Below are 70635 nucleotides of genomic sequence, written 5' to 3'. Positions count from 1 at the left end.
TGACCACAGTCACTGATGTCCCAGTTAGAGGGACAATCATGCAGGTGGTATAAGAAGCTCAACTAATAGGTTCCTTCCCAGCAGTTATTTCTTAGTAATTATCTGGGGTCGTGGGGAGGATACATCTTAGTGTTCTACCCAGCTCCATTTCAAGAAGGTAACTGCATGCCAAATTGTTTAATATTCAGTAAGGGGTGATGGAAGTTCAGCTGCAAATCTAGGCCCTACTCAAAAGGGAGGAACATGGAGCTCAAGGGGCAAGCATGAGCAAGCGACGTGTACAGATTCAAGCTGAACAGGAGGAAATCTATGGATGGAGAAGTTCTGGAGTAGCTTTGCCCTGGGAGCCTATGGAGTCCCAGGCACTGGGACCTGGGCTGTCTGGCATCCTCTTGGAGGCATCTTCCAGCCTTCCTGCTGTGATATTAAAAGCATATTTTGCACGAAACCAGATCAATGTATTGACTCTTACAAGGAAAGAGATGTAGAAAGTGCCCAGGAGGCAAGGATGTGGAATAAAGTAGCTCTGGCAAAGGGCAAAACATGACTAAGACCTGAAGCCAATGTAATTATCACTTAACTTTAACTGTTAATAGCAGATTTTTTTTTCATGCTATCAAGATAGCCAGCATTGAAATCCATTATTCTACACCGTAGCCCAAGCCATTATTGTGTGCTGCTCTGAGCTATGTTTTGCAGTCATTTTCCTCCCCCTCTCAGAAGAGATTTTCTTACCAAGTGCCATTATCCGAAGTGGAGCCAGGTGCTGCTGTACGATGCAATATGGTACTTTAGAAATGAGTTTCTCAGGTTCAGGAACAAACAGTGACTTTGCAACGTCAGACTCCTTTGCTTTCCTCCTGGACGGCAGGCAGCCCTGCAGGATGACTGATTATAATAATAAAGAAAAGCACACTGTGTGCACCAGAGAAGTAATAAAAAAAGGATTTGTGTTTCCGAGCGGGATCCACAGGGCCTGTATCCTTGTCCTAGGAAGCTGGCAATGCTCCTTCCCGGCTGCACAGCTGAGGAATATCAGCTTGTGGCTTGGCTTGTGCTGCTGGGACAGGAGCAAGTGGCACCAGGAGCACTTTGGGCAAATGCATTGAAAAAGTTAATGAGCGTGTTAAGTCATCAAGCCAGGTCTTTGCATATAATTCAGGGAAAACTTGTCAAGTCGGTGATTCATGGTTCCTCCTACTCCTCTGAGATCTTGCAGCTGTGGTGGGAACTGGTGGAATTGTTCTCTTGGATATAGATGCCATCACAGGCAGGATGAAAATGCTCTTAATCAGTTGTATAAGCTGGTGGCTGTTTGCTTAAAATCAAAACTAAATAAAATCTCAAACCTTTTGGGTATTTGGAAGCTCTTTTTCATCTCACAGGATCTGTTGGGAATCCCAGATGTGCTGGGCAGGACTTGTGTGCTGGGCTAGGTGGCAACACCGGTGCACTGCCTTAGGACCAGGCATTTGCAAACTGAAACATGCAGGATGGAAAGGTAAATTTTGAGGGCTGGAAAGTAGTATCTTGTGGTAACTATTTAATTTCTTCGCTGGAAAGTAGCAAGGCAAAATAGACCAGTTAGCAATTAGTCCTTCAAACACCAGTGCTCCTGGACAGCCAGCAGGAGCTTGCAGACAGCTGTTTGATTTATGAAACGCTGATATTTCATTTCTCTGATCTTCCTTGGCTTGATTTGACCTGATAAGAGCTAGGGCATTTTCATCAAGTTAGATCATCTGCTCGCGGTCTTGACCAAGGTGCTTCACGAGTCAGCTCCCGAGGTGAGCTGAGCTCTGCGGAGCTGGAAGTTTGTCGGGGGGCTGGATCATTCAATTTGGAGTTATTTTACTGCTTGGCTGTTGGTGCTGGGGAGGAATTTCAGCAGAGTTGAAAGATACTGAGGTTAATTGGGACTTGTGGTTCTCTTTTTCTTGCATTCAAACCGTAACTACTTGACTTTTGCCTAAATTGCCCAGTCATGGGGCTGGTTAAGCAAATTGCCTTCCCAACCTGCATGCACTGGATTTATTCTTTCTGAAACCCAGGCTTTCTATGGGAACTTTTGTTCTGCTGTGTTATTTCCTAGTTTCCTTTCCTGAAGAAATGAAGCACACGTGATCTGTGAGCTCCCCTCGTCCTCCTTGCTGCCTCTTACCCAAATGTGTTACCCAAACTCATAACCTAGATGTGATGGGGGGAGGTAGGGAGTCTCTGCAGGCTTCGTGACCATCGGTGGCTGGGTGGAGCAGAGAGACCTCTTAGTGCCCCTCAAGAGAGAGAGGCTACTGCGATGTTTCATAGAAAAAATGATAAATGGAAGCGGGAGACAAGAAATAAGAGGCATTATTAATTCCCAAGCTGGGGAAAAGTTCAGCCAGAGCTTCCTCCTGGTATCTCAGTTCCTTTCTCACTCCTCTTTAAATACCTCTTCTGTCTAATAAAGAAGCCTTGTATTTGCTTTTGCATTTGAGTTAATTTCACAGCGCATCATCCCTGCAAACACTGCATTCATTACAGGGTGAAATAATATAATTAGAGAGATAATGGCAAAGAGAGAGGTAAATTGAGAGGCACAGGAAAGGAAAGAAAATAAGTTTTCAGCCAAGTTGTGGAATGAGATGGAGAGCTAATGAGGTGGAGCTTTTCCAGACAGCGAGAGCGGGCGTTACATTTTCATTGCGAAGGACTCTCGGCAGCTGCTTTTGTACCCACCAGGCCGGGAAATATCAGCTAGCGAGGGTGTTGTGTGTTGTTGTGAGGTGCCTGTTCAAGCCGTGTGTCCACAACCCGGGCACATGAGCATTGCCAGGCTGCCCATGCCTGGCAGCCAAAGCCTGCAGTCAAAAGCCTTTCCTGCAGAACGTGAAGGGAGGGTGAAAATATCTCTGAGGGGCTAGATGACCATCCACGAGACCAACTCCTGCCGCTGCCCATGGGGATGCGGCTGCACATGTGGGGAATCACTGCTTGGGTGATGGGACAGGCAATGACAGGAGGCTTGCACCGGGCTGAGGAGCAGGACCGAGACACGCCAGGGTTTGTGGCTGTCAGCACACAATTGAGTGATGTGCTTCCCCTCCTCCTCATGCCCATCACCTCTGGCTTACCCAAGTGTGTGGTGGCATGTGGGGCACTGAGAAATGGCCTTGATGGCAGCCCAAACTGATGCCAGTGCATGTGTAGCCAGAGCCCTCCTGCCTGTGTGCTCTACCCCAGAGCATCACAGTGGACTACAGACCTGGAAATGGTCAAAACGCACTTAGCATCCTTGGGAACAGAAAAGATAGGTGCATTTTGTGGAATTGCTCTCCTCCACGAGGAGAAATCCTGTCCTGTCCTCGGCAGCTGTCCGCCGAGCAGGAGCTGGTGCCCATGAGCATGTAGCACATTTCTTAAAGTACCTGTTGCAGCTGGAGCACATGTAAAGCACAGAGAGGATGAGCTCTCCTCACTTTTTTTGGCACAGCAATCAAACCTGGCAAACTGCAGTGAAGATGGACACAGGTGGGCTGCTTAGTGTGATGGAAAATAATTAGGAGAGCATTAGTTTTAGCATGAAATAAATGGGTTGTCCAGCTGTAGTTGCTGTACAAAGGAAGTTGAATGTTAATTAGATGCCACTAGTAATTATGGTGATTATGTATTTTTTGAGTAGCTGTTGGGAATGGCTCAATTCACATCCAAAGTGCGACGTGAATGACATCCTAATAGCTTTGAGGAGGAAGAAATGTAGCCTTTTACGGCAAAAAATACAGTAAACCAAAGCTACAGTAGGATACCAAGCTGCAGCAATGGCTTGGAGTAACTGCTCAGTTGCAGGAAAAACAAATATCGGGTGAAGTCAGAAAATGCCTTGTCTGCCACAACACGTCGTCCGTCTGTGACACCAGCGGTGGCGATGGCAGCAGCCCGCGGTGAGCGGGGCTCAGCCCTGCTGCCATCCAGCATGGCCCTGCCTAAGAGCAGTGTCACAGACGAGGCAGAAGCTGGGGGTAATTATCTTTTGTTTCTAGGTTGTGAACTAATTTAACAAATGTCATTAACAGACCGTGGCAGAGATGAGACCAACACCTATTCTTCCAAGTCCTGGGGCATTTTCTTAACTGAGGCCGTCACTCTTGTTGAAAATAGCCTGAGTTTGTTTTGCTTGTTTTCGGGTCTGTTTGATGCTTTTTCCCTCTCATTATGCAGATAAACAAAGGCAATGTGAGGAAAAGAATAATGGACTCAGTGATTTTTATAGGATGCTCTTACCTGATTTACTGCAGATAGTCAATTTTAAAATTCAGACCAGAAACCTAATTCCACAGACTTGTCTCCATCCATAGAGCCACCCTGCTACAGTTGCTCCATGCATATTTATATAGGCATTTGAGGGGAAACAAGTGCTCACATGTGCATCTAGTGAGGAATAGCTAGTGTGCTCCAAATTCACTTTTTTTTTAGTAATATTTCAGTTGTAGATAAAACCTCGCTCATGCTCACCAGTTAAGAAGTGAACCCATTGCCATGCCAACCGCCGTGTGTGATAACCTAACCAACACCCTCCATCTCACTGAAACCATCTTAGGTTATCTGTGCTCTAAGCATTATTTGTCAAAATTATTTGTGGAATAAATTTGCATAAATTCCCAGCAAACATCTTGTGGGCACGCAGGGAATGTTTTGCCCTACTGGAAATGGGAGGCTGAGACCTCCTAGGCGGGAGAGCACTGCGTCCCGGTGTTGTTTTCCATGCAAACCCAATAAGTGCCCCTAGGGGTGCTGCATATCCAGAAGTGATAATAAACGCTTGAAATTTATATGTACGAGATGCCCAAAAGCTTCAGGCAACATTTCTATTAAATGCTGTCATATTAAAAATGAGAGAGTCGTCCCATGACGCTGGGGCTGTTTGCGTGGGGCCGGGTAAAGGGCAGAGCAGCGACCTGGGCTGCGTTTGGGGTGTTCTCCTCAGGCTCTGCTGCATGAGGCCCTTGGTACCTCCCTTGGGGACAGGTTGGGGTCCCCTGCCCCTGATGCTGGGAGCTGCTGGGTGCTGATGCACCAGGAGCAGCTGCCCGCAGGGCACTGCCTTTGTGTTGCTCCCAGCTCCTGGTCCAGCTCCTCACCCTCTGGTGGGACGTGGCTTTGGAAGATGTCTTGGCTTTTCATCACTGCCTTGCTCATCTTTTGGCAGTTTCCCCACCAGGGAGCAACGCTGGCACAAGGTTGGTGCCTCCAGCGAGACAGGGGCAGAGGCTTCTCCATGCTGATGTCCACCTGGGTCAGAGCCTGTCTCAGACCCCTCGGTCCTTGCAGCCCCATTGCCTTGGCAGGTGCAGCGAGCATCGCAGCAGTGTTCAATGTGCTGGTCGCCCCATGTCCTGGGCACAGTGTGGGTGGCAGGGGACTGGGGACACCGTGGGGGTGGCCCACAGCTGCTGGCACTGCAGGCAGGGGGATGTGGAGGGATGGCGAGGGAAGAGTCCACATTGGTCTTCTGCAGCCACCCCACCTTGTTCCTTTATTCGGGATGATGCTCTGCAGGCTTCCACATTAGGAGCGGTTGAAGGTGTGAGGAGCAAGTAGGAGTTGGAGCAGAGCCTCAATTCTCAAAAAAAAAAAAAAAAGAGAGAGAAAGAAAAGAGAGAGAGAGAGACAGAGAAAAGCTGGTGCTTTTTGCAGGCTCCTAATTAATGCTCAGACAGATCTTGCTCATCTCAGTGAATTTCTTTGGTGCCTGACTATGGACTTGTGGATCTAGGCATGGTTTGGTGTGTGAGATAGCAGTCCAGCACTTGGGCTTGGGAGCAGCAAGCACCCATACTTGCCCTGTCTCAGCACACATAGCAAGCGACAGCTAAACTTTCAGCAGTAAAAAAATGCTGCAGCCAAGAGGAACTGGGCTTAAAAGTGGACGTTCATGTGTGCAGCACTGAGCACCTTGCTGCAACGAGAGAGAGGGACAGATGGGCTTTATCCCATCCTGAGGCAGATGTGTGGTGCAGATGGGCACTCACCTGCTGGACACGCCACAGCAGGGACGTCTGGATGGTTGGTGGAAGGGGCAATGGGCTCTGGCCTCCCCGAACTGCAAGCCCGGGATTTGCAGAAGTGCCTTGAGAGGCAGCCGGGCAGTGAAACAGCTCCTCGCTATTTTTATCCTTGCACCAGCCTGGGGATTTCAATTGACAGGATTAGTTATGAAGGCAATATTATGAGTTTAACTATGAGTGAAATAACACAACTTCTGTGGGAAGCGGACTAAAAGAGGCAATTATACAGTAGTTTAATAACAACGTTCTGCTGGCTGGGTAGCTGAAAACTTATAGTTGACAGTAATTAGGTTTTTTTCTTTCTTCCTGTTAAATAGTTGCAAAATTTAAAATGGAAATTCATCTGATTTATTTTTATTCTATGCTGTTTCCTTCATCCAGCCCATGTCCATTTAGCCTTCAGATTACTATTATACGTGTTTTTCAGTGTCTGGTATTTAAGACAGGAGTTAAGAAAGACGTAAGCTGGAAAACAAGCATGGCAACAAGAATTAACGGCCGTAATTAATGACCTTCAATGGAGTGACAGGAGTCATTCCAGATCATTCAAGTCTACAGTAAGAATGAGCTGATGTTACAAACTGAGCACTCTTTTGCCTAATGTTTACTATATTGAACCATGCGTGACTAAACTGTCATGGGAAGGAGGGAAGATGTCCCCATCATACGATGGGTTTGAGCTGCCCTGTAGTGATGACTTTTTGGGCCCACCTTAGGGGCTGTGCTGGTCCATTCCAGAAGGTGTTTGTCAGCTGGCAAGCAGCTAGACTTGTGCTAATTTGGGTAAGAGTTTGTGCAATTTTTTCAGGTCTGTGGGGCCACTTTTCTACCAAACATCACTGCTCCCCGCAGCTCCCATGCCGCGATGCGCAGCAGCACTATGCCATCCTTGGTTGCATCCCAAGTGACGTTTAGTTGTCAGCTGCCCTCCTTTCCATCCCTATCCTTCCTTTTTCAAGTCGAGGCAGCCTGTTTTTTGTGCCATAAAAGTTTGAATTGCTTTAGTGAGGCCGTTTCCAGACTTGCAGAGTGGAACTTGATGAGCCAGCAGACGTGCGGCACCTCAGCCGCTTGTGATCCTGGCTTGAAAGCGCCGCGCGGCACGAAGGGAAGCGCGCTCGGGCCCGCGCTCAGCCTTGACAGCTCAGGAAGGCAGGGTTGGTTGGAGGCTAGAAGTGTTGTTTCCTCCTGTTCTCCTTTGTTTTACATTGCAAAAGAGACAGGTGCAATAAATGAGGGTGCTGATTTCCTGATGAAGTGGCACGGAGGACCAACCGCGAGGTCTCGCAGCTCTGCTCGTGCCTCGCAGGATCTCTGACACAGGCAGTAAATTCTCTCCGCAGCAGCAACATCCAGAGCGTGCGTTTTATTTCATGTCCTCTGCCAGGGCAGGGACCTCACAGTTGAGCTGAGCTCTTGTCTTTGAGCTTTAAAACACCCTGGAAATGCCCGGAGCCGGTAGCAGGGCAGAGGCTACCTCCAGGTATGGTGCTACAGCATTTGCTTCCGCCTGTTGACAGAAATGCACCATGCTTTTGGCAGATGCAAATGCTCCAGATGGTACTGAGAAACGTGCAAATGAGAGATCTGAGTCCTGCCCCTCTTCACTTTCATAAACCCCGTTCAGCTCTCCAGTAAATGCTTCCTTTTAAGACAGATCATTCCTCTTTCTTCCTACCCCAACTCCATACCTTGAGCTAACGACCTTTGGCTGCTCCCTGTGCAGAAGAAAGGAGTCCTGCCAGTCGTTGCAGTCCTCTGCCATCCAACACAAGTTGCCCTTGTGCTCAGACCATCATCTGAAGAGCTTGGATGGCATCCACCCATGCAGCATGTGCACCTGCCTCGGGCCGAGGGCCAGTTCTGGAGCTCGTGGTGGGGCAGATGGGCAAGGAAGCAGCGTGTGGGCTCTCGGTGCCCTGCACAAGCGGGATGCAAACCTGCAGCTGCCGGGCAGGAATCATATCCCGTTTGCTAGGGGGTTGCCTCTGGGTTTGGTCCACCCCATGGGCCACTGGGCTCACCTGAATTTGGCTTTGTGTCAGGCAGAGAGGAGCTGTCGTCTCTGCATTAGCTCTGTTCGGTGCTCCAACATCATAAGCTGTGATGATGCTTGTACAGCCTCTAAGTCACCACCCTGCATTAGCTTATTCCAACATATTTCCATATTATAAAATTAGATGCATTTGCACATTGCTGCTGCACTAGCAGCTGAATTAAAGGTTGGGCATTTTTTTTTCCACTGGAGTAAATCGGGAATAAGTCAACAGAATCAAGCCCTGAGTGCTTTCAGCAACATGCTCATTTAAATTGGATGCGAGAGGGTGTCTGTGTTTACATTTGGCCTGCCAAGAATCTCTGTTTCAGAAACTGGCTTACATAATATGTCAAAATTGGTTTACTCATTAGCATTGCAAACGGCGTGAAACAAGTCGCAGATTGATAAACTCTCGGCAATATTTGCATCCCGAGTCGAGCAGCACAGGGGGAGGGGAGGTTCATTAGGAAACGTTTCATTTCCACGAGAAACCATTTCCCATTCTGTCTCAGACCTGGTTAATTTTGTGTCTTCCCAAATTTGAATAAAGATTGAGAGGGGAAGCGTGAAAATCCCTTCTGGCAACCGGGCAGCCCTTTCTAACGCGTCCCGGGCTGCGGAGTTGTTTGTGGCTCCACGTGGATGAGTTACCTGCTCCCACGAGGCCGGTGTCCTGGAGAACCAAAGTGTTCCCAGCGGGATGCAGGCCCAGTTCCGGAGCAAGGGCATCCCTATCAGCTCTGTTGGCCATGAACCTCCTGCACGCAGGGATTAAGTCTGCTCAGGCCCTTGAGTGATGTAGCAAAGCTGGCTGGAATCCGCTGGATATGTAGGGCTTTGAGGCAGTATCTAAAGGAGTTTGCGGCCCAAATCCCACAAAGCTTTTCAGTTGGCTTTGAAACTCCCTACTTAAAAATCCCAAGTAGAAAGCTCTGATACAGTATTGAGAGGCATGTCAAAACAAAGCTGGCGATGGCATGGGCTGTTTCTATGCTTGGGGATGTTGAGTGCCATGTTCAATATTTCAGATGAGCTCTTTTTTTGCAAAGGAATCTAATAAAGCAGAAGAAAGCACCAGCTCGAAGTGCTGCCGGGCGTGCTGCTGCAGCCTGGCACAAGCATTTTGCCTCGTCACCAGCCACCAACGTGTCCACCTTAAGCAATGATAGGCCTGACCCATTCACAGGGTGTCACCAGTTTGGAAGAAATCAGACCCTGGTCTCCTCACGTGGTGGAGTCTGTGCTAGGGCATCGCTTGGAGGAGAGTGTGACAGGACGGGTCACTGCCTGCTGCAACCCGTCATGCTCTGGCTGAACCATGTCTTCCACCCCGTCCCATTTGAGTGCCAAAGCATTCACTTCTGGAGGGCTTAAAGATGATAACACCCAGGGCACATCTGCCAAATTACTTGAACGGGTGTTTTTGAAAGCTGAAATTACTGAAATATTGAATTATCAGGTGAATCCAGTCTCCCTCGCTTTGTCTCCAGGATGTTCCTTATCCGTTCCAGCTCCCATCTCACCATGCAAATCCAAAGGCATCCAAAGAAAAGCGAACGTGCTCGAATCTTGCTGTGTAGAGAACTGCTGTTATCCAGCAGGAGTTTCTGTACACCAGCATGTAACGTCTGTCTGCAAATAAGAGAGAAACTTCTGCTGAATTCACCTTGTGTTTTATCTGTTAAGTCGCAAGTATTTGCATATATTTCTTGGAGAAAAGAAGGCGAAATGCTGATAAATGGAGGGATGATAAAATAGCACACTGGGTGATTCAGTCTCTGCTATATCACGGGCTGTGGTGGGATGATGACTCTCACGCAGGTAGCAGGAGAGTCCCACAGCCTGGACCGGGAGCCAGGCTCTTTGCAGCCAGAGAAGGATCCGTGCGTTCATTTTTTTGCTCCTAATGTGCCCAAATCCTGAATGTGGGGCCTAAAACCCCTCTCGTAAAGCGGTTTTGCAGTGACAGGAGGTGACAGACTTGGGTCCTACCCAGGAGGGGCAAATGCAACTTTTTTTCCAGGGAGGCAAAAGAGTATCAAGTAATAGGAGGGACTAATTTTCTCTGTTCTGGAGAAGACCTTTCCAAAGACCTGGCATGTCTTTGCTACCTGTGTGTCATGCTCACAAGCAGATGCTGTACAGCCGTGGTAATGAGCATCTCACCCTATATGTTTTTGTCTCCCTCCTTCCAGCACATAGGTGCACAGCAAAGCTTTTGTTTTGGTAAATTGACAGAATTTACCCCTCTTTTGGCAGAGGAACCCATGGGTACCCCATAGGTTTGCTTTGATACACAGAAAGAGGAAAAAGTTAAGGTCCCAAAAATATGCTTTTGATGTCCAGCCCTGTGAGAACTTGAGTGCACATTTAAATACATGGGAAGCAAAGGCTCCTTTCCCCTCTCTGAACGGGCTCTTGGCAGTAGCTGCTGCAGAGATTTATGAGACCCAGTGAGAGGCATCCTGTGAACATCTGTCAAAATGTAATAAATACTCCAGGAAGCCCCCTAAAACCAGCCGGCGGGTAATTCTGCACCCACGACAGCTCGGAAGTACCACAGATCCAGAGCATGCTTAACCTTTGTGCAAGTTCAGCCCAGAATCGCAAAGTGCCCCTTTCCCTGTAGCACGCTCCTGTAAAACGAAGCCCTTGTGCATCAGCAGCAGGGAGGAATGGGCTGCACCTCGCAGCCCACCCTGGTGCTACCTGCAGCAGGGAGCTCCTCGCCCAGGGCAGAGCACGCGATTTCTCTCCTTAGGCGCCGTCTAATAATGTGACCATCTTGCCATTGCTCCGCAAATAAGGCTGGGGCTGCTGCCTGATTGGTATATCATCTCACTTTCTCTCGGCATTGATTTTCTTGCTCTCCTTATTTGCTTCATAAAAAGAGAGACAAGGAGCTGGTGCTCTCGCGCGCGCTCTCGCTCGCTCTCTCTCTCCCTCTCCTGTGAGAAGCTTTTGGGAGCCTTTATTTTTAGTATGAGACAAACCTTGCTTTATTTCAGGAGACACCAGTTGGATTATAAATCCTTTTGTAAATGTGTATGGTGATATTTGCTCCGGTAAGTTACATGCATATGTATTTATTTGTGTAACTGTTTTGTTTTTGGGGGGAAAGGAGGGGTTTACAGTAATCATGAAGCCCACCGAGTTGTTTTTTTCATTTTGGCTTTCTCCGTACTCTCATGCTGTGCCCAGCTGTTCCCTGTTTTTTATATACAGTGCATTATTTTTGTGTTGTATTTTGCTTTGCAGAGGGGGGTGCCTGCTTGGAAAACTTGCTTTGCGCTTCATTTCTACAGCAGCAATGTGCAGAGCAAGGATTAAGAGGGAAGGAATTCTGATTTACCAAGTTTCTTTAATCAAAGGCTCCAGAAAAAGAAAATAATGCAGCAATGTTTAGTAGCAGAAATTTCAGAAAGAGCTGGTTGATATTGATCAAACTGAAGTACGAATATCTGACTGTGTATTTACCTAAGATCAATCTGAAGGCAGGTGGGCAGGAACATGCTCCTCGGTAAAGTGCACAGGAAAATCTTTGCAGTGGGCAACAAAACAGCTTTCTTTCCAGAGTGCAGAATCGCTGGGACAGGTCAGGGACTGTTGCTTTGCCTTGGGGGCTCCGCGCAGCTCGGCAGCCGCCTTCCTTGGCATCCTTGGCTGAGTTGGAGCCTCCTGGTTACCTGGAAATAACGGTGCGATACGGTTATTTATCGCGCCCGGCGCTGCTCCTGCTCTGCTTTCCAGGCAGCGCAAGGCAGCGACGGTGAGAGGACAGCCGAGCAAAATAAGATGCCGAGCTGTAATGCTTTCAGGTGGTGTAATAAATATTTGATTTTGCAGCATTATATTTGTTTTATTGGCACCTAGGTTCTTTCGCATTTGAATTGCATCCATGGGAGTTGATTTCTCTGGTGTTTCGGAAGTCTTTAAAAACTCCAGCTGGAGTACAAGCTGGGGCTGCCGTGCGGACGTGCCTCAGTGCATAACTCCTTGGAAAATCAACATATGAGACCCAGTGTAATCTACCTACTCTCAGGATATCATGGCATGCTAATAGATATATGAAATGTACTTTAATAGGATGTTGGGAGGCTCTAACTGGGTTTATTATACCCATAAGAGCAGGTAAGGATGTGGTGTCTGGCAGACTAAGCTGAACTCTTTTTAGAGAGCAGTTTCAGAACAGCAATAACTGCTTAGTCATTTCAGACTGGTTTTGGAAGAGTTTAGTCTTTTTTTTTTTTCAAAATGCGAGAGTTACACTTTCCTTCCCATGTGCACCAAGCTCGGTGGCTTGTTGATTTTTTAATCTTCCCTAAATGCATGGGTTCAGCATGGTGTTAGGGAGCAAGATGTACCTGACAGGCACCGTCTTTTGCACAAGTCATTTAATGCCTCAGGTGTGCAGGGCATCGGTGTGTGAGCAGTGCAAATCTCACCTGCTTTCTGAGCCTCATCCTGCAGCTCAGTGTCCTCCTGCACAGCTGGTGGAAGATGCTCCAGGCACCTGTGTGGGTGACACCGGCATGGAAAGGACTGGATGGGATGTGCTGAGGACACAGCTCCTGCTCTGAGCCAAGGGGGTTTCTGTGCCACCGTAGTGGGGGGAACAGACTTCCCAGCAAACTGCACACGCTGCTGTTTGGAAGGAAGCTGCTTCAGCTCGGCTTTAAGCAGGAAAAGTGGCCAGGACTGTTTGGGTTGACTGAAGGCCAGGAGGTCCTTCAGCCCTGTGGGCACCGTCAGGTCTCCTATGGGACATCAGCATGGCTGGGAGCTGCATCCCGCAGCCCTTCTGGGGTGCATTCGCTCCAGCACTGCCCGTGCTCACATTGCTGTGTGTGATGCTCCTGCATCTCTAGCTACTCCGTGTTCACAGGTCTGAGGGCGGCTCTGCTTGATGCTACCCCAAAGCCAGCCCCACCGCTTGCCTTTTGGAGGATTTCAAAGGCATTTGAAACATTATTTTAGCAGTTCCTAGAGCTTGGAGACCTTTCCCTTTGAGATTAGTCTCGTCGGCTGTGAGGCATCCAGCAGAGCCTGGAGAAGCACAAACGGTTCCCGGAGAAATTCCTTACACTCTTGAAAGATTCATTTCCCAAATATCTGGCTCCTCCTGAATACCAGATATTCTTTTTTTAGCCAAGTCCTTGGAACACTTAATGAATCCTTTCCTCACCTCTTTTAATCCCGTTCAAATCAATAGGCACTCAACAAGGAAAATGCTATTCGTGTTGATATTGGATAGCAGCTGCCTGTCACTGCTGGTGATGGCAGGTGGTGTTTTATTTTTAATGTCCTTTTCTATTAGGAGCTCCTGTACAATTATATGACCATTTTTTTGCAGGGAATATTTCCCTGAACATAGCATGGCAGATGGCAACCTGATCTAGAGGTTGGTCTTTCCTGATTTTGCCTTTGAGCTCTTTTCCTGGGGGATCTGAACGCGAGTGGCTACAACTCACAGTGCTCCCACCCTTGGAGATGCAGAACCTCGAGATGCATGGGATGGATTGGGGCTGTGAGCCCAGCTGGCTTGAGCAGCTCCGAGGTCCCCAGGGTCACTGCCCGTGTGGGTACTGCTATGGGAGGCAGGCGTGGGGATGGGGTGAGGAGAGCCTTGGATCAGGGACTGGCAAGTGCTACGTCTCTATCTGACAAGCAGAACAGCAGAACAACCACTGCTTGACTGGAGCCAACGCGAGCAGCCTCATGGAACGGCTGCCGAGGCTCCGCACACGCCTGCATGTGAAATCCCAGCACCAGGCACCTCCGTGAGCCTCCCCTTGGCAGGGTGCAGCCGTCGGGGCTCTGCAGCGATGGAGCTGCTCTCTGCCAGCCCACCACGCGCCTGTCCATGGGCAAGAGACACCGTTTTGGGAGAGCCCGGGCAGGACCATGGGCGTGATTTACGTCCTCGTCAGGGTGCTTGGTGGAATAGCAGCAACCCCTGAGAAGTTGGAAGGGGCCCATCAGTGTGTTGGAGCTGCAGGTGGGATTCGGGCTTGGTCCACACGCACCTGCCTAGATGCGAAGGGTTATTGGAAGCAGAACTGAACTGTGGTTACTTGGTTTTTATTTGATTCTGGATCCAGTGCAGATGCAGGTTCTGGCTTCACTCATCCTTAATTTGCAAATGGGGTCACTGCTCTTTGCCCAGGGAGGGTGTTCAGCACCCTTGAATCTGTAACAGAGCTTCTCTTTGCTTTGGTAGGCAAGTATTGGGCCAAAGACCTAAGGATACTATGAAACTCTCCAGCCTTCCTCTCCTGTCACATACAACGTATTATTTTGGAAGGGAAAAAGGAAAGGAAAAAAAAAAAAAAAGGAAAATGAAAAAATATGTGCTGAGCCCTACTGTAGCAACAAGGCGAGAGACAGGTGATCAGTACAGGGTGCTTTATCTGCAGAGCAGGGCCCTTTATTTTCTTCCCAACGCACTGAGTGCCCAAGACGCCTGTCTGGCTTAGTGTCAGTTTGGGGTGATAAGGTGTGCCTTGCTGTGCACCACCGCAGACCAGTGTGCACCACCGCACACCAGTGTGCACCACTGCACATCACTGTGCACCACTGCATCACTGTGCACCACCTCACACCACTGTGCACCACCTCACGCCAGTGTGCACCACCACACACCACTGTGCACCACTGCACATCACTGTGCACCACTGCATCACTGTGCACCGCTGCATCACTGTGCACCACTGCATCACTGTGCAGTGGCTCATCCATCAGCGCACGGCCCCAGCGAAGCAAATCTGCTGCATCCGGCTCAGAAGCTGTAAACATATGGGCACTAACAACAGATTAACTGAGTGATTTAGTCTGAGGGGCTTGGTAGATTACCATAAAATATATCTTAATTAGAAAAGCAATCAAATTTGCATGGAGTCGGTGAGAATGCAATGTCCCTATGAGCAACAGGGAGAGTTTCCCGCACCAAGACAGGATGGGGATGTCGACATATACGTTAATGCCCTGTTGTTACACGTGCTCTGCTGTTGTTTGCCCTCGCCAGCCATGAGTGGAGATGCCTTAATACTGAATTATTTGTTCTTTGACCCATGAGCATCGAGGGAGCTGCTCAAAATGAGATTGATGGTTAAGTCGGTCTCCTTTAGCAGCATCGACAAACCAGAAACAGCTGAAGGTGAAAGAACAGAGCACTTGCACATTTTCCTTAAAAATGTGTGCAATTACCCAAAGATATATTTGAGTGTTTGCCATGTATAGCACAGCTAGTGCCAGTTAAAGGATTGGGGCTTCTAAGTGCTACCATAATACAAATAATTAATAAGTCTATCTTCCTTGCTGCGTCCTCTTCTTTTTAGTGAGCATGACCATAATTAGCTTTTACCTGATCCTGAATTTACAGCATGTTCTGCATGTTCATTTTTTTTTCTTTTTTTCCATTCCACTTACGCTTTCTTTGTTTCCTTATTTTATTGGGCCTGATTTTATTCCACAAGTCTGAATCTGCAGCTATAAAAGCTAGGTAATCATCTCCAGCAGTGCCGGTATAAGGATTGCAACAGCCAAGCACATATTGATGCATTATTGGTTTTAAACAAGTGCTTGCTTTCTCCTGGGCCTGGTAGGATTTGAAGTACTTTGGGAAGTGATACAGAAGATACACAACAGCTGCCGGCAGCTGAGAGAAAGAAAGGGAAGCCTGATTATTTCCGAATTGCAAGTATTTTGTAACACAAAGGAAATGGGGAGAATTCAGCCATTTTTTTTTTCCCCCCCAAGTATTTTTTTTGTTGCCTCTTTTGTGTCTCCAGAACCAGGTACAGCTGCAGGTTTCAGGAAACAGGAGTGAAAGGGTGTGAAAGGAAAAGGAGACAGGCAGGATATGTGTGGAGAAACACAGCGAGGATGAGCATGTAGAGGAAAAAGATGATTTTAATTGGTCCAATGAAGTGTGTCTAGCAAGATAAGAAATCTTCTTTTAGTTTAAGGACAGCGATATTATAATTTCCTTAATGAATGTGTTTAGGTGTTCTTTATGATGAACTGTTGGGAAGCAGAACAGTGCCAGTGCTAAGGCCAGAATATGAGAGAAGTTGAGGAAGAGGAAAGCGAGGTTTTAATTTTGAAAATGTTCCTTGCTCAAAATGCTCGCAGTGAATTCCCAAAGGTCAGCAAGGCAAACTTTCATTTATTGCCTATCATTTTAATTACTAGGAAAGTAATTGTTTTTAGCATGTGAGCTGATAGTTAGCCAGGAGCAAATTCCCTTTCAGTTCCCTGAGCTGAGCTTGCAGGTTTGAACTGGCAGGGAGTTTTCCATCCAGGTAGGTTTGAGGTGATCTGACATGTCCTGCAGTTTGGGACACCGAGGCAAAGCTCAGATCTGGCAGAATCAAGTTTTCTGGATCATTAAAGGTGCTTTAGAGAGAATGGGTAGGGACCAGGAAAGAAGTCTTGAGCTTGAGCAGGGGAGGAGGACCCTTGATACCCCTTGATCTTGCCCGTGTATAACATTCAGGAAAGCATTCAGGTGCTGTGAGGTGGCAAGAAGGAAAAAAATGGCCAGCTTTGGTGATGCTGGTCCATCATCTGCAGACAATATTGCTCCTTTGACAAGGAGGGGCTGGAGGCCTCATTGCTTAGCAATCTGGAAGCACTTTCAGATCCTCCTCATTATCAGTCCCAAGGGCTCTGCTTTGATCTCATTCCAGCTTCCTTCACAATCTAGATCATTGCCCTCTATTCCCTTAAGTCCACTTGGGAAACGGGACGGAGTTGCATGCGGACTTGAATATTTGTGAGAAGAGGGTGGGTGGAGATGACGCATTGCATAGGGACACAGCAGTCCCCAGGTCTGGGAGGAAGCTCCTAATGGCCTCGGATGAGCGCAGACGTGATACTAATGAGGTTAATACCCTTCCATTCACCCAGAGCCATCTCAGCAAAAGGATAATTCCTGGGCAATGATTAGGTCATAAATAATACAGCATGACGGAGGCACAGGAGCCTCACAAAGGTGCAAATGAGAGAACGAAGCAATTTTGGCAGTGCCCACGCGCTGCTGCGAGGGCTCAGCAGCACGGCCGGGTTCCCATGCCGGGAGGGATGCTTGGCCCCAGCCAAGTGCAGGGGGATGCACTGCTCCGTACGTGCAGCACTGGCTTTTGCAGGCTCTTCGGTGCTCTTTGGTGTGGCGGGCTCTTGATCACCATCGCAGGGACCGCGGTGGCCGGAGGCACTTCCCTTAGCCCGGAGGCACTTTCCCTTCTCAGTTGCTCTGCACACGTGGGTTCCACTCAGAGCTAACTGAGATCCCGTGTTGGTCAGAGGGAGTAAGTCCTACTTGGCAGTGCCTTGCATCAGGCGGTGCCTGCATCAGGGGATGCTGTGAGCCAGGCAGCCCCGTGGGAAGCAGCGTCTCGCCTGTCCGTCCTCACCCCCAGGACAAGCTCTGTCCTCTCCGGGTGCTGATAGGGTTTTCGGGCCCTGCACCAGCAAAGCCACAGCTGCCCCGGTGCCAATGTGCTCCATGCGGGAGATGGGGAGAGACCCCATGGATCCTTCCCGCCTCTCGCCTCTGCCCTGCTGCAGCACCAAGCCACAGGAGCTCTGTAAAGCCACTGATCAAGCAAGCAACCGAGCAACCACCCAACCTTTTTAATTTCATAATTAAATGTTTGCACTCATTACCCAATAAATCCCATATAATCAGTCCCTGGAGCCTTACCGAAACCGGTGTTTTCAAGAGGGAGTAGAAGCAGAATTAATTGCATTTATGCATGAGCCCAAAGAGTTGTCACATCACCCAACCTCTCCTGTTAAGAGCATTAGAATCAACATCACATTGTAGAAAACATCTCCTTTGCATGAATATGGCTTTGTTCCTCATTGGCCCCAATTTTTGCAGGTGACCAGCCCCAAAGGTGACATGGGCTGGGCTGGGAACAGGCAGTTGGCTGCTCTCCTGGGCTGACTTTGTGGCTTTGGGCCCCGTTCTAACATCTGTCCAAAGGAGAGATGAGAGTTTCTTTCTTTTGCTTGCAGTCTTGGATGGGGAAGGTTGTCAGGCCCAGGGAGGAAGGCATGTCTGTGCTGACGAGATGCATGTCACAACACGAGATATTCAGGGATCATAGGGACAAATCTAACTCTTACTTCCACCTCCTTAACAGAAGAGGGTGCAAATGTGGAGCAACTTCAGGCTAATCTATGCATCGAGGGAAAAAAAAGAGCCACAGCCTTTAAACACAGTAAAGCCTCCATACTGCACAGTATATCCCAAGTGAAGCAGTATATACCCGGTAATTATCTCAGCTCATCATAAATCTGTCCACAGGGGGTATTTCGTTTCGTGGAAGAATCATTGCCAGGCTGTCAAAGTCCATGTGCAGAAATCAATTTGTACAATAAGAAAAAAATCTCAGGTGCTTGTAAATGTCTTTAAGTAACTCAGACCTTTGACAAGTGGTTCACAGAGGGCTGGAGCAGCTCCGGATCTCTGCCTGGGTCCTGTGAATGTCTTTGTTCTGTGACAGCCTCTCAGTTCACTAACTCCAAGAAGATGCTCTAAATATGTCTTTATTTTCCGCACGTTAACTCTTCTTTGCATCCTGCCAGCCTTAGCCTTAGCTTTCAACTTTATGGCTGACCCATTAAATACTGGATGAAATACGTCTCATCATCTTGCATTACATTTTGAACTTAATAAATAGGGAAAGCATTACTCAGATTCTGTCTGGCCATCTGGAGGAACAATGTTCTTTACCTCAAAGAATGGCTATCTAATCCGCCCTTATACTGTTGGGTTTTATTCTATTAAAATATAATGAGAAAAGACTACCATACCATTATGTGGTGGAGCTAAATGGGTTTTTAGAATAATCAATGAAAGATGAATAAAGAAGATAAAGAATTTCTTCAAAGAAAAAGACAGAAAATTGTCTCCTTGGAATTAAAGTATTGTAGAACCAAATCATTATAACATGATCTTTACTCACTAAAAATACCCCAATTTCATTTCCATAAGTCTTTCCATTAAGAATCAAATTAAGTTTTTTTTTTTTTTCATTTTAAAACATGCAAAGCATTAAATGAAATGATGTGCTTTAAACAGATGATGTTGCAGGACTACTGCTGCCATGGAGAGCTAAAACCTTCCCTGCCGGGGTCTGGGCTTTCCAGGCCAGCAGCACCATCGAGGGCCGTTTTCTGCTGGGGAGCTGTAACGGGCAACGGGGAGGCTTGAAGCTGTGGGCAGTGGATGGGATGAGAATGTCACAGCATAGCTGCTGTTTTCCCATCCTTCCTACTGAGCTGACACCAATTTAGGGCAGAAATTGTGTTTTTGCAGGCCAGGGTCACTGCTGAGCCAGAGCCATGTGTGTCCCAGCTCAGGCTGATCTCTGATGGGCGCTGATGGACTCACTCAGTGGTCCATGTTAGACTGTAGGTCCTGTTGGGTTGGCGACTGCACAGCTGGACACCAGCCCCGGGCAGGGACTGGGTGGTCCTTCAAGCCCAGACTCCAAGATGCTCATCCTCATCCTGCACAGTGATGCTTTCCCATCCACGCTGAGTAGATCCAGGCAGGATGGCTCTTTGCAAGACTGCTCTTTACTTCTAAAGGTGCATGATAAATCCCCACAGTTAGTGGGCACTTGCTCTGTACTTTATTTCTCACAGGAGGAGGGGGTATTTCAGTGTGCCTGCATGGCTGCCATGGCCTTGGTACCCCCAGCCCCACTGCTGCCCAGCGCCCATTTATCAACCAGGCGACTCGATGTGATTAGGAACCCCAAAGTCAATAATCTGATAATCTCCCATGCGCAAAGGCTTGTGTGGAGGAGCAGTGGTTCCAGGAAGTCTGCAGCTTGGATTTGCACGGGAAAAATGCCAGGATCTAAAAAAGAAACCTGGAGGAGAGAGTGCTTCCTAATCTCTCACTGCTCACGTATTTGAGGCCGTTGGCTCGGCAGTAAATGTTTTCCCGTACAGTCATTTAGTGTTTCCAAATCTCCCTTTACAGTCTTAATAATAATGTTCAGTCACTGGTTCCGCTCTAAAAATAAATGATCTGAGTTTAACGAGGTGCTCAGTAAGGGATGTGGGCTGCAGGGTGATGTCCCCAGGGTGCTTGGAGCGCTCCCCAGCCCTGCATGCTCCTGTCCCACATGGGGTACAGTGTAAAACAATATTACATTTGGCAAACGGTTGCCGTCTCTTTTTTAGGAAGAGCTTGGAGAACGAGAGATATTTGATGCAAACTGTGCCAGAAAAATGTCTGTCTGTAAAGCATTTTGAATGTGTAAAGGAGCTAATAAAAATGATTAAATATTTCAGATGCTTCGCGTTGCTCTTTAGAAATGTCAGATGTTCCCGTTGGCTTTTGGGTATTGAGCAAGGAAGGGGGCAGAGCCTTCCTAGGAAGGTGTTCAACAGATTAATTCCAATTTGCCTCTCTCAGCCCAAAGCAGAAGTGTTGAAGGCCAACGTGCTTCCCGACCCACAGGTCCTTCACAACCTGCCTTTGCCCTGGCAGCTTGAGGCAGGATTATCAGGATGCTTCTTACGATGGAGACACATCCAAGAGCAGATGAGATGGGAGTTTGCCTTCCTGCCTGGGGACTTGGAGTGCAGGATCGATGGATTGTAAGAGGGAAACATGCTCCTGGGAAGCGCTCCTGGCTTATATAAAAGTTTCATCGATTTTAAATGACAGTGTTATCTTCCTAACAGGATGTTTTAGCTGCAACATGCTCTACATAAGCCTTTTAGCTCGGCTTGTCACAAACGGCTCTGCCTTCCACGGGTTCCTAACCTGAGCTTGTCGCGCAGAAGGCATTGAGGGGAATTGTCTGAACGCCAAGCGCATGGATGTGATAGGAAATCGTCCCATTTTTCTCTTACGTGGTGGGATGAGTGATGCCCAGGGTCGTGCGCCAAGATACTGCCAACCGTCTAATGCACAGCCGGGATTTAAACTTCTCCAGGGCTCCGCTTGCACAGGGCCCTTTTGCTGAGGAGGGTGTTAGGATTGTAAATGAAGGGACAGCCTTGGATCAGGAGCCGGGTTCCACAGGCAGCTCAAATGAAGGGAGCGTGGAGCTGATGCACGAGTGCAAATACGTGCACCTATTGCTGCGAGCCCTGTCCCTGGGTGACGAGCGGCTCCTGAGCACAGAATTAGAGGATTCACCACCTCCAAAGCTGGCATTAGAGAAGGAGCTGGGCCCCCAAGCCATCTGATATATCATACCATGGATCCTTGTCCGCCCTGAAGTGGAGCACGTGCTCAGTGGGAAATTATATTTTTTTCTCAAATTGTTATGTAGTTTATTTGATCTTTATAACATTCTAATCCTCTTCTACAGCCAACACTATTTATTATTATACCGGACCGTGGTAAATATTGTTTTTATCAGTGAAGTGATACTGCAAGACCCACCTTCACTTACAGAGATGTAGCCAAGGCTGGGAGCTCGCAGCGGGAGTAGCACCACGGCACAAGCAGGGCTGGGGTTTTGATCACTGCTCAGGAGGACACTGCTGCCTTCAGAGACACGCAGCCTCGTTAAAGACGTGTCAAATGCCTTTTGATTTATCTAAGATTTATCCATGGTGAAGGGGGAAAGCAATATGCATGCACAGTGCAGCCGGGACGAGCGCTAAGTGGAGATTTATAGGCAAGGAATAAATAGGAACATAGGGAAACGCTTTCTCTCTTTTCCATAAACTTTTCAATTTCGGAAAGGCCACATTCAATAAAATTACCTCTCAGACGGAGGTTTTATTGAATTTGGCCCATAAAGCTCCCATTATGAGGTTTACAACTGCCATTTACACAAATCCTGCTGTAATAAAATACAGTGGTGTTTACAACATTCTTGCAACTGCCACAGAATTACGGCACGCACAAAACGGCGAGTAAATCTTGGCTTAATGCAGCAAGCACTCAACCAACAACATAAAGCAATGAAACTTAAAAACAAAATACATGCAGAGCTAGGAGGATGAAGGTTACTTGGGCAAGAGAAAAATTATCTGCTACTTTGCCAGGAAACTCCAGCGAAATAGCAGAAGTTTATAATGTCACTCTTCTCTCCTGCAATGCAAAATGTAAATATACTTCTGTGCAGGTGAAATGTGGGCAGCCGTTAGCAGCACCTGGAGCCAAACTGGGCTGGCCAAGCCCTTGCTGAGGTTGGGTATAAAGGTCTCCAGCGGCCTCCACTCTCCCTTTCCCTTGTTCTGAAGGTGCTTGTGGGCAGAGCTTCTGGTGGGGCTCAAAAGCAGTGACCAGTCTAGGTTGTTGTGGCTGGAGAGGAAGGAGGGATTGCTGAGGGTGAAGGCAGCTGAGAAGCCTTTGGGCACAGGGGTGAGCACAGGCTTGTTCTAAGCTGCCTGAGATGCTGAGGTTTCAGCTGTCTGAGTCTGCTCTCAAAAGAGGAGAGGAAAAGGTGCAAATTTGGGTATATCTCATCTCTGTGTTGTCTTTCAGCAGCTGGGTTGATGAAGGTCCTCCAGTCCTTATGTAACAGTGGCTCCTTAGGCTTAGGGGCATGGGCTTATCCTCACACCCGTTACTTCATCGGGAGAGATGTGTCTGCAAAGCATTGTCTTCCTCAGCCCGTGTCCCTGTTGAGCACTGAGGCTGATGGGCGAAGGAAGACGTGGCCACTGGTTTGTGGCGTTGCGCCCTTCAGTGCCTGCTTTATTTATTGCAATGTATTAATCTTTGTGGCTCCCTGTGCCTCTGCAAAAGGCTTGCGTTTGCCACATCATTAGTTAGGACAGAAAGCAGGTCAGTGCCAATCTCCCCTGTACTCCTTAATATGTTGTTTTCTGACCGTGCCTCACAAATTAAATTGGGATGATTAATTCCAATTTTTGGTGCTGTTGCCCGTGTAAGGGCAGAACAGCTCCTTGTATTTGCAAATGAAATGATTAAGTCTCATTTAGGATGAAGGCACACTGTTCAAATTATGGCAGAAATACTTATGTCAGGGCAAATATTTAACAAGATAATTTATAGCAAACCTCATTTTTCCTGGTACCTGCTCATTCTGCCAGCAAGGCTGGTGTAAGGAAGTGATTTATCTAGTATTTTTCTTATCTTTCTGTATCACTGGGTGCCTCAGCACCTTTGCAAATCAATCCCCAAGTGAAATGTGCTGGTTGTGCTGGAATTGTGTGGGGTGTGGGTAGCTGGGGACAGATGTGGGACATGATACATGGAGATGGATGCAGTGTTACAAGTTCTGCCTGCCAGGAAAGCCCATCTGGGAGACCAAGGGCTTTATTTTTAGCATGTTTGCTAGAAGGAGAGGAGTGATGGACTCGGGCTTCTGGCACAGCGGGCTCTACAGAACCGATAATGAGCAGCAAAGCGAAGGTCTGAGACCAGATGCCAGAGGAATTCGTGTTCAGGCCCATTCCCTGGCAGTTGCTGCTTGTGCCTGATGCGAGGCTGAGCTGCTTGACCCTTCCTGGACCTGCGGTTCAGCTCTGCTCTTCTGTGCATCTTCTGCTCACCTTCCATGCAGCCCTGGCCCTTTTGCTCTGTTCCGTCACACCCTGCAGCCATCCCTGTCCCAAATGCCCATGGATTGTCCCCAGACTGGGCAACCTGCAAGGAAACGATGCACGTGCAAAGTCTGAGTAGGACAGTGATGCTCCCAGCTTGTGCTGGGACTGGCAGAGCTCAGGGTAACTGTGTTCCTGTGGTGCCTGTGCAGCATCTGGATGTGTTTCCTTTCATCTGTCCATATCATTCACTTGCCTTTCCATTTACTTGCTACATTTTTTCCCCTGTTTCACCTTTCACTTCCTGGGTTCACACCACTGTAGATCTTGGAGGAAATCAGGTTTTTAGCTATAAAATATCAGAACAAGATCTGTCCTACCCAACTCTGTTCATGATGCATTTGAGAAAATATTTGTCCGTATGACACCTTTAAGATCTTCCTGCTTGAGTTCAAGCTGGTAAGGCAAGTGAAGCAGGTGGGACGGGCACCCTGTGTGATGGGTTGTTGCAATAAAATAAATGTTTTGTTGTTTTTTGGCAGCTTTTTGCCATCTTTGCATTTGCAACATGCGGTGGGTACTCTGGAGGGCTGCGCGTCAGTGTGGACTGTGCCAACAAGTCGGAGAGTGACCTCAACATCGACATAGCCTTCGCCTACCCTTTCAGGTAATGCCTGTTGTTCTGGGTGGCTCATTTGAGGGGCTGCTGTGAAGCTTGTCTGCAGCTGGGCCTGTGGTCAAGCACCAATATGGGACACCTGAGCTCTTCCCAATGATTTCCAGGAGCTGCAAGTGTGGGAGGGGGGACTCCAGCTGGATCAGGCATGGAGAAGGAGCAAGGGGAACTGTAGAGGTTGGGAAAATCAGTCAAGAAAAAGAACAAAAAGATGATGCCCATGAATGAATGGCCATGAAGTAGCCTTTATTGTAGTAGCTGTTAAGCTGGAAATGCAGAAACTTTCCCCAAATCATCCAAGTTGCAAGCGCCCTGAAGAGACACTCTGCAAAGAGGTGGAAGTGAAAGAGAAAACAAATTTTAACCATAACCTTGAAGTGCTTTTGGAAATTCCGCTTGCTACCTGTCTGCATTTCAGGTAAGTGAATGCTTTAAATGCCTGATCAATAGCAACTTCAGAAAATGTGTTTTTGTTGTTTAAGTATTCTTGAAAGCTATCATGTAAAGACATGCTAAATGTACCTGCTGTTAAGGATCCTGCTTCAAAACACCAGGAGCCTTGCTCTTCTGAAGGCCGCTGGAGAAACCTGTATTTCATTTCTGTACAAGTGTTTGCTTTAAGGAATTGAGACGATTAAGAAACGAGTGTATAATCCAATCTCCAGCTCAGTATGCCGTGACTCTGAACTTGTGCTTCTCTGGGAAATCACATGCTGTTTTGCTTATGATTATTTTCTGCATAGAACAGGCACAGTAGTATTTACTATTTTAGTTTTAAAACACAGCATCTTTCTAAAAATGGAAGCTAAAGTTGATTCCTAGACTTGTTGCTCTGGGAATAATAAATATATGCCAAGCAAAGAGTCTTACTTTCTGCTATTACAAATTTTTCTTTTTTCTTGAATTTGCTCTTTTGCTCCTGTTTAGTATGCATGAGATGGATTCTGAAAATTGAGTTATATGAATTTGTAATGTGATTCACTTCCAAATAGGTCATTTTTTTCCAGCATTCATTACAGAATACACCCTACAGTAAAGTGCTTTTAATTTGCATGATTATAAAATATGACTTTGTGTAAAAAGTTAATAAAACAGAGCAAAATAGTCAGCAAGTATCTCCTGGTGTTCTAATGGGCCATGTACACAATCTTTGGAAGAAAGTCACTGTATCTGCAGTTTCCTACAGTTTTGGTTATTAGGAAACTGGAAACATTGCTGAGTAATTAAAACATTCCATCAGGCTGGAAAGATGATGCAAAGCAGAAAAGATCCAGTTGGGACTGAAGCTGTACATGGTCCTTAAACTGTTCCTGTTCAGCTTCCAGCTATGAATAGTGTGGGAAGTCTCTTCCTCATACTGAAACAGCTGGCCACATGATGTAAACCTACAAATGTGTAAATATATGTGATATAATGTGAATATATTTGCATCTGAGAAGGAAGATAACACTTAGGCAGCTGATTTTGGATCAGAAACATAACGATACGCTCTGCTCTTGTGCAGTTCAGAACTTTGTGTGAAAGCTTGGGAATTGGGCTTGCATAAGTGTCCAGAGAATTGCAAACAGCAGCAAGTAGCAATGGTAGCAACCTTGGAAATCCAGTCCAGTTCTGCTGTTGAACTCAGTTGCATTTAATTAAGTTTCATCTAAATATTCCCATGACTTATGAGTTTTTTTTATGGGGACCTCATGCACCTTCTAGAGCAGGGAGAGGGGTTGCTCTCAAACAAAAGAACTGAGCTTTGAGGGGAATGCTGATGTGAGTGGTTGATATCCTTGGGAAAGGCAGATGAGCTATGAGCTCAGGCTCCCTCTTCAAAACAATGACCATGAAGTGCTTCCCTTTTTTTAATACAAACAGTGCTTCCCCACTGGGAAGAACCAGTGTTAGAGGTTGAGAGGGTGGCTGAAGTGACTCAGAACAGTGGCAAGGCATCTGTACTCTAAGCCCTCTTTATTCTTATGGCATCTTCCTTTCCTTGGAGCTTTTCTGTCGTTGTCATAGGTTTGTGCAGAGCAGATTTCAGTGGGCTCTGCAGGGCTCACTCAGCCAACCTGCATCCTGCTGCCTGTGTGGGCTTTGCAGAGGTAGGATGAATCCCCCAACAGTTGTTCTTGTGCATCCAGGTCTGAGCAAGTCCATAGTCACTTGGCAACTTCTTTTCAAACGCTTGGAGTGTTTTGTTTATTGGCTGAGAGCTGGAGAAGGTGTGGGTGGCAGAAGACAGGCTGCCAAACCCCTGATGACATTGGCTGCCGGCAGCGGTGCCACTGAAGCAGCTGGATATGAGAGCTGCTTTTTGAGCTAAACCTTTCAGAGTGATTTTAAATGATTGAAAACTGCAGCTGTGCTAGCAGCTGCTCTTGTCCCCATTGCTTCGAGCACGAGGATACTTGTTTCCCCCTAAAAGTACGACCTAGCTAGACCTTGGCCAGCAATATTAGGTAAGTAAGCAAAACTGTGAGGTTCAACGGGATGGCTTAGGCAGGCAAGAGGACTTGGGTGCTTTGGCAGTGAGACTGAAATTATTTAGGAGCCCAAACCTACCATTGAATTTAAACCTAATGTCTCCTTCCTGTAACAGGAATTGAGATGGATGCTCTTTTCCATCTGCAGCTGTGTTGTTTTACATGACTTGATTGATCTTGAGGCTGCTCTTGATTTTTCACCTAAACTTTTCCCTTAACTTTCGCCTGCTTTAGCTGCTGATTTAAGTAAACTCTGCATAGAAGTGCCCTGACAGTGCGTGCTGTATAGACAAGGAGTGCACAGCGGAGCAGAAATATCTAATATCATAACCCACTGCTTTGTGGCTACCTCATTTCTGCAAATCCCTGTTCCTGGCCAAGGGAGAAATGACTCTATCAAATCCCGTGACAGTAGCTTGGTGCCATGCACAGCCCGGATGGGTGAGTACTGGGAGCTGAGAATTGCAGCATCTCTCTGTGAGGGCAAAAAGCCTGTCTGGGGAAGCAAAATGGGCTTAGCTGTGTCCCTCTGCTCCCACTTGTGTGACAGCAGCTCTGGCTTGCTCCAGGCAACTAGGGCTCACAGGGCTTTTCAGGGATTAAAATATCTTCTGATGGGAAGGAGCCACTGTTTTGAGAGCAAGGAGAAAGGCAAGGCAGGAGAGGGGTGTAATGAAGTAGATGAACTTTGTTTTTTCAGTTAAAAAGAGCATTTCAGAGGTAACTTACCTTTTCTGGTGGTCTTCCTTCTCCAAGCTACTTGCACATTGGCTCAGAGCACATGATCATGTCTTAAATGTGAGGAGTCTCACTTAAGTCGGGTGATTAAGGTAGGTATAAATATATATAATGGGTGATGGGAGAGTTGAGTGGTATTTTCATGCAGGGCAGAGGGCTTGATTGCCTGGTGGTACTAATACATCTATGTTCTTCTTTGCATCACAGCAGTGAGCAAAATGAATACTGATTTTTCTTGCTTTATTTTACATCACAATTAGTAGCTTTCCAGTGTGCTAGTAAAGCTGTCTTTTGAAGTAAGCCTAGTGTCTGAAGGAAAAGGCACAGAAGTTGTATTTGATGGGAGCTTTTCATTCACCAACTATTGCATCTGAATAAGGATGTTCCTGTTGAGCACCCTTTAAAGTGTATGCCTCATCTACATGCATTGGCTGGGCTATTCTTGCATTTGTAATATGACTGCCAAAGCTAAATTACCTCCTTGTAAGCTGCAGATGATAATCAAGAAGAAAGTAGATAGCTTGCTATGCTTCACAACAACCCTTCATTGTGGGGAAAAAGAAAGTCTCCATTATATTAGCACATTTCTATGTCCAAATGTAGTAGCCCTCCTTTTTTTGTTGCTTTTTAACTTGGTTTTAATAAATCTTGTTTCAGAATTCAGTAGAAAATATAATTTTGTCAAAAAGTGCAAACAACCATTGTGGTTGGGAGAGCTATTAGGTGCTAGGTGGTCACTTGCCCTACCGACTTGTAGGTGTGTAGGGCACTTCCACAACTGCCTTGATGTTAGACATGTTGTTTTTAGTGTTGTTTTAAAACCAGATCTGTCCCCCTATGTACCTTGATGGGCACGATATCACTGCAGAAATTACCAAAAAGTTGATGTAGAGCCATGTCAGACATTGCATTGGACATGGGGCATCTATGCAGGAGATGTACAGGGCAAATGAAGACATAAATGGCAACTCTTGCTCATGGGATGTATTTGGAGAAGACATTCGTGGCTGCCTGGCAGCTCAGGCATTTTGTTCACTTATGGTTTTACAAACAATTAGCCCATAAAAGCTGTGTTACTTAAACCTCTTTCCTTGCCAAACTCTGACTCCCAGCTCCAGCCCTGCAGGTCTGGGGTTAGCATCTGAACTGGCAGGGAAACATGTTCAATAATAGATCAGGGAAGCTAGAGACTTTAAGCAATATTCTTATATAAACTGGCACTTTAGGACAGGCACTAAGGGTTGGGTCACAGCTTTAATTATCTTCTTCCACAACAGTTTCAAACCGTGATCTCAGTGGTTCCTTTAATGCCTAATTTTGGCATTTGGAGAATAGTTTTGCCTAACGAGGACTTCTAGCTTTTAACCGCTGTTAGTGGAAACTGGAAATGATGTGAGTGAAGAGCCTAACGTTGCATCCTGCTGTGTGAAGTTCGGGAGATGAATCCTTCAGGACACAGAAACGTCTAATTGTGACACTTTCATACAAGTCTCTCCATATTTAATGTGACCTAATGATGCAGAGAAGACCAAAGGCTTAAGATCTGTCTTTTAACTAGGAAACACAGGCATTAACTTTTTTTTATTTGTGACTCATACATTCTAGTAATTTATAGGGCTGGCCGGAAAGCTGAAGCTTTTTTATTTCCCCCAAATCCTTTCCCTGCTTCCCTCCCACCCCCTGCCTTTTCCCCCTGTAAACTTAGTAAAGACTTTATTCCATAGTGGTAAAAAAGTGAGAACTTTCCAAATTACTTCCACTGCAGCCCTGGCCCCTGAATTTCTTGGTGCAGAAGGTGTTGGAGGCCTTGGTCAAGTCCCTGTGCTGAAACAAGTCCATAAGAGACTTGAATATTAAGCTTATGTAGCCCGGCTGAGTGCTGTAATCGATGAACTATTGACTTTGTTAAAGTTGCTTGCTCTTACCTTGCCTCTTGGGCCCGGGAAAAGGTGATTCAGGTCTGCTCAACAAATGTGTTTTTCATCTTTGGATGAACACGGTTTTTAATGGAAAAATATTTCAGTTTTTTGTAACCAGCTGTAGTTATTATTAGAGAGTGAATGCTGTAATTCAGCACTCTGATCAGATTTTGTTTGTTTGCTCATGTATGGCTACAGGCTACTCAAATAACTATAGCTTTTTTTTTAGGACAAATTCTTAGTTTGTGCCAACTGGTGCTCTCTGGTCTCTGTGGGTCTCCAAGGAACCCTACATGCTCTGGGAACAGTCTCTGCTTTACTCTGTGCTTGTATGACCCATGGGGCTCATTTCTGATACCAAGAGGATAGTAGAATTGAAGAAAATGCCTGTACTTATACCAATAGTCACTTAAAGATAAAAAGTTTAAGAAACCAGTGTATTGTAAGGGTGACAAATGCGATTACTTTTCCAGTTAAAAGGCTAAAGTCATCACTTGCACTTAAACATTCAGTCTAAGTGCAGCTTTCCATTAGCACGGTGAAAGCTGCAATTCTGTCTTCTGAGGGTTTCATGAAATCACCACTCGTCTGATTAAAGCAGGTAAAATACGGGCAAGTTAGTGGCTTTTCTGGTTTTGAGCTCATCGGTTTCCTTTCCTTGCCTCAATTAGCCTTTTAAATGCATATTTTTAGGAATTCTCAAGAAGAGACCAAAGAGCACCTATTACTGCTGCTTGTCGCTTGTTTGAAGCGTGCATAAAGGCAAGCACCTTTTTTCCAGCAGTTTGGGAAAAGGCCTGGCTGATGCTTCCAATCCCTTTGCTCGTGCAAAAAGAGCCCCAGGAAACCACCACACATCTGATACAGCCACATCTCTGCCTTACCTTTACTGCTGACCTCTTGCGTGTTGTCCTCTGCCTGATGTTCTGCGGGGTGGAGGAGGAGATGGTCTGTCTGCTGCTTCTACAACTTGCTCGTTGGTTTGGATATTGTCATGCATTGCATGAACACGGGGCATAGGTGAGCTCCTGCTGCCTGGGAAGTAGATGGAAAGAAGTGGTAGCAATGATCTGGACAGGCCATTTGCTGCAGCGGAGAGTTTGCTCCTTCCTGCATCTTCATGAAGCTGTAGAAACTTTGCTTTTGATGCCCGGAGCAGTCAGATTTTTGATGAATTTGAGTGATATTGATCCAGACTGACCTATTTGGCATAGTAGGTGCAAATATTTAGTTTAACACTGTTTTGGTACAAGCAAAATTCTTCACTAATGCTTTAGGCAGAATTGATCCTTAAAGTGGATGTGCATATATTAATATATGCAGCTTTTCCCAATTTGAATTTTAATATATATTCATAAAGGGTCCTCTGTGGTTTTGTACAAGTAATGGTGCTTTATCTATGACCTCCACAAAGGCCTATGTAAAAAGGCTGCCTTTTCCAAACCCTACCTTGCAGATGTCTTTTTGCATGTTTCCGTGCAGTGGGTACAAGTGCAGGCATCACAGAAGCCCTTCTGATTTTCCTTTTGCCTTGCTAGGCTTTTGATCCACTTCACCCAAAGGGATGTGTTGGCCCAACTAGGCAGCAGACATGCACCTTTGCCCTGCTCCTATAGCTGCATGCCCTGTGCAGGGGCCCTTGAGTGTTTCCCAGGACAGGAGGGAATTCAACATGTGGGATGTCTTGGGCAGGGTCATGCACATGACTTCCACATGAATTTATTTGCCAAGAGTTGAATTTATTTGCCAAGAGGTTAATGCAGCATTTTTACATGTTTGGTAGGCTCCAGAGAGGGTGGGTGGTTATCTCCAGCTCCCATAGCTCTTCTTGGAAAAGTACCTATTTCTGTGCTTTCTGAATTTCGGGATATTGGTGTGTTATTCAGTGTGAAGCTCCTCGCAGGATGTCCATAGACCTGCAGGTCTGCCTGGCTCCTGCCCTGGCTACTGCTCAGCCCCTGTGCAAGCCCACAGGTTGAGGAAAGCTGCCAAAGCCTGCTTAGAATGAAAATATCCTCCCTGGGGGTCTTATTGCAGTCATATCTTAAATATCTGCATGGACTTGCATTTAATTACCTCAAGTCCCTTAGGACAATTTATTTGGGGAAAACTATAGTTAAAGTACAATATTAACATTAAAATACAGCAGCAATCCTTCCTTTATATTGTATCTTCTGTAATTGCTTTTGTAATTATCCCATCTGGGACTGAAACTTTCCTTTTTTTGGGTTTATAGATGTAGATTAAACTGTATGTGATCTCGGCTTTCTCACAAGGCGAAGGATTTTTTTCTTTTCGGTGCTTCTGGCGGAGCATTAGGTGATACTCAAGAACCTGGATCTATTTTGTACAGGCTTTTGCTATGTAAACTTGTAACACAGAATGGATTGGATGTGTCACAGATGTTGAGAATCAGAGCATGTGAGCATGATAGCTAGGTGCAGACAGTGAGGCTCAGCATTGCCAGGTTGTTGAGAAATGCAGTGCTCAGGGTTGAAATATTCCCCAGAAACACTCATTATTGGAATCAGTTGCTACTGCTTGTGCCTTTGCTTTGTGCATCTTCTGATGCTTTTAGGAGTGTAGGTCTTGGTAGGTCTTAGCTCCAGCTTTTTCTTGTCTGGCAGAGGCTTGCTAGTTTGGGAAGAATCTCAGGTCCCTCTGGAGAAGGATGGAGCAGACTGGGATGCAGCTACAGGGTCAGTCGTGCTCTTCCTGGGTGACTGCAGCATTTGATGACTGCTGTTGGGTGATGCAAATATGCTCCTTTGGGATTTCCAGGCCTCCTAGCTCAATTTGTGGCAGATATAGAGGTTTGCAAGGAGCCATGGAGCACATCTTCGAGTACCACATGCTGCTGTCGCAGTAAGGAAGAGCATGTGTTTGCAAGAAGAGCAGTCAAGATTTCATGGGATAAATATGGATCTGGGTGTAGGCTTGGAAATTTGGGTTGGGATCACCCACTCAGCTTTTGAAGAGCTTCATTGAAGTGCTTACTCCATCGTAAGCCTTTTTATTTTCTTTCTGGTGTTACGATGAGGTACTAGATCTTGAGTTATGGCATGCATGCACAGTTTGGGGAGGTTCTTTGCTATGGCTTGCATATCTGGGATGATTCTCCAACCTAAAGCATGGGGAAATGCTCTTTTCCAAGAGCTTTGCAAGGACATCTGCAGGGAGAAGGCTGCAAGCTGCAGGTACAGCACTACTGCTGTCCCATCCTCACCACTGGGCAATGGCTCTACTGCGCTGCAGCTCTCCCTTATCTCATGGAATTTCCTTCCTCAAAAAGGCTTTAGTGCTTTGCTTCCTGCAGGCCTGAATGCCTTGGAGGATCTCCAGCTAATGGGAGAGGAGATGCAAGAGGAGGATTGGGGGCATGGAGACGGGATGGAGGGTGTCTCGTCACGGGGGAGTTGCCACCTCTCCCAGCGCCGCACGCAGCGTGGGGGCTTGAGACAGCAACTGTGGCTGACAGCTTGTCCTATTAAAAACCCTACTGTAGCAAAATAGTACTGGCCAAATGTTTGCACAAGCGCTATGTGCGAGTGAGTGCTGGGAACCTGACAAGTTAAATGGAAAAACATGAGAGGGGAAAATATATATATGTTTTTTATCAGAGGTATGTAAGAGAGAATATGGGTTGCTATGACTTTTCTGGCTAGTGCCCTCATGTTTCCTTGTGGTGCCTGCTCTGAGCTCGCTCCAAATTGGATTTTGCTTTGCATCTGAGCAAGGCACATCCCTGCACAAACCATGGCAGGAAGCTCTGAGACAGGCCACATCTCCAGGATGCTCAAATGACCTGTGCAGAAATTAGGAATAAAAGTTTGCAAGTTCAGGTGTGTTCTTAGGTTTGAGGTGTGTAATGCTGAGTAGTTCTAGAAAGGTCTGTGATGTCTTTGTGGAAGAAACTGGGAGATTTCACTAAGAAATTTCAAACCAAACACTCTTTGATCAGCAAACTAGTGCCCCTTTGATCAGCAAACAATATTCTTTCTCTGGAGAGGAGGAAAAAGAAGATCAGACTTGGATTGCTGGGTCAGCTGGAGCACTTTATCTTTTTTTTTTCTTTTTTTTTTTTTTTTCCCTGTTGCCAGAGAGAAATGGGCTGATTTAGCAGCAATAGATGTGTGGTAGAGGCTGGTGTGCCAAGGTTCATTCTGCTGTCTTGGGAGCAGAAAAAGGTGCTGAAGGCACTAGGGAAAGGAAAGGGACAGGGAGAAAAGAAAACGGTAGTTTCCTCTCCTAAAAAAAGTACTCCCTCATACTTGGGTGCAACTGTTCAGATCCCAAGGGAATTCCTGGAAGATGCTTATAAGTGCCAAAAACACAGGTGCCAGAACCCCAGACACAGGCAGGAAAGCTGCCATGTCCTCCTGTCCCACCCGTGTGGTTTGGCTAGCTTAGGGGCCCCTATTTCTGCTCCTTTCAGCATTTTGCTCCCGTCTATGAAAATCCCGTTTATCCCTCATTTTGAAGATTACCAGCCAAGATAAACATTTCGCAAAAAATTCTTCCATGGGCACTACCTGCAGCAATGAATCTGCGGTACTGCCTTTCTCTGCTTGCTTTGCAGATGGTAAATACAATTGACAGTGTTGAGTACCGGGAATAAATGAGGGGAAAATAAAGCCTGAGTGAGCAGGTAATGGGTCTTTGAGTTCTCGCAAGCACGTGTGTGGGTGTTGTGTATAGTGCTTGAGGATGCCAGAGACAGGTGCAGGGGGTAGATTGCAAGATGCTATTTTTGGAAAATAGGACAGCCTGCCAAAATAGGGTTTTTTTTTTCTTGCCTGTTTGTTCACCACATCCTACTAAGCAAGTGGAGAAATACTAACCCCCCTCATTCAGAAATTTGAGGCCAAATTCGTATTTTATTAAGCCTGGCACTAATGAAAGCACCAAAGAAGAAACCTGAGTCAGTTCATCGGTGATACCTATGCACATATATATCTGTATATGTTAACCCTATGGTCTTTTGGTTTCAAGGCTAAACATGGCCTTGTGTGTGTGTAGCTGGAGGGGATTTCCTGAATCAAAAGAGATTAGATGAATTAATAGGGGACAGTTTCATGGTGGTTCTTCAACAGTGTTTGTGAGTCCATAAATCCATGAGCGCTGATGGCTGGTGTGGTGGGATGTGGAGGAATCACTGTGCATGTGCTCTCCTCCTCGTGCTCTGGTTCTGCATGGGCTGGTGGCAACACGATGTGGGACAAAATGGTGTTTGACTCTTTCTATGCTCCCTGGGTCATTGTGGCAGCTGAACCTGTCCAAAGCAGAGAGGCCATAATTAAAAGCAAATTGTATTTTCAACGTTGCAGTAAGGAACTGTGGGAGATGCAGGCAAGGTCATGTTTACATGAACAGCCTATAGCTTCTGCTCCCCAGCGCAGCTGCAGCCTCTGAGCGTGTCAGGCTGTTTTCAATGTGCGGACAATTAGTGTCTGAAAACGAAGCTGTTCTTTGCAATTGCAGAACAATGCAAGAATCTTTCTTTTCCTTGGAAACATTCCTGCCCTCTTTTGCTCTTGTCAAGCCAGACAACACAGCTGTCTCATCACTGTGTTTCCCACAGCCGTGGAGAGCTTGCCAAGCAGTAGAAGAAACCTCACCAGTCTTTAATTGCTGTGACTTCATCAGTGTTATCAGATTTGTATCGATTTGAGGGAATTCAGAGCTGGAAAGTCCGGCAGTGGCTGCTGCTCTTATTGAAGTGATGGCACCAAGTCGCTCGTGAGGGTGGCTGTGACACTGCTGTGTGGAGGTGGTGGGCAAGGTCCTGTTGAGTCATTGGTTTTATTTAGGAGTTAATAATAGTGCTTAGCTTTGCACAAGGCAAAAAGCACTGCCACACTTCACTTCTTGAGGAGCATTTTGGTGTTCTTGGTGGGAGGCTTTTAATGATGCTTTTTTTTCCCCCGATTGGTTAAATTTATTACTGAAGTCATCCTATTTGTGTTGTCCATCAATCAGTGAAAATCACTTCTGGCAGTGCAGCCCAACAGTGTTGCTCATATGTTAACTAAGTGCCAAGGGCAGGATTGCAAGGAGTTGCTCTCAGAGCTCATGATTTTATTTAGGAAATGGAAAAGCAAAGATTAAATTCAGAGGCAGAAAAGCAGCAAAAGGAAGATGTTGGTCCAGGATGATCTGAAGAAAAAGGTGGGGGGTAGAGAATGTCAGATAAGAGAAGATGAAAGAAGAGGTGAGAGGAAATAAGATGCAAGGTAGGTAGGATTACATCAAAAGAGAGGCAGAGTTGAAGGCAAGGAGGTTTTTGTGAGTCATCCCCAAGCAATCCTGCCCCCAGAAGCCTGAGTCAGCAGCAGATCTGTGGGAGAATCAGAGGTTTCTCTGCAGTGCCATTACAGATCAAAGAAGATTGGCTTTGATTAATAAAGCCGGACTTTCCTTCGCTGATCCTATCCTACTTTAAAGAAACTTTTTGAGTGCTTCGCACCAAGTCATCACTTGAACCAGCCCTTTGCATGACTGAGATTGTCACTGCTTGGGCAGAGGTGAGGTGGCCAGGAGAGGCACCAGTTTCTGCAGGTCCTCACAGAGGCTAGAGAAGCCTAAGAGGAAAAGCTAGTGAATAAAAATAAGGTAATAGGAGGAGGCTTGTGTGATCATGATGTATCCAGTATCCCTGAAAGATGCTCGGCCAGAAAAGCACTGCTGGGAGGATGCACGAGTTAGATGTTAATATAATGTGTGAATACTTTGACCTGTTCAGGATGCAGAACTAAGATGCAGTCAGGAGAATAAAGGATAGAAAAGGAAAGTGGCTTCAGTTAAGAAACAGTTTTCTGACTATGTGTGTGATACGTGGCTGCAACTAGCTGCTTTCTCCCCACAGGGCAGAACTGTAAGGCCAGGCACTAAGAAATCCTTTCTTTTTGCTTCTCCCTTTTGGAAAGGACCATAAGAACAGTAATGAAAAGTGTTTACATACTGATGCCAGGAAGCTTTTGAAAGCAACTCAGGAAACAGTCTAATTGTGTTCAGAAGCATTAGAGTCTCTCGTGTGTTCGGTTTTCATCACTTTGCTGTGATTGTAGGAGAGTGCAGTCAGGTGCTGCTCATGCACAAACATTGCAATCTAGGCAGACACATTCCCTGCTTTAATCTCACTGGTGCTATAGCAGCAGAAACTCAAGAGAAGGAGGTGCTCAAGGCTAGTAGCTCATGTTATGCATCAGCCACTGATGAAAAGGCTCTGCCTACACACTTTTAGTATGGATCCATACTTTTAGTATGGATCAGGAAAAGCAGAAAGTCAAGCAATTTTCCAGTGCCCGTTAATCCATCTTGTGCACTTTCTTCTGCGGGTACTTTGTTTTTCTCTAGGGCCCTAACTTTTTTATTTACTCATATTCACGACTGCTGCCTCCATTGACTTGCTGTTCCACACATTAATTATCCTCAAGCATAGGAAAGTCTCACAGGCAGCCTTGGCCTTTCTTGGCACCAGAACATTTTTTTTTTTTTTTTTAATTGCTACTGTTAACTTTCTGATGGTTTTGTCCTTTTCACTCTCTCTGCACAGAGCAGAGCAATGTGTTCCCCGGCAGCACCCGCCTGCCACCAAACTCACCTGGACCATGCAACAGGAGCAGCTGACAGAGCCCAGGAGGGAACTCCTCTTTATTTCCAAAACAGAACTTGCAATTACTAAAGTGAAAAAGGATCTAGCAGGAGCTGCCGAGCAGAGCCACAGAGTTCAGAGTTTACACAAAAGTCAAAATTTTGAACTTCAAAACATGGACTTTCCATGGCTTTAAGGATACAACCTGTTTGCTAGGTTCTTGATTATAAGAATTTGAGAATTGGATCATATTTTGTTTTCAACTTTTGCCATGGCAAAACCCCAGAGATGAAGGGATTTGTGCCAAACGCTGGCACATCAGCTTCTCTCTGAGATAGGTTAGAGGAGTGCTTAAAAGATGCAGTTAGTCTCTCAGCTCTCAACCTTCAGAAGAGTAACCTCATTTGTGTGAGCAGCTCTGAAGGGCACAGCTCAAGGCACTACTTATAGGACCTGTTTTTGTGCAGGAGACCGATGCACTTCAGGAATGAGAAGGAACCATGGGCCAGATGTAACTCCGTCTATTCAGGGAACAGTTTCCTGCTGCTCTGCTTCAGCTTCTCTTTGGGATGTTTTCCAGGTTGCACGAGGTGAATTTCGATGTTCCCACCTGTGAAGGCAGGCGCCGAGAAAAGCTCTCCTTGATCGGAGACTTCTCCTCCTCGGCAGAGTTCTTCGTCACCATCGCAGTCTTCGCCTTCCTCTACTCACTGGCTGCCACTGTCGTCTATATCTTCTTCCAGAACAAGTACCGCGAGAACAACCGGGGGCCTCTAATTGTAAGTGAGCTATTTCTGTGCTTAATGGGAACTTAAGCATCCAGCATCAATAGTAATAGAGCCGATGTGTCCCTGCCAATTGGGTTTAACTCCTTGTTTGCCTGTGGCTTCTGCCATGGGGTACTGTTCATAAAATCATAGAATCATTATGGTTGGAAAAGACCTTCAATATTGAGTTGACCATAAACCCATCATCACCGCGTTCCTGCAAGGGTGGTTGGGCAGCGGGCAGGAAATGGGGAGGTGTTTGCCTGGTGGGTGAGCAAAATGTTGCCTCTGATCCAAGGAAGGCTACATGTTGCTCATTAACAATGGGGTTAACCAAGCTTCCGTGGTTTGGAAAGGTGGCCATGGAGTATTGCATGGCAGCCCTTGTGGACTTATCCTGAGCTCCTGCACATTCTCATCTCCACACTGGTCCATAAGCTTCCTCACCTTGCATTTACAAAGACGTGTAGACCTGAGCCTGCTTGTGCCTTTCCTTTGCTGTTCTTGGTTCCTAAAAGTTCATGACAAAAAGCAATTCTTGTCATTTTCTTATAAAGCAAGACTATAAAATCTGTCAGTTACTTGTGCTGTTTCCACTAACCATTAGAGCATCATAAACTATAACACAGCCCTTGGCCTAGCTAGATAAGGGCATCTTGTTGAACCCCAGATGCACTTGAGCTCAGTTAGGTCTCCAAACATGCAGGCTTGAAGCTCTTGTATTGCGCTCTCCATCTATGGCAAAAGAAGATAAGGTTACATTAGAGACCTGTTCTGTAAATAGCTGAAAAACAATAAGTAATAGCAGAAAAGCTTACTACAGGGGAAGATGCATCATCAGTGCAGAAGCGTATGTATTTGTTAAAAGAAATGACTGCAGTAGCAGTAAGTGAACGAAAAAGAGAAAAAGGTAATTTTTAGTATCACCAGGTCTTTGAAGGAAAGAATTTCCAACTGCAAGGAGATGTGATCATTCAAAAATGATAAATTGATATAGAAGTAAAAAACTTTCATTTTAAAGGAAATAAAACTTCAGTGTTTGGGAATACTGGGAGTCTTCTTTCCCTGAGAAGAGATGAGGGGAAAAAGGGGTGGTAGGAGAAGCAAGATAGAGGTCTCTGCAGAAGCAATAAATAAACGAAGTGCCTTCTTTCTGCATGATTCAGTTGGCATCAAGTAATAACTCTTTTCAGATGGCCTCATCAAGGGATTAGTTGCAGAGATCTGCCATTTTAATTTTCTTATGGAAAATAATTCTTTCTCCGACCAGCCATATTATTCTGGGTAATAATAGTGAGGAGAGAAAAAAAGAGGGAAAAATAATATTAATATGTTAGATTATGATGTGGATGTTTGAAACTCTCCTGGTGATAGCCAGCCCTCTCCTGATCATACTTCCTCAGTCCTGTTTGTTATAGGATGCACGCTGCAATCCATTGCAACATCAACAGGGCATTAATTTAATTTGTTCTGTGTAATGGACTGTAATTGAATCTACAGGTTAAATTTAATGGGTGTCTGTTACTAAAGCTGTTTGCAATTTGCCAATCTTGATGCCAAGGCTAAATTACGTTTTTTGGGGGGAATATAGAGATGTGTGTCTGTCCCCTGCCATTGTGCTGGGTTTAAGCCTGCCAGGAGGGCAGCCCCTCCGGCCAGCTCTGCTTTTTCAAGGCGAGAGGGAAGAAACCCTTTAAGGATTTTTGATTTTTTTGTTTTGCTTTTAGATTTAATTTTGTCCAACAGACCTGACTGAGTGCAGATTATATGATTATCAAGAGTTTAAAGAGCAGTTGGTCACAAGAAGCTTGCAGAGAAAATTTCAACCAAAAATGACTCAAGCTTACACTATTTTTACAATTGTAAAGAAACAGATTTGTTTACGTTAATCTTAGCTAACCATTTTTACTATGGAACAGAATTTTAAGGTTCAGTGTTGAATAAGGCATAATGCAAGGAAATATTTACAGTAAGAGAAGCTGTTGAGTCTTTTGCAGCTGTTTTGGCAGCACTGGCATGTGTTATTCAGTGAGCAATGTCTTACTGAAGCTGCATGCCATTTGCAGGGGGGGAGTTAGCACTTGAGACCCCCAAACTCATCTGTGTCTCCTTAGTTCAGATCTATTTTCAGGTGCATGGAATCAGGGAGCAGCCAGCCTTTGCTCTCTGCTTAAATTAGAGGGCTTTTCCCTCAACAGGAAATATGTTACCATTTGTCTCTGCATTTGAGAGATATGGAAGAGAATATTCACGGTCAATATGTATCATTACCTGTTACTTGGAATACTGCTGGCTTTGCCATTTCTATATGTGAACTCCACACCCTCTGGCAGCAAATTGTCTTTGGAAGGCTGTAGATTGACTATGAAAAAGCACATACATTTATGTGTAAGAAAGAATCACTTTATAAATATTCCAGTTAATTAATAGATAAGTGCAAATTAACAAAGATTGTTTAATTAAAAATAGCTTTATGCGTATGATTTAATATTGCATTAAAAGATTTAGCCAGTAAAAGTGCCTGACATAGCTCTGCAAGGTATTTCATTTTTGTAGTGGTTACTTGATAATCTGATTACCCTGCATAAACATGCTAGCATGTAAGGAGATGAGGTTTCCCCTTTGCATCTGGAGTCCCATGAATAATTACATTAAAGCATTACAGTAAAGGTACAAGGTACTTTATGTATGCTGTGTACCAAATCAACTAAAGCCAACACTTGTTCTCTTCTTGGTGGCATCTTGGATTATACATATCTTATTTTCTCCCCTCTGGTCTAGAAAATAGTACAAAAGATTCCCAGAAAATAGCATGAAAGATTCCCACAAATACAGAGGAAATGGATAAAGAGCTGTCTAAACCCATAAAGCAAATGCTGAATCTTCAGTTAGAAAACACACTTTGGGTAACCTGAAGAACCGTTTGCATTTGAGAGCTATTTCAACCCACCTGTGTCCTCTCCTTTTGAAGCTGTGGTGACCTTGCTGTACATTCTGGTACCTCCCAGCAGGTTCGACACAACCCTGCCAGAAACAAGCTTGCAAGGCCATAAGCCATAACTAAAAGTGTGCAATTCTTTCAAAACTTCATCCTGCAGAAAATGCAGGGTGGAACCTTGCTCAAAACACGAGGATGGTGAAGCACCCAGGTACCTGCTTCCCTGCTCAGTCCCTGGGACAGCAACCCACTGGCCTTGTGAGAGGTGCAGGGGATCTTTGCATAAACATTAATGGCTAGAAATGTTTTTGGAGAGGTACTAGAAGCAGGATAACAGACCAGTTGCTCCTGTTAGGCAGGAAAGCAAGCAGGGAGCATGGCAGGATGATCAAGGTTGTAGAAGCTTTTTGTGTGTGTTTTGACATGTTTTTTGTGCTCAGGTAAAACCTGGAGCACTGAAGACATATGTGGTACCATGGGTTGGGGCTGAGTTGAGACAAAGAGCGTGCTGCTTCCAGGCCCTTTGGGCTGGACTGGGTGCTGTTGGGCAGTGGAACACCCGAAACTGCCCTTGGGAGGCTGAAGGGGCTGCACTTAACTGTCCCAGCAAAGATACGAATGCAAAAGCTAGTGGTTTGATAGCAAAGAGAAATGTTGCACTCATTAGAGGAAAATGAGCATTCACAGTTCCATCCTCAGACTTGTAATATATGAAATTCTTCCAATTAGATGTTTTTGGCAGACCCAGTAATACCCAGTTTCAGCTTGAGAAAAGCAGTAAGAATTTTTTTTGCTGTGCATACTTCACCAAGCTCAAAGTCTTTCCTTAGTTATACAGTATGTTTTCAATCTTGATTTCTGCTTTCTCTTACATGTTGCTGTTTTGCCTCCTTCCCAAAGGTACCTGTAAGTGGACCAAAGTATCTCACTGAGATCTGAACAAGGAGCTTTGCAATTAGGAGGGCAGTGTAACCATACAACAATACACACTGAAGGGATCTGTAGACATCACTTCAAGACAGCAACTACAAAAATTACTTTGTTCCAAAGGAGGAGAAAAAAAAAAACATACTATGGGGATATTAAACATGCAAATGCAAGATTTGTTTTAGTATGCAGCCACTCTGGCTTTAATTACCAAGGAGAAATTCCCCAGATAGACATTAAGCCACAGAACAGCTTAGCTTGAAATTCACTTTTATTTTCAGCATGTCATTATCTTGTAACTCTGTTCCACCCAGAGCTGTGAAAATGTTCAGCCAGAAATCCAAACCCACTTGAAAACAAGAGAGGTTCAAGTTCCAGCCAAAGCTTGAAGGTTAGCAAAGATTCAAAATAGAGGCGAAGATGCAAGTTTGTTCCAGTCGTAGATTTTGTTCTGTGCATAGTGCCATTTCTTTCTGGAGAAAGAAGTCCTCAAAGAGCCTGAATACAGGCTGGTAACCTTGATGAAAGTATGTGCTGAAATAATCCTCATGTTTCATTAGGCTTTTGGTTAAATCTTTTTGACAAACTCTTGCCCCTGTAACCCCTTTTGGGGAGTGTTTGTGTCATCTGGCTTTTGGAGAGGGTAGATGGTTTCTATGTCCAAGTCCCCTTGTCTGATATTTCCCCTTGGGTGAACTCTTCCCTATACCCAGATGGATTTTTATCCCAAAATCATAGCTGATAAATAGGCAAGTTCTTCACCAAGATAGATTGGAACTACATTACCAAGCGTGTTAAAATCAGGTAGGGTTTCTTCATTTGCACTCAGATACTGAGATCCTAGGGTACCTTCTCTACCTGTTCTAGACTTGTTTCAAGTGAATTTGTGACATCAGAGATTTGCCTTCACCAGCCTAAAGCAGAAGGGTGTGTGTTCGCTCCAACGTGGCTTATGACAACATGAGCAACTTTTGAACTACAACACAAATTCTTCCAGTTGCAGCACTGGGGTCAGTGCCTGCTATCCTGAGATGCCGGTAACTCTGCTAACAAATGTTGCTGGAGGAAAGACAAGATTTAATCTATTGCTGGATGGGTTAGGAGGTTGGAATTGGGTTTGAAAATCCCCTGTTGTTGTCACCTGCTTGATGAACTTGGCTAACTTTTAAGCTTTTCCTTTTTCAGAAAGATTAATGTTCTGTATTGTATTAATTTTGCTCAATTTGTTGTCCTCAAATTCCTTTCTGCTGTCATTTGTTTATCTTGCTGTTGCTCTCAGAGGCATTGACTCCCCAGGTTAATTTAGCTTGCAAAGCATTGCACTCGAGCTCCATTGAGGAAGTCTTGATGATCTCTTTCACGAGGTGTTCCCCAAACCTCTGGTGTGTCCCAATCTCGCAGTGTCAGTGGAAACCTATAAACAGGCTCGGTGTTCAGGTCCCAAGCCTGTTAGTAAATAAGCATGTATCATCATAATTCTTGGCCTAGAGAGTATCTGACATTTCTACCAGCTGAAATTTCTAGGAAAATATTTGCTATTAAACCATTGCCTCTAGGAGCTCATTTCTCATTCAGTTACTGCTGAAACTTCCGCATATGATAATTTCTTTTGCTGGTAATCTCCCTGAAAAGAAAATGTACTCTGGGCTATACGCCTCTGTCGTAACCAGGTCCCTTTAGGTGTTAGGAGAGAGATCAGTTCCTGCACTTCGCTGCATGCTCTTTGAGGGAGCCCATGTAGATAGTGCAAAGTGAGGGCAAGGTAAATTGAGGCCCCACGGCAGACACAAGCCTGCAGGAAATAAGCAGTGACACTGTTCAAAATGAATGAGTCATCCTTTGGGATAGCGTCCAAGCGCAGATAATTTAATCCCATCTGCATGAGCAGAGAAATCCTTTGTCTGCCCATCGCAATGAGGCCGGCTTGTTGACTTGTATCTTCCATCAAGGGAAACATAGGGTGCATTTGTAGATGAGAATTGGGTTTCCCTAAAGTAACTTATTTCTTTGGCTGGCAACCCAATGTGCCATCATCTTCACAAACGTTTTCCTTTTACGTGCACCTCTACTTTGTAGGGGGAAAGGGCGAGCAAGAGGAGCCTCCATGGGAGATGGGATATCAAGACACAGTGATGCAGTTAGTGGCATGTTAGACTTTGGCACCTCGACCATCTGCTGTGGGCTGACAGATGGGATGAAATACGACAGTAGAAAGGCTCTTCTGTTTTAGCAAGACACAAGAAAGCTTGAAAAATCACACTTCCTCCCTCCTTTCCCCCCAAGCCCACACAACAACGGTGTCATTTGGCCACTCGTTCTGGCCGCGACGAGAAGTTTCTGCATGTGCGCGCTCCTGACAGTCTTCCAAGGGAAAAGTGAGCAGAGTGGTTCAGAGTAAAGATACTCACAGTTGTTAGATCCTCGAGGCAGTGACACACATTCTCCCTGGGTTTCACAAGGATGGGAGCTAGAAATGAGTTATGGGGGACAGAGAAGAGCGGGAGAGTCAGCTCTTCTCTTGCCAAGAGGGCTTGGCAAGTCTCTCTGTTTTTGTTTACTCCTAATAATTGGTGGTGCAGTTTGTGCTCCAGGGATGTTTGACCTTTGTGAGAAAAGTTCTCCTCTGGTGGCTGGGATTAGCCAGTTTTGGGCTCTGCCAGTGACGCTGCTCGTGGAAATGCTTTCCATGCTGGCTGCGGGTAGGAGTGTCGGCCTTCAGGAGGGCTCGTCGCCTTCCCAGGCACCTAAACAACGTCAGAAATGGCTGCTGGTGCAGTAGCAGACGCTGTGGACCACCCAGTTTCAAGGTAGCTCAGCCCTCAGTACCGTCTGCTCCCAGGGTCGGAGGTCCAAATGGGCACCGCAGGGCTCTGGCCCCTTGGGTATGTCAAGCCCTTCTGCAAGCTATCATTGCGGGTTGTGATTGTAAGCAAAATCTGTTGGAAAATCAGGAGCTCTTGTTTTTCCTCCCCTTAGAAGCAAAATTTTTACTTTCTGGTGATTTCTTTAATGTTTTTCTTCCCAGCTGACCCAGCTGTATAACGCTGCTAACTCATTTGTCTTCCAGGATTTCATTGTGACCGTGGTCTTCTCCTTCTTGTGGCTCGTGGGCTCATCTGCTTGGGCCAAGGGACTGTCGGATGTGAAAATTGCGACGGATCCCGATGAAGTGCTATTACTGATGTCAGCCTGCAAACAGCAGTCCAACAAATGCTTGCCTGTCCGCAGCCCGGTTATGTCGAGCCTGAACACTTCGGTTGTAAGTGAATTTGATCACTGCTTTCCATTGTTCCCTTGCAAATGTGTCTTCATCTCTTTGAACCTCTCTGTTGACCTAACCAGCTGGTGGAAACCAACTAGCTGATGTTTTAATTAGGATTACCTGTAATCTGCGTGCAGGGAAAAGCAGAGCCTGACCTAGAGCAACTGTCTAGCCAGGCGCAGCAGTAGGGTGAGCGGGTGGTTTGGGATTAGGAGAAATCCAATTGTCTTTTCAAGTGCAATATTTGGCCTGTTTACTTCTAATTTATACTGCAGAGCTTTGGAAAAGGATTCTGTGTTCTCTTTAAAAATCCTCAAAAAGAACAACAAAAAAAAAACCTCTTCAAAACAAACAAAAAAAGCAATGACTTAAAAAAAAAATACTTCTGGCCAGCTGAGCAATCTGTTTAACTCTTTTAAAATAATTTCTTTTAGTTTTATTTTTGCAAAATTTCTTTAGATTTTGGGGGGGGAAAAAGGCAGGAACATCCTTCCCCTTAAAGAAGGAAAAGACAATAAAAAGAAATGTTTATTCAGCAGCCTGTACCCCTTGATTCCTTGGCAATCTGATATCCCTTTGGGTGTCCAGTCACCTAATTTTGAAATGTTGCCTGGGGTTTTTTTTGCTACATATTGATGGAGAAGTATGTGGTTCTATGCCCAGGAAATGAAACTTGGGTGACTTTTCTCTATTGAGCATTTTTCTCCTTTGAGATGCCAGCAGACTTCACCTTGCTGTCTCCCTGGGCCGAGAGATGTGTTTGTGGATCATGATGGTTGTGATCTTGTCTTGTCCAACTTCAGCCATCATCTTCTGTGGTCAACTGAGGAGGTTTTTCACCTCCAGGACCCGACTGAGCACAGCTACCAGGGCTCTGCAGGTGGCCTCTGGAGTCACTATGTCCTTCCTTGGGTGGTGACAACTCAAGCTCAGCCAGCTAGCACAGGACATAGGTGCATCTGCCAAGTGAAGTGTCTACATGAGATGGCTTTGTGGAGTCTCCTCCAGCAGCCCCACACAGCAGGAGTGTCCCCAGTGCCCGCAGGACCCAGCAGGTTCAGTCAGGCTGTGGCATTGCAGTGGTTGGGTGACACACTGCCTTTTATCTCATGCAGGTCTTTGGATTCTTGAACTTTATCCTCTGGGCAGGCAACATTTGGTTCGTCTTTAAGGAGACGGGTTGGCATTCGTCGGGCCAGCGTCACCCTGCGGACACCATGGAGAAGCAGTCCAGCAGCTACAGCCAGGGTGGCTACAACCAGGACAGCTACGGGCCCACGGGTGGCTACAACCAGCCCAGCACCTACGGCCAGGTGGGTGAGTATGGCCAGCAGCAGGGCTACGGCCAGAGCGGCCCGACCTCCTTCGCTAACCAAATCTAGCACAGCCCTCACGTGTAGAGAGTTTCGCAGGTCTCTTTCAACGGTGCCAGGTTTTTTCGGGGGGTCTAAATCAATACTACAACGTGATGTTTCATGTCAGCCGAAGATCTCGAGGTGCCTCCAGAGGTGGCTGGTGAGCCGGAGGTGGCACCTCGTCCCTGCCTAGCCCGGTGCGGCAGACGTGCTCGTCACAGGTGGTGACCTGTGTTGCAGTATGTACCGTAGAGATAACCTTATGGTAGTTTTGTATATGTAACGATGGTAGAAGCATTTTGTAGCCTCAAGTCTGTAGTATTTAATATGCATAGGATAATTGGATTTCCTTCTGCATTTTGGTGGAGAAAAAAAAAAGTGTTTTACTATTATTTCTACAGATTATTCTGTATATCCATGCATGTAACATTGCTCCTAAATTTTCAAAACTGCCTGTGTGTGACTCTTCAGAGCATTTGTTTTGATTATATCTTTTTTTTCAGAAGATTTTGCTATTATTTCAAATAACCGAGTCATCCGTAGCTTAGTGCATGGATAAGCAGTTTCATACTACCAAATGTCTGGACGGTGTAAATGGAAATTCTCAACTTCTGCCGCTGCATTTTGTTAAATGTATGTTTAAAAGAAGTATGCATCTTTTATATATTTTGCAGAGTTGAACATATGGCTTACCCGAGTTCTGAATGCTTTGTAACTAAAATGTTTTTCCTTGAAATGGCATTCAGTAGTATATATGGTACTTGACTGATGTTTATTCCATTTAACTAAGCTAAGTATTCATGCTATAAATCACTATTTCTATGGATGTTTTGTGAATCTTTTAATGTGAGCTGTGAAGAATAAGGACCAAGTAACTGTGTTATATGTTTACAAAGGTATTTATTTAACTAAGATAACAGAGGTGCAGATATCAGTACAGAAAACTATGTGAAAACACCCCATTGCTTAATACGAAAAACAGGAAAAAATGCATGTATTGTTATTTTATAAAGTCAAAATATTCCTTTATAACCTCCTTTAATAGAAGGAGGAGGAAAAAAGAGAAAATCTTTCTAACCATGCTGCTTAAGATTTATGAGATATCCCTCTGTCCCACTGCTGCCCTGAGTGCTAACTTGGTGCTGTCAGAGAATGTAACCAGATTGACCAAATAGCCCAGGTTCAAAGGAATTTATCCTAAAACAGCTGAGCCAGGGCCAGCCTTGTATCCCATGAAGATTTATCCCTGGAGATTTGAGCCCTCCCTTGCAACAACTTAGGGGCTGCATTGCAGCGCTGTATTTTAAAACACAATTTAAAGCCTGAAGCACAATAAACTAATCAAAACTGATCATCTGCATTTCTAAATAAAAGTGTATCAGTATATAATCTTATTGTATGAGCTGTAATGTTGAAAGCATCTTAGCTTAAAACGGCATAGTCTCTTCTATGATTGTTGTAACCAATTTATGGCTACTTGGTGGATGAATCTATATTGTGATATCTATTTGACCCTAATAAAGTTATTGCATACAATTCATATTTTAAGAGTATGGTAGTATTAAAATATTAATGTAAAATAACCAAAAAGATGGCTAGGGTATTATTGACCTTATCAGTCAAAATCTTGCTGTTTTCTAACACTTGTTTAACATACAATGAAGTGTGACACATCTGCAGACACTTGTCATTAAAGGTCAGTGTCATCAGTTTAAACAAAAATCATTTAAATCTCTGTAATTTAGTATCTGCCTGCTTTGTCACCTCTTTCTCCAAGTGTCAGTAAAATTAGCCCAGTGCTGTGCTAACTAGCCCAGTGCCAAGGATTGCTGGAAAGACATGTCTCGTGCTTGTAGAAGGACAAGCCTGAATATCTAGATGTCCTTGTATTCCAGGTCAAATGAAAACCCAGGTCAATGAAAAATTGGTTTTTCAATTCTTTTGTTCCATGTTTTTTTTTAAGTGTTTGGAAAATGCTAAATATAGGCGAGCCATCAGAAAATGAAATCTGTGCAAGTGGAGCAGGAAAGGAGGTGGGAAGTGTGTTCCTCATGCCCCCAGGCCCCCTTAGTCCCACTTCTCCACAATCCTTTGTCTTTGAAAGAGGTTTGCTGTGTATTAGTTGATCAGAGATATCCTAAGTTATCTCCATTAAGGCCTCTCCACTAGAAACATGTGAGGGATTTTTTTGTGTGATCTGTTTATCTTTTAATCAACTTATCCTTCTGCATCAGCAGGTCCACATTTCCAGGGTCACATTTCCCTTTCTATGCAAGATGAGGGTTAGAAACCCGGGTCTTGCTTAGGTTCTTTCCTATATTTCAAGCAAGCTGCAATTCTTGTGCAGTTCCAGGAGTACAGGAATTGGAGCTTCCTCAGCTTCAAGAGTTGCCCTCTCTGGAGGGAAGCGGAGGCAGTTCCTGATACAAGGTTAGGGTCTGACTTGGGAAAATACCTTATTTTGAGTACTATTTGTCTAACTTCAAGACAAAGCACAGATTTCCTCATGAAAGACGGAGCTGCTTGAAAAGTTTACAGAAGCAGTGAAAAAGACACATTTTTCAGAGAAGAATTGCACTTTGCTTTATTCAGTAGGAAAACCTTCACTAGGTACAAAGTCTCCTCACCCCGCTCAGTGCAGACGAGCTGATCATTATCTGATATATCCTTCGGGCACGAAAGTCTTCACTGTGAGTTAGGAGGGATGAAAACGCTCTTCATCTATAGCATCTCTGATTGATATAATATGGCAGGAGCAAAAGTGAAAACACAAATGGTATGTGTGCTTGCCTGGGTTACATAAGGGAATGTTTCTGAATATTTCTTCTCTGTTCCTCCAAATTCAATTCTTATCACATCCTTCTGTAATCACTGAGAAACTGGAAGCCTATTTGAGATGGAAATAGTGACTGCAAAGCAAAATATTAAGTAACAATAATAAAAAGCCTGTATTTGATGTTTCCCAGTTTTAAGACAAACAGCTAAATAAATGCTAGCATCCTCTGTGAAGCTGCTGCTGGCAGACTGATTGCTTTCCTGCTTCATTATTAGTGAGCATCTCTGCCAGTTAGCTAAATAACTAGGTCAGACCAGGGAGAGAAAAAGAAAAAAAAGTGTTCCTTGATCTTGTGTGCTTGCCCTCCTGTTTTCCCATGTGTTTCTCTTTATAGCCCATTTCTCAGCTACCCTGGATGGAAGGGAGCACAGTTGCACTGCCAAGGCAGGAGCTGTGGTAGGGAGGCAGAAATCTGTGTGTGATGGGGAGATGGGACCACAGGGTTTGCTTTCCCAGGCCCTTTTCTCTGGGAGAGGCTGCCCAAATGCCTCCTCAGACTATCCACAGCGTATATAAAAGCAGAGAGGAGTGACAAGCCCATGCACGTGGGACAAGCTGGTACCTCTGCTCTGCACGGCAACACTGTCCCTAGCCAAGGGGGGACTTTCTCCCTGCCTGGCACAACAAGGCCATGAGGATGAGTTTATCCAGCCCGTAGGACTGTGCTCCTCCTTGACTGGGTATTTTTGCTTTTAGTGTGCAATACCTTCATGGTGACTGAGCGTATCTCATCCATGGCCATCAAGGTTCCCCTAACACAGAGCCTTGGTGAGGACCAGGGCTCAAGGAGAGCTTGTTGCCTGAATTTGTGTTGTGACTATCTAACTTGCCTTTGTTAATTATTTCCAATTGATTTCCAGTTTGCATATGCTCTGAATTTGAATAAGCAAATAGAGCCCCAGCCCTGAATTATTTCTGTCCAACTCTCTGATGTACTGATGAAAGAGACAACCCCATGCAACATTTATTGCATCTGCCTATAGTCTGCTCCTGACACTCTCCAGAGTTTCACATTTAATATTACAGATTTAAAAAAAAGAGTAAAAATTGCCATGTTATTTCACCCTTTTCAGAAAAAAATCTTCTCATATTGTGCCACATCATATTATGAGTATTTAGTTTCTGTCTCCTAGTTTTAAGCCAGATTTATGTCAAAATCTTTATACAGCAGAACTGATGGGCTGCTTAGCTTATGCTCTGACTTAACTATTCTCTTTTTCAGGATTACTTTTTATTCTTTCCTTCTATTAAAACCAAGAGCTTTTTCTCTGGGAATTTTCTAAGAGCAGCAATAATCTGCACTTCAGTATTAAAAACGTGTGCTGCTTTTCCTCATTCATCGAGTGTTCCAGGAAGATCTTAGTATTTTGGTATGAAGTTTTACTAGTTGAGTGGGAGCAGTATTCCTACTATTGCATTTAGCTACTTATTTATTTTCTTACATTCTCATTCTCACATACTTCTTTAACAAGACTGTAGTTTTCAATGTGTACAGATGCATCTCCTGGGCTTCAAGGGGAGGAGGAGGAGGATGGACAGTGCTGAAGGCACCACTGATTTCTGCTGGCACTGGCAGGTTGAATGCAGTGATTATTCCCCTTTTCCTCCTGCTTTCCTCTGTTAAGGAACTGATTTCAAAGGGGTGAAGCAAGAGGAAAATAGCATCAAACTTTGATCACCAGGCCTGCTTTGGGTTAAAAGGTTGCAGTCGGGGGGCTTCTCAGGCTCAGGGTTTTTTTGAACCAAAACCCTGCCACATAAGGTCAAAATTAGCAGTTTGTTCACAAAAAAAAGTTCAGGCTTCTGTCTCTGTTGTGATGGTCAGGGCATCTTTGAGAGAGTCAGGCTCTGTTGCCCACCTGGTGCTTCAGGAACATGAAGCTGCATGAAGTCAGGTGAGGAGGAGGAGGAGAGGAAAGACTTGGGGAATACCCCAAAATGGGGTGGCAGTGGCAGATTTCTGCAGGAGAACCTGGCTCTTCCCAGCCTAAATTGAAGGCATCGAAATATCTGTGGAGCAGATGGCCTCCTCCCGGCACACCTTGGCAGATTCGAGGGCTGGCCACGTTCCCGTGTGGATGCACGGAGCCGGAATCTTGCTGCCGGCCTCCTGCAGTGCTTCCCGGCATGTCCCGGGGAGGCAGTGAGCTGCCTTGGCCTTCCCAGCAAAGCCAGGAGTCTGCTGGGTTGGAAAACAGGAAAACAAAAACAAAACAACAAAAAACGTGAGTTGAAACCTAATCTGCAGTGGAAATGACCCAAAATGTGGCTTTGCAAGGCACCTCTCAGTACCATCCCTGTGTAGCTCAGTGCCACAGACTGAGGCTCATGCTCATTTTTAGCTCCAGTGCTGAGACCAAGCATGGGGATTAAGCCGGATATGAGGCTTTTTGTGCTCTCTGGTAGGGTTCAACAGATGTGAAGGGGAGTTATCACTTGAACGTGATATCGAAACTCTTTTTTTTTCTTGACTGATAGCAGATTACTAATCCTGAATTCTTGTTTAATTTTAGTGTGTTAATTGATGGGTTAATGAGCGTTGATTATATGTGTTTTGGCTGCGTCACTGCAATTATGGGCTCTGTTTTATTCATGAGCCAGCCCCAAAGAACGCACTAGAGATCTAAGACAGCTTAAACCTCTCAGAAAAAAAAAAAAAAAAAAAAAAAAAGCCTCTGAATTGTTTGAGTAATGACACTCTTAGATGGAAAATTAAAGGTTCTCTTTTCCCATGCTTTTTAAGATAATTAAAATACAGGAACAGTAAGGTGGCAAACATCCTTATTCATTAGCCTTCAGTAATTTAGCTTCTACTAAATGAGGAAAACATTTTAATTCTCTAGGCCATCTGTTGCAGTCTCCTTTGAGTGTCCTGTTACATCAAGTCTCGTCCTGGGTAGTTCTGACATCAGGATTGCTGCTTTCACCAGCAGCGATGGGCTGGAAAAGGTGGCTCAAGTCGCCACCTTCTATGAGACTATCCTGGAATTAAATCAGACACGATTTCCTAGGTCACAGTGATCCTGTCCAGCCACGTCTAGGCTAAGGATGTGCAGGAAAGAGAAGACACAGAGAGATGTAGTGCCCGACAAGCTACACGCTTCCTAATAGTGATTTTCCTGCCAATAAATAACAAAGTTCATGGGAGCCCTTCCAGCTCTCCTAGCGCGCGACTGCTCTGCCATATGGCTCGGCGCTGCTTTTGGAAGCAGGCACTATCCATTCGGGTAAAAAATGGGATGGGGACACCGCTACTGGGTGCTGTTTTGCTAGCAGGTTGGAGGCAGAGTGGAGCTCTCCTCAGTGCAGTGGTGGGGAGGGATGTGGGAGCGTGCTGGGTCAGGGAACGTGGTTTGGATCTATAGGAACAGCTTGCTCGCTAGCCCAAAGCAAGCAGTGCTAGCCCACGCTAGGGAGGTTGCCCATTAAATGCTCATGCGTGCAGCTAAAGGGTGCAATGCTCTAACTGTGCCTCGTTCAAAGTTGTACCTGTGTGCATTCAGGTCCTGTTTGGGTTTGGTTTGCATCTGTTACGCTCTTGCATGCGATAAGGGCTGCTTGCTGGCAGGGCATGGCTGCACGCGGGCTGCGTTCGCAGGCAGAGCCCGTGCTCGCCTGTTTGCTCTTGCTCCAGTTGCCTGGAGATCCCCAAACACCAGGGCTTGGGGCAATGTGTGGCTGCAGAGCCAGCGTGGCCAGCACAGCGCACAGCCCCAGGGACCAGCCCGGCACAGCGCACAGCCCCAGGGACCAGCCTGCTCCCGCCTCGCCCGGGAAGAGCCCTTCGGCAGCAGGGGACATGCCCAGGCCGTAAGTGATTGCTTCATTCCTTCCACCTTCTTTAAACTGGCGTTTCTCTGGGAATTTTGTTAGCAGGGCCAGTCTCTCCCTGCCACAAGCAACCTCTCCGTCTGCACGTGGCCTGCTCTGCATTCCCTTCCCAGTGGTTTAGCAAAAGGAGCCATTCTGGAGCTCTCCCTGGGTGCAAGGAAAATGACTTACAAATCTGTTGAAATGCCCCTGCCTGGCACTCACTTTTTCTGATAAGCATCCAGGATCCCTGCAGCTTGGAGGAGAGCCGTGGGATGCTCCTCACTGCCTGTGCAGGGGATCAGCCTCTCGTGCTGGTGGAGACCGCTGTGCCCGTGCCATCCATCAGGTGCTAACTCTCTCCTCTCTCGCTACCAGCATATCCATAGCCAAGCAGCTGGCCTCCATCAAAGGTAAGGAGACCATCGTTGAGGGGGGTGGATTTCCAAAGGACACAACGCCAGGGCAGAGAACATGGGTGATTTAGCAGAGCTGCTGGAGACCCATGCAAGCAGCAAGGGTCTCAGGTGGACACGGTCCCTGTGCCACTTGCCCAGAGCAGCTGGAGGTGGCTGGTGTCCATGGCACGGCCAGTCCCTGGTGTGTAACCCTCCCCTTGCATGAAGCCAATGAGTTCATTTGGGAATTTGCTGGTTTTGAAAGCCTCCCAGGAGGGCTCTGGAGCACGGGGTGCATCACTGGCCCCCTCAGATAAAGCCTCAGCCCTCTGTGGGTAATTCCCAATTCCCACCCGCTCGGGCTGTTTCTGATGGATTGCCTTCCATTCCACTGCCCACGCTGGCCCGTGCCACTCTGTCTGTCCCAGCGCTGCGGAAGGGCTCGGAGCTGGAGAAGGCCTTTGCCACGGCCGCCCTGGTGCACAGCAACGCTGCCGACCCGTGCAGCAAGCTCGGCCAGCGGACCGCCAAGCGCCTGCTGCAAACCCAGTTCCAGAGCTTCATCCAGGTGAGCCGGGAGGGCGGCCGGGCTCCGCATGGCCATGGCAGGACACAGAGCAGCTGATCCTGAAGTTTTGCATTTCCAGCTCTGCAAACTTCATGACACGTGTTCAAGTACCCATCTCGAGCAACAAGACCGGGTGGGTTGGTGGTCATTGCCTCTCTCCAGCGTGAGCAAGACCAAGAGGGCTCTACTCCTCAGGCAGTTTCTAATTGAGTTTCTTGGGCTGTCTTCAGGAAATGCCGATGTGAAGACATTAAGGAGCTCTGTGCTAAGTATCCTTCGTTAAAATTCTCTATAGGGCCAAGAAAACAACCCGAAATACCAGGAAATAATTTCTGCCCTGGATGAGGAATTGGAGAGCAAAATGGATTTTGAAGACTTCATGATCCTGTTAGTCAGCGTGGCGCTAATGTCTGACCTGCTGCGGGAGATCAGAAATGTGAAAACCACAAAGTGATCAGAGCTATGAAGGGAAAAGTAGCTATGCACATTATGGGGAAAGCTCCGTGCAGAGAGAACACTAAATGTCTCGCTACCTTATGCTCTTTCCTTATAAATGGAATAAAGTCTTTTAGAAACCTGAGTGAATTCACATCTGTACAGATAAATAAATCGTAGCCAAGTTCCTGCAGGAGCCCGTCTGTGGAGTGGCACAGAAGTGCCAAGGGCTCACAGGTCCTGAGGTTTCCACCCCACTTAAGCATGTCTTTTTTCCCCTTATTTCCAGCTGACCTGTTGCAATATTTACCAAGCGATCACTATTGCAAAAATGGACTGCAATGCTTGCACCGTGTCCCTGGTAGTGGGGCAGTTGCACGATCACGGGGCTGAGTTAATTAATCGTGTCAGTCGGCCAGGCCCATTGCTTTGTGAAACTGTGGAGAGGGGAAAACAGAAAAGCTAAGAGGTGGCCGAGACTAGGCATAGTATAAAAAGAAACAGCTGATAAAGCTAAAGTGATGGAACTGAGTGATGCTGGCGGCCCGAGCCCGTGCCTAGGGAAGGCTGGATCCTCAGTAGTAAATATTCATGATCCTGGTCTTTGCTTCTATTCCTGCCTATGAGGTCTTTTCTCACAGCCAGTATTTAGCATACTGTGATATTTATCAAGGTACAAAAACCAGTCCTATGCCTGGCTAACAGAATATCCTCTGTAGGAATTTAACCACCTCTAACGAGTCAGTGAACATAACAGAGCCAACAAAATAGTGCAGCTCCTTTAATTTTCTCTTCCTCCTTGCCTGACAAGAAAGAGAAAAGAATGTTTGAGTTTTGTGTATATGTTTTGTGGGTTTTTTTTTAAGCAGAAGGGATCAAAAATTAGCACATACATTGCCCTTTAAATCAATGCCATCTGAGTAGCCAGATTTAACTCATTGACTTAAAAGCCCTTCTGCTTCCGCAAGCTAATGGGATGCTTGGTAGTAGATGTTGATGCAAATGAAAGACATGTTGCAGTAGGAGGCTTGCAAATAAGTTGTTTTGTGAGAGGAAAATCTATGACTTTGTGCAGTATCAGGAGGCGTTTGTGCAACGTGGGATGGAGCTGAGAGAAGGAATGTGAATGGATGTGGTGGATTGGGAAATGAAGCTCAACAGGTAAGGGGCTGCTTCTGGCACTGGTCCTGTGCTGGTGCCTGGTGTCATGAGCTGACCTAGAGGGTAGACATCTGTAAATATTCCTCCTACAAATAAAAAATGGGGTTAGCAAATCCCTGTTTCTGATGGTGAGGTGACCGGACTCGCCATCCTCTGGAGAAGACCTTGGCCAAGTACCCCTGGTTCGAAGTGAGAATGTCATCTGCAGCATATTCCATGCAGGTATCCTAGAGAGGGATGTTTTCATGGGGGAGATGCAACTTCAGTAATTTATCTGCATGTTTCTCACCCTTTTCTCCTCACCCCCTTATTTTTGGCTAAGGAGAAGATCTGTGAAAGCTTAAAACAATCAGCTCATCCTCCTTCTCCAGGCTAAAAATATGGATTGAATGTGAGAGTCCCAAGCAGGCTTTTCCCGTTACTGAAGTAAACACTGTACAGCCCTGAAAAGCTTGTTTGGGAGCCACTGATAACTTTAAAAGCATGAATTTCATAATACATCTCTGTTAAAACAGAAGGCCCTAACACAATTTCTGTTATTGCTGAAATGTTTCTTCATATTGTGTGACTTGAATTAATGACTTAAGAGCCTTTTATCTGCTCACTTCACTCCGTCATCTCATCATATGCAAGCCCTTTTTATTCTAACGCAGTATGTGTTGTGTACTGGCATTGAGAGCCTCTGGCTTCAATCAAAAACCTCTTACAGTAAGTGCAGCACAAATCCAAACTTAAAGGCAATTCCTGAACATTTTGACAGGCAAGAGACTCAGATGAAAGAAAAGCAGCTGGAGGCAAAAGGGTATCCAGCACCTTGCTCAACAGCTGTAGCAGAGCTAGAGGTAGGAGCTGAGCTACTCTGGGCTTCTCACAGAGCCTGGATGGCAAAGCAGGGCTTTCCAAAGCCTGTGGGCAGTGATGGTTTCTGCAAGAGTTTCTGAGCAAAGTGAATGGGACATGCCCAGAGTGATCTGCAGCAGTCCTTCAAGATTCTGCCCCATGCTCAAAATCCGAGTTAGGCACCTGGAAGAGCCACAGCATCTTCTTATAGCTAAGGGTAGGCACAAGTTTGCAACTCGGCGATGGAAGCTGCTCTTTTATTAGCTCAGACTATTTGCGGCTGCCCTGAGCACTCTCAGCTAACGACTTTGAAGCTGATCTGGCATAGACAGCATGTCTGACTCTGTCCTCAGGGAACTGGCTAAAAGCTAGCTTAAAAGGCTACTATTGTGTTTTATTTCATTCCTAGCGTGCTCCTATCGGAAACGATGGGAGTTCATCATCGATTTCACATAGCGGAGCCCACACAAGCGCTAAGGAGTTGAGCAGGCAGCTGAAGTGATGAGATCTACAGGCTCTTCTGCCTTGGCAAGTGCAAATATCATATCAGTGCATAAACCTCCCTGAAAGAAAAGGCAGCATTAAGAGCGTCTAGTCAAGATCTGGCCTGTGTGGGCTAGGAGCTGGGTTGGGATTTTTGCAGCTGCACCTTTCAGGTGCAAATCACCACCCTGAGGAGGCTCTTTGGACTCCAGAGGTGAGTTTGAAGCTCTGTTGTGAAAAGCCTGAGTCATCCCTGCATTTAGGTAAGCTTTCAAATGACTATCAGAGAAGTGGGGGTCAGGGATTGCTGGGCTAAAACCTTCAGCTCCCATCCACAATTTTCATTTCTAAATATCAACTCAACAAGGCTAGTTCACTCTCACATTTTAATTGGCACACCTAGAGCTACAGCTTCTCCCCATGACTTTTTACTTCAGATCTTGCCTTAACTCTGCAGTCTTGAAAGGTTTTGAAGATCTGGCTATAGCCTACTCCCTAAGGTGTCCTCCTAGGTGGGAGAGGAGTTCCAACCAGCTGCTTGCTCGGTGGGTGAGCCCCAGCAGGGTTTTGCATGTTGAGCTTTTTGCCAGGAGCATATGGCCATGTGCACTATGCATCTGACTTTGCATGTATTCTTTAGCCACGGGAAATGTGCTCCCCAGCTGGCTGCTATTGCACCTTCAATAAAAACTTCCGTCCAGGACACTGGGGCCCTGGTGGCTAAGGAAATCTTGCAGCCAGATATAGATACTTTGCCTGCTCTGTCACCTTCTCCAAAGCAAGTCTTGTGTTGATTTTCACATCAAAGTAGAGTTGGTGGATTGCACGTGCCTTCCAAATAGGTGTGCAATGCACACGCCCACCTTAATGCTTCCATGTGTCTTGGCCTGCGAGAGCTTCTGGGGCATCTGTTTGCAGGATGTATGTGAGCATCAGGTCACCTTGCAGAGAGGGCACAGAATGGGCACCTTAATGCACCGCTGGACAACAGCTAAACTGCATCCACACAGTAGAAAACCCTCTCCGGGAGTGTTGGAACAACTCAGACCTTGCGTGGTGTGTTCCCTTAGGAGTTCAATACAGAGCTGATGAAAAGCTTTGTCCCCGAGTTATGTTCTCTCCAAACTGTTACAGTTTGTTAGCTGAAAAGGAGCACTCTGAAATGTTTCTATATAAAAGAAGAAAATCTGTTCACTTCAAGTTCAGTCAGGGGAGGCAGATAAAGAAGAAATAGTGTATTTTATGGCCTTCCAAACTGGTAGCTTTTAATTCCTATGGCAGATTTTATTGCAGCCATGGGTTTGCAAGGCTTCCAGTGAAGCTCTGAGCTTTGTTTATCTGCTGCTCCCTCACTCCACAAGTGTTTAATGGGCTCCACTAAGTGGACTTCACTCCACAAGCCTTATTTCTGAGTCCTCTCTCTGCAAAGGTAAACAGCAAAAGATGTTCAGCAGCCAGATATATCAGGTTGTCCCTCTAATCCTCAGCCGCACACATCGGCCATTAGATGTAGAAAGATTCAGAGCCATGGGATTTATCTTTTATTCATTGTTATTGTAGGAGTGAATTTATGCCATGCATATCCATAATGAGATCCAGTTCCAGGCTCCAAAGGAAACAGAAGAGGTGAAACCTTAATCCCTTTTTGCTCAAGCAGTTCACTGAGAGTCCCATGGCTTCAGCCTGAGCCCGAGGCTGGTTGAGATCAGTCAGTTTAGTGCTTAGCTCATTGCTCCTCCTGTTTGAACCACTTAAAAAGGTTGTATCACAAAGGCTCTCCTGAACGGCTAACCAAAGCGGTCCTACTTTCCCTGGACCAAAAAGTGGATTGGATTTTATAGGGAATGAGCGTGCAATGGCTTGTCAAAGAGTCTCAAACAGGGCTCGGAGTACATTCATGGGCAGGTGGGGACTCCAGCTTGCTGAACTGCTCCAAAGCGACGGGCTCCTCGCACGGTGCTGAGCAGCAGTTCTCCACTCCAAAATGATGTGGCCCTTCGGGATGAGCAGGAGGTTCAACAAGCAGCAGGGCAACCTCATAGGGCTGGTCATGCACACAGTATCCCACAAAAGGCAGGATTTGTTCGGAAAGGGTGATGCCTTCATGCTTTTGATGCCTACAAAGCTCCCCTTGTAGCCAAGGGGCCAATTTGAGCTTGTTTCCTCCTCTTTGTTTATTTTTTTACCCATGATCAGACTTTCTCGGTCACTACGTGCTTGATTTTGGTGCCCAGAGAAAGCAAGGGGCTGCAGCACACGTTCCTGCACAGCTCAAGTCGATGAGAGGCCAGAACCTCTTAGGTAGAAGGAGGTATCTCCTCCAGAAGGCTTCTTTTTTTTTTCCTTCTTTTTTTCTCTACCCTGCAGTAAAACTAGCAGCCTAGATAGATAGAGAAGTTCATCATTGTACTGATCCGAGACCCTGTGTGTCTGAGCAGAGCGTAGGAGACTCCTGCAGCCTCGCAACAACAAGCAGCAATGATTTGGCCTCAGGAACGAAAGGGAGCAAGCGACACAATAAACAATCTTTGGTGAAAGTCCTGCCCTGCTGCAAATGACTAGTGCTTGGCTTGTTAAGGAATTAGTCAATGTTTTGAAGCAACATCTGAGCTCTTTAGAAGCTAGAATAGATAAGGCTAGAATGACTTTTTGCCTAGATGAATAGACATGTGCTAAGTCTCAGCGGTGGTTAGAAAAACACAGTTGGCTACAAGTGTGCCAGGCCAAGTGCTTTTGCTATGGGGGCAAATGGAAAGATCTACAGCTCGACACAGAGACCTTTCCTTCTCTAGAAATAGCCCAGAGTCCCTCAGCCAAGAGTTTCCCATAATTGCTGGTGCCTTTTTCCTCAATGGAGTTGAGCTAATCTAATTAGCTTCCACCTCCCTCTCCACATGATGGTCTTTTGTTTGGGTTTGTATCTACAAAATTGATCAAAATTGATGCCATTTTATTTGTCAGGTGTGAAAAATACATCGGATGGAGACCTCTGGCAGGTAAAATCCCCTTCCTCAGGTAATATCCCCTTTCTTTGGACACCCTAGTTGGTGTTAGAGTTTCCATGGGTTCATACTTCACCATGTGGACTATGTAGATTTAGCCTAATTTTCTTTAAAAAACCCTGCAACATTATGTTCTTATTAAACCGATCTTGCTATGGAAATAAGGTTGATTACTTCTCTCACAAACTTTAATTAGGCAGCTACAACAAACTCTAATAAAGAGCACAAATTAAAAGCAAATCACATTAGATGTGGCTTTGTCAAATGCTATGTTAATACTGTGCTATGGACACAGTGATAAGAAGAAGCTTTTCTTTTCTCCTCTGGTTATCATCTAACATATTCCTAAAGGAAGAACAGTTTATATTAAAACATCACATTAATAACCAACACACCAGTGAGTGTTTATCAATACTCTCTCTCCAACAACAGCTCTTAACTCGCATGTTCTGTAACACTCAGACATTACAGTGCTCTTAATCTTCTCCCTAAATTTATGCTTGTAATTTATGCTTGTACTGCACATTACCAAAGGTTACTGCAAAGCTCTCTGAGGAAGAGAAAAGCTTTATTAACCTGTACATACATTCCCCAATTTGTCTTTTGTATTCTGCCTTTTTTTTTTTTTTTTTTTTTAAAGTACTTGGAAGCAGCACAGCAGAAAACAGAGCACAAATTGAGAGCAATTTGCATAAGAATTGCTAGCAGAGGCCTGCACAAATTAGGTGTTAATTAATGAGCACCTAAAGCCTTCTGGTGAACAGATCCTGAGGAGAGGTAATGTTGGGAGCTCTCAAGTCTGCATGGAGGGGAAGGAGGAGGTAAGCACATCAAATAAAAGAGCAACACTTAAATCTCCCTGAGTAATTACTACAGCTGTGGAAGCTGCAGGAGAACTAGATTTTTTTTTCTCCCTGGTTATAGCCCAGCAAAAGCTGTCCCTGCTTAAAGCAGCCCTGCAGCAAAGCCTATTTAAGAGAAAGGCTCCTTTGTGGGTGGCTAAATTTGTAGAGTCATTATGGTTGGAAAAGACCTTCAAGACCATCAAGTCCAAATGTAAGTTCCCCTAGCAGATCATGGGCCGCAGCAATTGGGGGAAAGACCTCAGGGTGCATCACCCATATGGAGACTTTGTAAGGTTCCTGAGCGAATGCCATGGTCCAGCACTACTTTTAATGCTTTTAAATGGGAGATCTTGGCTGCAAAATGCTTATATTTGACTCTCAAATTTTGATGGGGCCAAATGCTGTTCTCCTGCAGGGCCTGGGAAGCACTAAGGTCTGCAGAAGATGCTGAGCTGGCAGGAACTCCATTTTGTGTCCCTATACAGGTATGTGAAATGTGTCCTTGCAGCAAAGATTCACCTATATGGAAGAAGGCAGAGGCTGATGTCAGTGGGATTGAAAGATGTACTGGTGTCCTGGACCTCATGCTGTGCTGGAGCTGCCTGAAGCATGGATGTGAATCCAGGTAGCTCCAGAAGGCTTGGTCTAGCCTTGCTCCTCTTCCCCAAGTGCTGAGAGGTTTCAGGAAAGGTGTTTTGCCATCCCAAGCAGGAAGGCCATGAGCTCCTGGAGCGCCCTGCTGGGACCAGGGCTCTGAACTCAGTGGGGCTAAGAAGTGCTTTAAGATGAACTGAAATTCTCAGCCAGCTTGTTAAAATAACAAGCAAAGGCCTAAATTATTAGCTAATAAATAAACTGAAACGCTTTCACTTTTAAGCTTTATTGTAGTGGTTGCTGCAGAATCTGAAGTGTCTGTTACGGTTCATAAAAACACACTCTGCCCTTCATGGCCCTTCTGGAAACTACTTGTGTGGCCCTGAGACTCTGTGTACATGCATGTATATATACATTTGTACATATATATCTTCCAGCTTTGCTGTTGTGACTTGTCTCACCCACAAACTTTGGGTTTCTAGATGGTTTCCAACCGCAATGAGCAGATCCCTGCATGCCTCCCTGTGCTGTGAAAACCCCTACTTATTCCTAGCCCCTGCTTTTTATCTCATTAGTCACTAGTTCATTAAAAGAGCCTCCCTTTTCCTGTGATATCCTGGCAGCTTTAAGTGCTTTGGAGAGGTGCTTTATCAAACTGGAATGATAGTGCAGCCCAGTGAAGAAGGGCACTGGTTAAGGGCCTGGGCACTGGTTCCCCCAAGACTCCTTTGCTGCTGAGATGGGTTTTGCCCTTCTCCTTCAGGAGCAATGCTGTTCCCCCAGTTACCTGTGCTGGTTTATGCCAAATTTTATCCAGTTCACCAAGTTAGTAGGTCTTCTGTGGTGGTATTCTTCACAGTTCATTCTTTAGGTACTTTCTTAGTTATAGAATTTAGCTTTCACATCTGTCTGAGGATCTTTAAAAGATGCTTTTTAATATACATACAACTTGTGTCTGTGTGTGTGAGCTAGCTTGGTGGTGGTAAATATACTAGATTACAAACAAAGGTAAATTTCGTATCTCCTTCCTTTGCTCCCTCTTTTCCTACTAGTCTGAATCCAGAAGGCAGCAAATATCTTCTGAAAGTTTGGGATATATACATTTTTTTCGCTAACATAGTCCTTGTTAGTTTGAATCTGATTGTACCACGACTCCTCCAGCCATTTTCCAGGGAAATCATAGAGGAAAGGGGCAGTGAAGGCAGCAATGTCTTGCAGTTTTGTCATTTTGTCTGTAACAAAGTGCCACGTTGTAGCTGTGGCTGTGATGGTAATTACCAAGAAAAATCACTGCTGTGCTCTCAAGAGAGCACCCCTAACAGGTGTGCACAGCGTGAGCCAAGTGCTCCATCTGAGAAGCTGCTGCAGAATCAGGTCTCAGTCACTAGTTAATGATTTTGCAGGGATGTGATGAAGGCTGGGGTTTGGGAGCCTATCTAGAAATATGGGATCAGAACTAGGACGGCTTTGTGTAATTTTCCACCAAAGAAGGTGGCTGTGGTGGAGCGCTGTGTGGACTCGTTTCAAGGAGGAGGTATCAACAGCCTCTGAGCTGGGTATCACCATTCCTGATGGGTGGGCAGGGTTGTGCACATTTGGCAAGAAAGCTTTGCCCCTGCAGGGCATAAAGTCCCCGGACAGAGAGGGTTCTGTGGTGACAGTTTGCCAGGGGACAACCCGAAGTCCGTGATGCTTCCTTAGCTTGCTGCTCGACCTGTGTTTCTGGTAGAGCTCTGCAGGATGGACTGGCAATGAATGGGATGTGGAGGGGGTGTTTGGGGTTGTATGCTGAGATATGTAGCAAAATCCTGAGCTTCTTCCTTAAAAGTGTGTTAGCCCAGCCAAGTACTGAGTTCCAGCTCATGGCTTACAACATGTACCTTATTGATAGTGCAAAGCTGTGCAACTGTTCCTGGACAACCACCATGTGAAAGAACTATCCTATATAAGGTGTATTTTCCTATCTCCTGAAGCCACTGATCTAAGGTGTCTCCTTTAGGAGTGAAAAGCCCTGTTCCTGGCCACTGAAAACCATTGTGCTAGGGGAGTCTTGGTGGCTTCCCACACCCCAGCTTTGGCCCTGGGACTCAAACGTGTTCCTGCTATACCACAGAGTGCAGACACTGTTGATGAAACTATCCACAATGAAACTGCACGGAATATTTAACCAGCTTCTTTCAACAAGTTGTCTCTGCTCTACTGCAAGGCTCTTGATTTGATGACTTAATGCAAGACATGCTAATGAACCAGGAAAGACGGCAGGCAAAGATCTGTCTGCTGGTTGCAGACAAAACTGTGCAGCTGAGCCTAGTGCATGCTAATGCCACTAAAATTGCCATAAAAATAACAGCAGTACTTGTTTCTCCCTGAGGATAGAACTAGTTGGGTTTCTGGATATAGCTCCACTTCTGTGGTGGGGTTTTGGCACACTTGTGTGATGACCATCACAGTTAGTGGTTGAGATGCTCCCTTGGCAAGTTTGTCTGCTTGAACTTGCCCATAGCGTGTTCTCAGTCCATGCATATGGAAGCATAACCACTAAACACAATTGCGTGGAGAGGCTCCAGCCTAGGAGGACAGCATTGCTCTGCTGCTATTTTGAAAGATAAATGACGTGACTGCAAATGGCTGTCTGCTCACATAAGGAGCATTTAGTCATTTGGCGTAAAGCAGAATATATAGAACATAAAGGTGTGTGGTTTTGCAGTGCATAAATAAGTTACAAATTAGGAATTCTGAGTGGCGGCTTGCTCCTCAGACGCAGCATGCCAAGTGATTACTGCTCTCCTCTTTGTCTAATCAAAGATCCTCAGCTTGGAGCAGGTTTCTAATTTAAACACTTGAGCACAGCCTATCTCACTAAATTAAATAACCTTTACCCAGACAAATCATTGCAGAAATCTGAGCCCCATACATATCGGACTCCCTTCCCACACTGCATATATGTATGTGTATTTTCTTCCCTCACGGTAGTATGATGACTTCACAGGCATAAATGGTTCCTCATATAAACAGGAATAATCTGGACTTAGTTGCTTGGAGATGCAACACAACACTCTTTCAGAAATCTACTAGAAAATACAGGACTACGATGAATATGCTGTGACTTTGGACCTGATGCTTTGGAACATTAGGTCTCAGTCTAGGAGAAGCTGGAGCTACTCTGGGCTTGGATTTACAACAGGGCATCCTTAGTTGAGGATATCTCCTCAGATATCTGGCACCCCCTGATATATCAGAGCTTCTGCATTTATCACAGCACTGGAGTAACAGTCTGCAGAAAGCGTATGTACAAATGTCACAGGATTGCTCCATAAATGAGCTCTCCTGGTATAAAGACCTTTGTATTATGTAAATTATTGGTGAGTAAAGTAGATGGTCGCCAACAAGGGGAGTACATGACAAATATAAGCTCTGTCCTATGCTGCTGCTGGCTCCCGCTGTGGATCTTGGTTCTTGGCAGTGCTGTTTGCAGGGCTTAACATAGGTTTTGAGATGAACTGATGAAAAAAGCAATGCTCCAGCTGGCTGTGTTCCAAATTTGAAATGGATGTGGTTATTCCAGTTCTGTATATAGTAACAGGAAGATCTTTAAGGTATCTAAGGCCCATGATAACTTATAAGCATTACCTCTGTGGCTGGTCAAATGAAAAAGCAAGCGTGACACGCTTGATAAATGGTGTTATCAGATAAAATGCACATCTTGGGGATAAAGGCATGCAAACAGAGCATCCTTGCAGACAGAGGGAGAAACTTAATAGGGTTATATTTGTGCCAGCAATGAAGTCTCCCCTTGTCTGCACTGGAGCTGAAATGAATTAACTTGGAGCCTGACACGACTGTGTGTTAAGGAGCCTGACACGACTATGTTAACCCAGAAGAAAGGTGTCTTAATCATGGTTTTTATTTACTTATTTTTATTTTTTTTCCCTCTTCCCACCGTCAGAGACGGAGACATCTCAATCAGTTGTAAACCAGCTGCAAAGCTCACAGATGAGCACGCTGAAGCCCTGCAGAGGCAGGAGCCAGCGTGGCTTGCTGAGCCGGGAGCTGCAGCCACAGCGGGAAGGGTTGCAGGGGGCAGTTGCTGCATCCGTCACCGTGGAGGTTTTTTCCACTGGTGCTGAAGCTAGGTGCGCATGTTCACGGGCGTCTAGAGTTACAAACACAGGCTTTCAGCTTGTGCTTAAAGTCAGGCAGCTGCACCCTGCTGCTGCCTCCTGCCTGTGCCCTAATGCCTGCTGCGCTCCAAAGATAACCTCCCGCTCTAAAACCTGCCCACTCAAATGCTTATCCTAAAAGGACAGTGAAGCAGACTTCCGTGCATGAAAAATATTCAAATATATCTTTCAAAAATCCTTGTAATGGTGGCTTCAAAAGGCTCCTTGCTATGGGGCTGTTATAGACGAGACCTTGGGGACATGTGCAGAAGGGGTCAGACGAGACCTTGGGGACATGTGCAGAAGGGGTCAGCCCTGTGTTTTTCTCATGGAGGCTCCCCTTTTTCCTTTCCTGAATCAGTTCAGTATTATACAACAGACTATCACATTCCTCGGAGTTAATTCCTTCATTTTTCTTTCTTGGGTCCTATATAGCCAGCAGAAATAAGCAAATGGTGCATGGCTAGCTTGTGTGCAGAGGAGCTGGCTTTTCTTCCAGCTATGTTTGGGAAAGCTCAAGGGCTTCTGTGTTCAGAAATACTAGTACTTAATGTATGATTTCTCATAGAAATCATACATTATTTGTTTTATAACAAATACAGAATATGTTTTATTTATTTATTTTATTTATGACTCGTTAGTCTTTAAGTCCATAGTGCTACTCAAGCTTGTTCAGGGGTGGGGAAGACCCCTGCAGTGCACGGATGCGTTGGCTCTTGGTGGGAATGGGATCATTAACATGGCATTGCTTCCGAAAGGAAAAGCGCCGTCCCTTGGCAGAGCAGCAGGCAGCAATCGATGGGAGTTGACAGGGGAGATAAGTCACAAATTCACTCTCTTTCTCAATAAGCAATTAATTTACTTTTTTTTTTGTCTATGTGTGATCAGCAGCTCATCATTTATGGATGCGTGTCTTTCAGACAACAGATTGCTCAGTGTTAAATGGAATTGTTTCTGCCCTCTGGTTTTGATCTAAACCATCAGCTGATGAAGGGGAGAAATGTTAAGGAGAAGAGGATGATGAATGCCATATTTCTGGTGTAAGTTTTAGATAAGCAGTCATGCGCTAGAAGTCATGGAGAATTTGTGAGCATCTCCCAGAAATGCCAGTCTGTCTTTGGCAAGTGCAATATCCTAAATAATGAATGAGCTGCTGATGTCCCAAAACAAGTGTGAGGCTATAAGGAGTTTGCCAAAGGAGCAGATGCCAAGTTATAGACCATTGCATGGTTAAAACTCCCTAAAGGGTCTTCCTAGCAAAAGCTGGCTTTTCTTGCTAAAGAGTACTTCCAGAATTGTTCTGTTCTGCAAATTTCAAGCTTTTCAAAGACAGCTGAAATTATTCAGTTCTTAGATGAAACTTTGGTTGGTTGGTTTGTTGTTGAGGGGAAAACATAATTTTTCCCGCAATTGAAATCTACTTTGAAATTAAAGGAAGTCAATGAGATCTTTTTCCCCCTCCTCCAATTCTTCCTTTCTTTTTCCATTCCACTGAAACTACTAACCCTGCACTGTGTATGTGTGTCCATGCATGTAGCGATATCTTGATATGAGTCAATTTATTTAAAACTTAGTAGATTATTAACACATACATTCATTTAAATATTCCTCTCGCCTCCTGGTGCCTTATTTTCCACTTTTAAGCATACTTCTCTGAAGTCTATGTATGTCTATGCAATACATCAGCCCCCATTACACAATCTAGCTCTGAAAACAGCCCTCAAAATGAGCATGAAGGGGATATACCAATATTGCCAGTTTACTGGTATACCAGTCAATACTGGTATATATTGTTATATACATCTTTTTCCTTGCAGTTGGCATAAAATATTTTTCTCAAACATTTCAGCTGCTAATTTTTAAATAGTCTGTTTTTGGATGAGGGAAGTGTTTTACCGAATAAAATGTGCTTGTATTCATGATATAGGCTGTAGAAAAACTTGTAGAATTTCAGTGTAGCTAATGCTTTAATTTTCATCTTCTGTAGGTGAAGCCTATGCATGATATCAAAGCCATCAAGATGCTTTGGAAGATGGGGAGGATGAGGAGCAGAACTGAACTATTTTTTTGCTGTACTTGCTGACTTCATTTTTAGAATCAGAAAGATTTTGGTTGGAAGGATCTTTGGGAGGTCTTCTGAGCATAGCCAGCTCCCAAGCTGCTCAGGCTGAGTTTTGATAATCTTCCTAATTTCCAAGATGGAGATGCCACATAATCTTTGTTGTCTCCCTGCCTTCCTTCCCTCCTTGTTTAATTTCCAAGCTGTTTGCTATAAACTGAGGTTAGGGGTAGTCTAATCAATCCGTTCTAGTAGAGTTAAGTAGGGCAGAACCAAGATTCAAGATTAAACAAACTACTCCCTCTCCCCACGTCCAAGATATTGGGTCCCTGTGCAAGGGTTGTTCTGCGTTTTAGTTCAAAATGGTTTTGCTGGGCTGTTTTGGGTCTGTGATTGCATGCTAGGCTGTAGTTGGGAATGTGCCAGCTCATGCCTCTCAGCATGGAAGAGCTCTCAGCATTGCATAAGTGCAAGTTTTTGTTTCTTCTGGAAGCCTGTTGTGCAAGATAGGTGTTGAATTACCTGTCTGAGATGGCCTGATCTGCAACCCAAACACTGCTGTTTTGTTGTCACCTTCCCTGTTTCTAGGAAATGGAATTGCAGGCATGGGTTTGGCAATAGCCCTGCACTTCTTAACCTGCTAATACAAGTGCAATTAGCGCTGCTAATAGGCTCATTATCTAGTCCTTTTAACACACATTGCTTTCCAAATGGCAAGGACTCTACTGCATAAAAGAGGCATGGTGTGCCTCTTTTCTTGCAAAAGAAATGCCCAAATGCTCATCTCTGGTTGCATCCAAAGCACAGTGCTCGGATGCCCTCCAAAACTGCATTGCAGAGCTGCTCCAGTCCCCATCACAACAGGTTAGCTGAAAATTGCTGAGGTTTGTCCTGCCAGTAACACTGTCAAATACAATTGCCTTGTACAGAGAGGGCTTGCGAAGCAGCTGTTCATCGCGCTGCTCTTTGGTGTCAGTTATAATCTGCCAGAGATTGAAACAAAACAAGCTGTTAGTGCTATAAAATATATTTACGCCACCTTTTGAGCATGGCACACGTTCCTTAGACCACAGGAATCTACATAATCAATTTACTGGGGAAAAAAGCTGTAAATCACAAGCCTGACAGCTCAAAGATTAAAACTCCCTCCAGATGCACTCCCTGCCATCTAGATGGACAGATACCTGCTGATTTCATCCTTTATTCATCAAGATGATGGGTTTCCTTTGACACCACTGGCTGTGGCATTTAAACAGCTCACATGTCATTTTCCAATATGAAATCCAGCATGTTAGATAATTTTGCTCAGAAATTAAACCACGGAAAGAATTTAGCCGGGGAAGACACTTTTAGACAAGTAAGAGAAGTATAGGAATTTGAGCCCCAACTTTGCTCTACAAATGGGCAAAGTCAGGAGTGAATTTTCCAATGTTTTTAAGGGCAGATACCCCAGCACAGGGATTTGCAGGTGCCTGCAGGGCTCCAGCTGGCTGGGGTGCTCAGGGTGGGCAGTGGAGGATGGGGACACACAGATGGCAGCTATTGACATTGCTGCTCTCAACGATACTGAATTCCCCCAGACTAGGGAATTGTTAAGTCTCTACTCGTACCAAGCCCTGACTATCTCTCTTCTCTCACCAAAACACAAAAAACCCTTTGGTGGGTTTCACTATGCCAGTGACTGCCTCTGCTAGCTAGAAGGGAAATGTCTGGATGTTTCAGCTGCAAAACTCCAGTTTTGTGTGTATTTTGGGAAACTTCTCAATCATATTGAGTTGCATTTCTATTTCTTTTAATGCACTGATTTAGTTTAGCATCACCCAAAAAGTGAAGTACCATTTGCAATGCATTCTAATACCTACTCCTTACTTTCGTTTCCATGTGGGTATAGTTTATTCAGGAAATTGAAATAGTAAAATTACAGTGGTTATGTGCTTGAGCTAGCACTTAGAAGGGCATAAATGAGCTTTATCAAAGACGTTGTACAAGGCAGGAGGTGTTCCAAGTGGCAAATGCATCTCTGCTTGTTCATAGGAACTTCTTTATCTGAGATTAATGACAGGAGGTTAGTGGCATCTTGCTCCATACCCCTCTTTGGCTCTGGGACCCTTGCCAAAGTTTAGACTCTAGCACTGAGTGTTGACAGGCAAAGAGATCTCTTCAAAATGTGTTATGGACATAATTAGTTACTGTTATCACAGTTTTCTTAATTAGAATATCATAAAAAGGGGAAGTGTGATGATTTACATTGTGAATATGAGAAGAGCACCCATTCTAAAGGCCAGAGAGTGAATGCCAGATAGGAATAGAAAGGTTACGTGCCTCTGGATGAGTGATGGTGCTCACCTGGGACATTCAAAGGGATGTCTGGAGGTGCTCACACTGGTGACTAATTTTTTTTTTTCAACTTTCCACTAACTCTGCCAAATTGCCCGAGCCTTTGTTCAGGAGTGGGCCATCCATCTCTTGCTGAAAGGCTCACCCGCTACCAGGGGCTTTGCAGGGCTGATAACCTGGAAATGATTAAAGGAAGTTTCTTTTTACAAAGACAGCAGCTTCTTTCATAAAACGCACTTGCCTGCTGTTTTTAGACAGGAGGATCTGAGGCATCCAAGTTATTTTATTTCTATAATTATAGTGAGAAACAGTAAAAACTCCTTTAAAAAGAAAAACAGCTAAAGAAACCCAGTCATTTTGCTGATATCTGCTCTGGCAGGCCCTTAGCAAGGCTCTGTCTCACATCTGAGACATGTCACCCTTGAAAAGGCAAGATGCCACCTTGCCTGGAACACAGCTAGCAAGTCCTCTTTCAACTCTGACCTATCCCAGGCTCACCAAATAATTGAAGGCCGTATCCCTAAGTAATTTTCCAAATCTCCCTGCCTTGGGGGGAGTTTCCTGGTCAAGGTGTTTGCAGGCCTTGCTTCTTTACCATGCAAAAGATCTCCCTTGTTATTGCAGGGATGAGGGCCCTGGTCTTCCTCTTGCAAAGCTAATGGATGTTTAACCATCAGGGCCAGTACTCCAAACTGAGGGCTGTCCCCAGTTTTAGTAACTTTAGTAACGGAATGTAGGATTAAAGCTTGAAGCAGAGATTGCCGCTAATTACCCAGACTGCTGAAATCCTTTTCTAAATGAGGTGGAAGCTGTGTTTGTTGGAGGAGAAGGTAGCTTTGAGACGTGCATCTGGGCTCTGCCCCCCGCGCCTCCCCGC

At 45.4% G+C, this 70635-nt stretch overlaps 2 protein-coding genes and 1 long non-coding RNA gene across 3 annotated transcripts; all 3 read left to right on the top strand.

Annotated features, from left to right (window-relative positions):
* The first annotated feature begins 11052 nt into the window (after positions 1–11052).
* On the top strand, positions 11053–47609 carry SYNPR (synaptoporin). Its single transcript, XM_026052584.1, has 5 exons — positions 11053–11147; positions 24126–24250; positions 37562–37760; positions 44681–44872; positions 45991–47609. The coding sequence occupies exons 1-5, from the start codon at positions 11124–11126 to the stop codon at positions 46255–46257; spliced, it is 807 nt and encodes a 268-aa protein (XP_025908369.1). The 5' UTR covers positions 11053–11123; the 3' UTR covers positions 46258–47609.
* Positions 47610–52736: 5127 nt separating this feature from the next.
* On the top strand, positions 52737–54296 carry SNTN (sentan, cilia apical structure protein). The gene is made up of 4 exons (XM_026052607.1): positions 52737–52876; positions 53255–53289; positions 53703–53842; positions 54138–54296. Exons 1-4 carry the CDS (start codon positions 52737–52739, stop codon positions 54294–54296), a joined length of 474 nt encoding a protein of 157 aa, XP_025908392.1.
* Positions 54297–61032: 6736 nt separating this feature from the next.
* Positions 61033–67877, top strand: LOC112958713. The gene is made up of 2 exons (XR_003251481.1): positions 61033–61093; positions 67350–67877. It is a non-coding gene; the product is annotated as an uncharacterized LOC112958713 (long non-coding RNA).
* Positions 67878–70635: the final 2758 nt, after the last annotated feature.

This window comes from Nothoprocta perdicaria, unplaced genomic scaffold (genome assembly GCF_003342845.1).
Source record: "Nothoprocta perdicaria isolate Ctin4 unplaced genomic scaffold, notPer1 scaffold_9, whole genome shotgun sequence".
NCBI classification, from domain to species: Eukaryota; Metazoa; Chordata; class Aves; order Tinamiformes; family Tinamidae; genus Nothoprocta; species Nothoprocta perdicaria.
This window is presented reverse-complemented; position numbering and strand designations above follow the sequence as displayed.

Coding starts and splice junctions, on each gene's coding strand:
- SNTN (XM_026052607.1), top strand. CDS start 52,737: ATGTGTGGCTGCAGAGCCAGCGTGGCCAGCACAGCGCACAGCCCCAGG. Junction 52,877..53,254: donor GCAGGGGACATGCCCAGGCC/GTAAGTGATTGC, acceptor TCTCGCTACCAG/CATATCCATAGCCAAGCAGC. Junction 53,843..54,137: donor AGTTCCAGAGCTTCATCCAG/GTGAGCCGGGAG, acceptor AATTCTCTATAG/GGCCAAGAAAACAACCCGAA.
- SYNPR (XM_026052584.1), top strand. CDS start 11,124: ATGTGTATGGTGATATTTGCTCCG. Junction 11,148..24,125: donor GTATGGTGATATTTGCTCCG/GTAAGTTACATG, acceptor GTTTTTTGGCAG/CTTTTTGCCATCTTTGCATT. Junction 44,873..45,990: donor CGAGCCTGAACACTTCGGTT/GTAAGTGAATTT, acceptor TATCTCATGCAG/GTCTTTGGATTCTTGAACTT.